This window comes from Magnolia sinica, chromosome 18 (assembly GCF_029962835.1).
Source record: "Magnolia sinica isolate HGM2019 chromosome 18, MsV1, whole genome shotgun sequence".
NCBI lineage: Eukaryota > Viridiplantae > Streptophyta > Magnoliopsida > Magnoliales > Magnoliaceae > Magnolia > Magnolia sinica.
The window spans coordinates 14,488,798-14,560,886 of NC_080590.1; the positions used below are offsets into that span (position 1 = coordinate 14,488,798).

At 39.2% G+C, this 72,089-nt stretch overlaps 3 protein-coding genes across 4 annotated transcripts; 1 reads left to right on the forward strand and 2 right to left on the reverse strand.

The window, feature by feature from the left end:
• The first annotated feature begins 10,789 nt into the window (after positions 1-10,789).
• On the forward strand, positions 10,790-11,780 carry LOC131233658 (uncharacterized). The gene has a single exon (XM_058230449.1). The coding sequence runs from the start codon at positions 10,933-10,935 to the stop codon at positions 11,596-11,598; it is 666 nt and encodes a 221-aa protein (XP_058086432.1). The 5' UTR covers positions 10,790-10,932; the 3' UTR covers positions 11,599-11,780.
• A 9,332-nt stretch (positions 11,781-21,112) lies between these two features.
• Positions 21,113-21,939, reverse strand: LOC131233650 (uncharacterized). Its single transcript, XM_058230440.1, has 2 exons — positions 21,851-21,939; positions 21,113-21,756 (listed from the first exon to the last, which is right to left on the reverse strand). The coding sequence occupies exons 1-2, from the start codon at positions 21,902-21,904 to the stop codon at positions 21,166-21,168; spliced, it is 645 nt and encodes a 214-aa protein (XP_058086423.1). The 5' UTR covers positions 21,905-21,939; the 3' UTR covers positions 21,113-21,165.
• A 13,822-nt stretch (positions 21,940-35,761) lies between these two features.
• LOC131232739 (probable protein S-acyltransferase 14) lies at positions 35,762-56,010 on the reverse strand. Of its 2 annotated transcripts, XM_058229202.1 has the most exons (8): positions 55,846-56,009; positions 55,546-55,747; positions 55,141-55,363; positions 54,971-55,062; positions 45,174-45,297; positions 45,013-45,098; positions 44,857-44,922; positions 35,762-36,390 (listed from the first exon to the last, which is right to left on the reverse strand). In XM_058229202.1, the coding sequence occupies exons 2-8, from the start codon at positions 55,732-55,734 to the stop codon at positions 36,265-36,267; spliced, it is 906 nt and encodes a 301-aa protein (XP_058085185.1). In that variant the 5' UTR covers positions 55,735-55,747; positions 55,846-56,009; the 3' UTR covers positions 35,762-36,264. The 2 variants fall into 2 exon arrangements, with proteins under 2 accessions (XP_058085185.1, XP_058085184.1); XM_058229201.1 differs by having other exon boundaries at positions 55,546-56,010.
• Positions 56,011-72,089: the final 16,079 nt, after the last annotated feature.

Sequence of the window (72,089 nt, forward strand, 5' to 3'; positions counted from 1 at the left end):
TTAGCATTGCACCTACGGTTACGTCACATGGCCCTACTCCTAACAGCCCATGTTTTAAATTTACGTTAAGCTAAGAACTAGAAAATATTGCTTAAATTTGACCTGCTTTATAAAATGCTACTGGCAATGAGTTTCGCTAAAGTACATCAGGCTGTATTGCTATAGGATACATCAGACTTTAATCTTTGAATCTAAGCCAAATCTTAACAATTTAAACCGTTTATATCATGGGATCCACCAATAAGACTAGATGGACAAAAATTAGAAGATCTTATATTGAAATGTTTCAGCCCATAGATTATTTGACTCTTTAATTTCCTATGTATGCGAATGGTCTGAATAACATTGGATAAATCAAAAGGATAAAATACTTCAATGATCATTTATTTTTTATTTTATTTTGGACGATGGACAATTTGGGTCTAAGAAAAGAACCCTGATCCAATGGATAAAAGTCCTAAAGTATATATCATGTGCAAAACATTGCCATGTATTAATCTAGCATGGGCACATGAAATAGGACGGTGTTCACTTGTGCAACTTGACCTAATGACTACTATCAAGCTAAAAAGGACTTTTTTTTCTAACTACGATTGTATTTCTAATTACTTTTAGTTAGCTTCTCCAATCATATGTTTCTTTTAACTTCTTAATCTTATTGAAAGGTATGTATGGAATGCAACTAGTTATATACATTTCTCAATCTTTTTGAAAAGTGTGTATGGAATGCAACTAGGCATATACTTTGTGTGCATAGTATGTTCATAATGAAAAGAGAAGAGCGTTCAAGTGGATCTCATTAGACGGTGACATAATCATCCACCCATTCCACGTTTCTTGAACAACCATTTTGCCGCGTGTGTATCACATCTAGGCTGTTGAAATGGGGGCCCTGCCTTAGAGACTATCGGTGACGCAAAGATGAACGTGATGAGGTCGATCACCATCTTCCTCAACGATAACTACTCCGAATCCACGGAGCTTCTCTAGACTCCTCACAGAGACTTCTCGAATCCACTAAGAAAAGAAATAGAAATAATTTTAGCATATATGAAATAAACTTGTTGAATGATTGATAACTGAAATAAATAAGTCTATAACCCTTTAAATAGGGATAGCAAGACTTGGAATAAGTTTAGAAATTAAGCTATAACTAAAATTCCCTAAAATCCATAACTTACTATAAACAGTAAATTTTCTATTTATAGTAAGTGTCCTATGTGGCTTAAGCACGTTATTCTCCTAATTTTTCTAAACACTTTTCATGTTTGACACAACTCCTAAAGCCCAATGGATGAAAAGTTATAATCAAACTAAAACTTACTAAAAATAGTAAAAACGGAAATAAATATGGAATTCGACCATCGTTATAATGGAATCTCACAAATTTAGCATAGGCAACTCAGCTATTCTGGTTTGGTTGGCTAAAGTAGTTCATCCTACCCTAAAGTCATATATGGTACGCCAAGTAACTCATTTCGGTTTGTGAGATATGGATGTTTTAAGGTTTTGATGGTCTTGATGACTTCCGCTTCCGATCGGGCCTTCTCTAGTCCATCTTAGACATGAAAGTGTCCACAACTTGCTCTACATCAATCGGACACAATAAATCAAGTTAATCTCTCGTTAGGAGGGCCTCATGTGTGCATTGAGTCAATCCATTGGTCATCCATCATTTTCTATGATGCGGGCTGATCACCTGGTGAGCGTGAACATCTTCACCAATGACTTTAAGATGGGGCACACCCTGTTAATGGGACGTGGTTTGCATGGCAACTTGCGACTCTGTGGGGCCCATTGTGATGTATAAGATTTATCCATGCCCTCTAACCATTTTTCCGGCTCATTTTAGGGCATGATTCATTTAGAAAGCCACCTTGCAGTCATGTTATGTGGTTGATTGTGAGTATTTCTTTTATATTTTTTTTTTTTTATTGTTTGGTATATCAAAAGTTTTTTTGTACGTAAGTTAAAGTGCAACTCGTATTTGAAGGAAGAACTCTACCCTCTGACAAGTGGCTTAATCATCTTGAAACAATCGTGAGCGATTAGGTAAATAGGTGTCTCATGTTCTTAAGTATTGGTCATATGCATTCGATGTATCTGTCTGTCTTGATGCTTAGGGTTAAAGTTTTTCGATTTAATTTGAGCTGCATAATCAATTCTAGCACGCTCGTAAACACCGCGTGTGACTAAAAATAAATTGAGAGAAAACATATGCAACTTTAGACAGTTGCAAAACCAAAACTTTTAAGTTTATCACGTACAAATTCCACCCAAAATATCCGTACAGCCGCTACAAAATTACAAGCTCTTATTTTTATTTTATTTAACATGTTGGAAAGACTTCAGGATTCTTAAAGCATGCAAAAAGAGATGCATCTAAAGCCTTATATGCAGCACGGCTCTTAAGGTCTCAACAATTTTAATCCGTTGGGCCACATGTATATTTTCATGCCATGAAATCATTAAACCATGCATGTGCACTTTTATGAGTCATTTGGTAATATGTATATGCAATGGCATTTATTGTAGAATCCATGTAAATTGGTATCACCGGTTACATTTGACAACATATAATCAAAATCTATCGAACTTTATATGAATGTGTTTAATAGCTTATACTTAAAATGCATTAGTAAAGAAAAAAAGAATTGGATATTGGTGGTCATCAGAGAATTCACGTGAAATGGAATCACATAATTTTATTGTTACTTTAAAAAATAAGTTTCAAGTGCATTTGATGAAAATTAAATTTTAATTTATTTCAAATACACTCTCTCAAATGCACCAATTACCTCTATTCATATCAATTACTATTAATTAAAGACCACATGTCAGTTTTTTATATTTTAATAATGATTATATATAGATAACTACCTCATAAGAAGGTACATATTTTACCATTTTAGCTGTGACATTTTTGGTGGGTTGTAACATTTTATTTGCAATCAACCAATGAAATAATTTAATACAATGCATTAATTCGTAGGAGTTTTGTGCTCTAATTAGTGGTCCCAACTAGATAAAAGAGTAGGATTGTATCAGGTTGACAGCTCTATTAATGAGATGAAAGAGAGGAGATGATTAAGTCTAACATTTGAATGAGTGCAGTGGCATAAGAGGACTCATGTAATAGACCTAATTAGTTGGGACATAAATGATGATGATGATGATGATCTCTGGTGGGGCATCACTTTGAATGTTATGGATGCTTGCATGAATTCTATTTATCACTCATGAGTTAAATTTCAACTGCATTTGTTTCTTCATATGGGGCCTACCATACACATAACCTGACCCTAAAATAGCCCATTACACTCATCTGGTAGGTCACGATTGTCCACTGAATAGAGACTACTAGCATGTTAAAAGGTTGCTACTCGGCCATGCTTCTCATTGAATTGTTTTAGCCTGATGAGTGGACAGGAGTGATTTTTGGACCAGTGACAGTTCATTGTATAGTTCCCCATTTGATGAATGACTCAGGTCTCTCACATGCGTGCCATGTAGGCACGTGTGCGATGGACCCCGCAACCATGTCAATGGAGTAGCATCTGATTGTCTTCAAATGGACACATTCATTCACCGTCTTCTGCAAGAATAACTATTCCGAATACATGGAGCTTCTTCGAACTCTTTACAGAGATATCTCAAATCCATGAGAAAAGAAATCAAGAAAATAAAAATAAATTCTAATAAATTCATAAAGTGATTGATGAATAAATTAAACGAGTTTATAACCCTTTAAATAGAGATACCAAGCAATGAGAGAGAAATCAAAATCAAACTGTAACTAAAACTCTTAGAATTTACAATTTAGTATAAATAGTAAACTTACTATTTAGAGATGGCTGTGATGTCTACCAGTGCGCAAGGTTTTTGGTCAAAAATAGTAAATGTTATATTTGGCTTCACAAGTTGTTCCCCTAATTATTCTAAGAACTCCTAAAACTCAACAGATGACGAGTTATAATCAAACTAAAATTTACTATTTATAGTAAAAATGGGATTAAATTAGGGAAACAATTGTCGATCTAGTGGTATTTTGCAAATATAGCTTTCGCAACCCGGCATAGCAGGGTTGGATGGCTAAAGTAGCTCATTCTACCCAAAAATCAAATATTTTACGCTAATAACTCGTTCCGGATTGTGAGATACACTCAAGGTAAGGTCCGATGCTCCGGATCACTTCTGCTATTGACGGGCCTTTTCTGATCCATCGTGGCCATGAAACCTTCTGCAACCCACTCTATATCACTCCACGTTCCACACATGCAGTCCACACTCTCAGGGACGTTATCCGGAAGATCCGACCATCTATACCGTAGCTATATTGTGAAACAACCTAATCAGAACGATTTAGTGGGTTCCACTGCGGCTTTCAAATGAACGGTTAAAAACTAAATATGGTCAACAGAGCAAGTCCTTCCAAGACCGTCCATTACGTTTATTTTGCACATGGGCGATCATTGATGAGACGGACCAGAAGAATGGTTCCGATCACTGAGGTGGGCCTCAGCACGTTTCTGTGTGGTTCTGCTGTTCACTAAACAAGTCCTCTCGGAAAGCCCCTGGGCCACATGCTGAGATATCCGATGATTTGAGCCGTTCATTTTTCATAGTTAGGGCGGTAAATAAGGAATCATCCTATAATCATGGTTGAGTGATGATCCTAACCTTTGATTTTTTAGAGTTCAATGCCAACCACTGAAAATTTTCTTTATCATTGTTGTAAATCCATCCACAAAATAATGAGACCCAAAACGATCACTGGACCAAATCAGCATTTAGGCGCCAATGGACGGCTACAAACTCTGTATCTTGAGCCGCGTCAGAGGCGAATCATACTCGTTTTAGGAGAACTGGTAAAAAGACGCGCATCGCCGTTATTGTCCACTTGTGCATGGACCAGAATCGTCCACGGCACCTGTTTTATGCAGCGCGTAAAACACCAAGCTCTGTGGGCCCACCATGTTGTATGTGTAAATCCACACCGTCCATTATATGGAAACACTTACTTTAAACATTAAAAAGAAAATATCAGCCCGATAGAAAGTTCATGTGGGCCACACAAACAGGAGCAATGTAAGTTGCTACTGAAACTTCCAAGTTCCCTCCATGCGGTCGCCCGAGTTTTGGATTAGGTTGATTTTTGTACTCTTAATTTATCCTGGCCAGATCAACACGATCGACGGATTTGGTGAAATATACAAATCATGGTGGCTCCACGTACAGGCCTATGGTTTGCTTTCCATCCCAACTGTTGCCTGTGATGTGGTCTACGTCAATTGTACATCTAGCTGGGTTTTTTCTCCCAGGGACCTAAAATAAAGGCTGGAAGGTGATGTACCGAATGGATGTTACATCTATTATGTAGTGGATTCCTTTCACTTGTACTCTTGCCACGTCAGCTACAGCATTAACCTTATCTTAGAGTGGGTCGCACCGTAAATGATGTGGCGCTCTCATCGGCAGATAGGTCTGCCACCATCCTCAGGTCAAGGCAGCACGCATGAAGATGACACGTCGGATAGTGATGTCAGTTTCGTACTCTCTGCGGCATACGGACGTAGGACTTTCGATGACCTGCTGCTCAAATTCCAAACCCACCTTGTTTGATAGTTCGTACTAGGAAGTGTATTAAAAGGGGTGTCAAGTAGACAGGGCGGGTGTAAATATCAATTCTCTCAAAACCGTTGGCGCGAACATAGACCATTTCCTTCCCGGGTTACGGGCGTGGATCTGGCACCATCCCCACCACGACGGACATGGATTGGCTACTCCCCATGCCACTAGCCCCGTTTTGGCTGGTGGTTGGTGCTCTGTGGGCCCCACCATAATATATGCGCTTTAACCATTCCGTTCATCAATTTTACGGATCATTTTAGGGCTTTAGCCCAAAAAAGGAGAGATATAAATCTCAGGTGGACTACACCTAAGGAAAACAATAGTGATTGGATATCCACCATTGAAATCCTCTTAAGGCCTACTGTACTGTTTATTTGACATCCAATCTGTTGATTAGGTCACACAGATGAAGGGAAAAAATCAAAGATCAGCTTGATCGAAAACTTTTATGGCCCCTAAAAGGTTTTTAATGGTCCACGCTCATTCAACACTTTTTCCTTAGATGTGATCCACCTGACATTGTTATATACCTCATTTTTCGTCTCATACCATAAAATGATCTGAAAAATAGATAGACAGCATGCATGAAACACATACATCATGGTGGGCCCACAGAGCACCGACCACTAGCCATGGGCCGGTGGTAGGGGGCGTAGCCAATCCGTTTCCCACACCAAGTCCTAGCAGGAGAGGGTCGGTCCAGTCAGGGGCTCAGACGGGGCCACCCCTGACATATTTGCTTTATCCAAGCCGTCCATCCATTTTGAAAGATCAGCTTAGGGCGTGAGACCAAAAAAGGAGGCAGAACAAAGGCTCGAGTGGACTACACTGGAGGAAGCAATGGTGCAATGACCTCCACCGTTGAAACCTTCCTAGGGCCACCATGATGTTCATTTGCTATCCAATCCGTTCATAAGGTCACGTAGACTTGGATGAATGGAAAACATAAGTATCAGCTTGATTCGAAAGTTCCGTCACCCGCAAGAGGTTTTTCAGCCGTAGAGTTTCAATAACCATTGGTTCCTGTCTTGTGGTCTACTTGATTATTTGATCTGCCTAAAAAATGAGATCATCACTTAAAATGATTTTTCAAAATATATGACCAGCATGGATAAAACACATACATCATGGCGAGTCCCACAGAGACCATGATAGAATTAGGGGTGTACATCAAGTCGATCCGAGTGGAGCTAGCCTTAGCTCAACTTGGCTCGGCCACTGGCTGACCTCAGTTCGAATTTGGCCCGATTCAGTCCTCAAGCTTGATTGGTCAGCTCGGCTCGGTTCGGTCAGCAACTCCAGCCAGCTTGGGCCGTGTTCAAGCCAAGATTGAGCCCAGTTCGCCATTTTGAGGCATTTCCATGAACACCTGATCTGCAACTTCAAAGTCCCAAGAAAAATAAAGAGAAGAAGGGTATTGTTGAGATTTTGATTCTCAGGAAAGACACCCAATCTGAGATTTGGACTGAAAGACATTGTAATCACTGAATTTTGAGTGATTCTAGTAGCAAGCCTAAGTTCGAAATTACTGAGAGAAGGTCCTGACGAATTTACCCGAAGAAAAAGTGCCCCATTGAAATGGTCACAAAATGGTCCGCCACTAACCATCATTGTAATGTCTTCGTGTTTCAGAGGTGGGCAGAGCTTCTCAATAAAAAAATTTCTTGAATGAACTAAGCTTCTGATTTCGATTGGGAAGTTCTCCATGATACCAATAGAAATATTTCCCTATACCTTCCATGAGATCCCATTCCTTTCTAAAATAATTCCCCGACCCATCAAATCTATAAGCTTTCCATACCACACCATTAGACAACTGACATAATTCTTTGGGAGAAGTTTCAGCAGAGGTTTCTCTACCCATTTCTGCTGTATATGCGGTGTTTGATCTCTAACAAGCATTGAGAATACACAATAATTCAATATGTTTCATGTACATACCTTCCTTGCCACCAGCCACCTTTGGTTGAGTCATTTTATCAAACAATTGGTGAGCAACATCAATGGCAAAGTAACCAAGTCACCGAACTGGTTGACCCGAGTTTGAGTCGAGCTGCATTTGATCCGAGTCGAGTCAAACTGGGGCCTACTCGAACTCGGCTCAAACTCATTTTCAAGCTAAAAAAATCAGCTCGACTCGGCTCGAACTCAACTTCAAATCGAGCTCTTTCGAGTTGATTCGAGTGAGCTAACCGAACTAGCTTGGTTCGTGTACACCCCTAGATAGAATCATCCGTTCCTAGGTCCTGGTGGGGGTTGTACCCTATCCCCGCCCCCAAATTACCCTCTTCTTTGAAAGAAAATACTAAACTGGACAAGGGACTTGAGTGCTCTGGCACAGTGATTGTAAAGGTGATTTAACTAAGTGGATTTGAAATCCAAAAGTCAAGTGGCAGTAATAATTTGGAAGTAGATTTTAAAATTCATGTCTTAAAACATGTCTATTTTGAAATCACATGCTTTATTTTCCCTTGTTGGTTAAACGACAGAGTCATGCATGTAATAAATGTGTTATTGGGTTACTAATCTATTTTACATATTCTTGGTTTCGAATTGGGACATGTGTGGCACATGTGTAATTTTTAGGCATATCAAAATCAATTTATAATTTGATTGAAACCTAAATGGCCTTGGCTTCTAGTGTCGAGATAAAGTTGTGCATAATTAATTAATCGACAAATTAATTGACTATTCTACCAACCGTCGAGTACACTTATAAGGCGATTTGCCGAGGTTGTGGTTCTTTCTCTAATAATTTCTTTTTACCCTGGGAATCAAAGATTTCCAAAGGTGTAGCATAAGATTGGTCGAACAAAGAAATAAGACAATGGAGATCGAAAATAGAACCTATCATTAAAAACAATCATGGCTAGGAGCAGTTGGGTGCTTAATCGAACAACACACTGATGGGCAAAAAATGGCACAGGGAAGGATGTGATGAAGTCGATCATCGCCTTCCTCGGAGGATAACTACTTTGAATCCATGGAGTTCTCTGGACTCCTTATAGAGCTTCCTCGAATTCACAAGGGATAAAAGCAAAAATAATTCTTAATAAATTTGAAATAACTGGATTAATGATAAAATAAAATTACAAAAATTACAAGTCCTTAATTAAGAAACTCAAACCTAAGACGAAGTTCTACACTTAAACTCCAACTCAAACACCCTGAAAAAGTGACTTGCTATAATGGTAAACTTACTATGAAAGTGCTTGCGATCATTTTCACCTCCGATTGGGTATTATTTGGTCCATCTTTACTATGAAAGTGTCTACGGCCCGCTCTACATTAAGAATAAACAATGCCGAAATTACAAGCTACTGTCAACCTAGTGTAGGAGCGTAAGTGGACAGTTCTCAAGACTAAAGTCTTTCCTCAGATCCGGCATGCAGGCAAAGATGGAACAAAATTACAACTGCTGATTATGGCGAGTTGTGGAGATGATACGTGTCTTAGAGGACTAGATAAGCAACATTGTGCTGAATTTGAGTTGTTTTGATTGTGTTTCATTGATTAATTATTCAAGATCTTTTATTTTTCGATCTCCCTTGCCATGTATAGACTTCGTGGCGATATCGTGAGAATAACTACTGCTTACATGGTGACTTCTTATACTGTCAACTGTAAAGAGGTGGTTGCTTTTAATCGTTTATGCTTTACCTTTATTAAATACGTCCTTATCATAATAGTCGGTTACATATCGTACTTTAATGTTGATATAGCCTTAACGGTTACTCATTTTTATAATTGAGTTATCCAACCAGCACGACTTGTCGAAGACATGGTCATTAATGAGCTATCCTTCGCGTATTTAGTAGGTATTGTAAAGATTTCGTGCATGCCATGTGGTTACATATGTATCGTCAATCTTACCTATACACATGTCAGTTATATCCAAAACAATCAAATTATCACTACATCATTAAATTTTCATTAATAGAATGATGTAAATAGTCAAAACATTAATGTAGATCAACGGTAAAAAAAATATTAACAAATCACTCATTTGTGATTTTATGCTTGTGGTTTGCATGTGTGCCATAAATTTGGCATTTTTTGCCAAATCATATATTTCAATGTGCTCATTACATTCATTATATCAAGTATCACATATATATACAAATTAAAGAGATTAACAATGATTTGATAATTAAATTCAAATTCGTATAAATATGCTATGAAATTTCAATGCAATGTTAATTTTGGATTCCATGCATTATGCTGCCAAGTATAACTAAAGATGCAAAATCACATTGATTTCTAATTTAAAATCCAATACATTTCAAATATAGGCTCCCAACAAACCTTATAATTTTGTGGGCTCACTTAATTTTTTGAAAGCAGATTGCATAATGAGTAAACTTTGTAGGGCCCACTATGCTTTAAGTATTTTATCCATTGTCCATCCATTTTATGGTATAATTTTAGGGCTCGAGATCAAACATGAAACATATCTAAAGCTCAAGTGGACTACACCAGTGAAAATAATGTGATTTAAATTTCCGCGGTTGAAAATATCTTGGGTGGCACGAAAGTTTTGCATCAATCTACTATTTGTATTTTCCCTTCATCCATGTTTGTGTGATCTCACGACAGATGAACATGACCGTGGGTCATAGGAAGGTTTCAACAGTGGAAATCATTATTACCTTGATTTTTTTCTATGGTGTGGTCCACTTGAGCTTTGGATGTGGTTCAACTTTGGGCTTAATCCCTAAAATGACCTGAAAAAATGGATGGACAGCGTGGATAAACCACATACATTTACAGTGGGCCCAAAAGAGTTTACTTAGCACAATAAAAGCGTCTTGGGTTATTAAGTACGTAATCCGATTTGGAATTTTTCAATCACAAAGTCCCGACCTGTAAGTAGATGGGGAACGGGTCCGATGGTTAAGAGATAAAATGCAACCACCGTTCTCTTTCTGCCCATGAAGAGGCAAACATTCTAAGCTGAGATCTTCCAGTCCACCGGTAAAAATCGAAAGCCCAACGTGTACGGCAAGTATTACATGCTCCCAAAGGTCATTTACGTTATTTCATAGAGAACGCTGGGCAACTCACTTTGCAAAGCGTGTCGGCCGCAAAAATCCTCTTTGCAGAGAACAGGTGGGTTTATGTTCCGCGTTCCCTATCAGTCCAAATCAACGTTTTGGATTTCCACAACAAATGTCAACGGTTTTCTAAAAACCCACTTTCCAGAAACTCACGCGCTTTTTCTCGTTCCCATCGCGTATAAAACCCGCTGGAACCGCTTTCCAACCATAACCTTCTCATTTCCATAGTTGCAACTCAAAAGATATGAAGACGACTTGGTGCGCAGAAACGGCTTCCAAGGCCTACATCGACACCGTTAAAGCCGTAAAACCAGGCGGTTTTCCATCCGTGGCTAGCGGTTTCGAAGATTCCAACGTGGCAGAGCTGGTTTCCGCCATGGCTGCTGGTTTCAAGGCTCAGCTCATCGTCGAGGCGTGGACACGTGGCGGGGACTTATCCACCAGCATCGCCCTCTCTATCGCTAGCAGGCACACAAAGGGGAGGCACGTGTGCGTCGTTCCAGACGAACGGTCGCGATTGGAGTACCGGGATGCCACGCGTCTGGCCGGCGTATCGCCAGATTTCATTGTTGGAGAGGCCGAGGAAGTGATGTGTGGGCTGCCGGGCGTAGATTTCGTGGTGGTGGATTGCCGGCGCAAGGACTTCGCTAAAGTATTGAGGTTTGCTAAAATGAGCGTGAGGGGTGGGGTTCTGGTTTGCAAGAACGCTCACCCGAGGAGCGTTCCCGGTTTCCGGTGGCGTGGCATACTAGGGAGCGGGACACGTGTCGTTCGATCGGCTTTTCTTCCGTTCGGGAAAGGGATGGAGATCGCTCAGGTGGCTTCGGGGGTTTCCGGTTCGGGAAACAAGAGCCGTTGGATTAAGCATATCGATCAGCACACCGGAGAGGAACACGTGTTCCGAAGATGATTTTGTAGCGATTTTTTTTAGTTCCTCTGAGGGTGCGTTTGGCTATACCAAATATCATGATTTCATGATATTTGTTACAACCAAACGCACCCTTATTATCTTCCGTCTCTCTCCTTTTTTGTACAACTAAAAATGTTTATATATGAAAAGAGAATAAATGACTTTTGTTGTTATCGTTCAAACTTCAGGTCTTTCTTTATTGGGTGGTTATATACGATCCCAACCTCTGATACCTGGGCGTTTGTTTGTTGAAATCGAGTCATTTGAGTTTTTCATTTTTAACCGTCCAATGGATGTCCACCAATCTGGTAATCAGATAATCGAAAATACCTAATTAGCGCTTCGTAATACATCTAAAGTGCGATCCATAATTTGGACAGTTAAGTTTGAATTAATTGAATGCCACGTTTGCAATTTGGAAGTGTCTGCGCGTCATCCATCACGCTCAGCCAGAGTATTTTTGTTTGAGAAATGATCCGGTGCTCTCACAGACTAAAATTCTAATGAATCTTTTTTTTAATTAGCAAGCGCACACACCACCACACACTCACGCCGCAGTGGGTTTTCACCACCTATGGATAGTCGAACCCTTGACCGGGTGTTGAAACTCCTGAGAGACTACCACCCGAAAAGGATCCTGCTAGTGAATCCGATTTGAACAGGGACAGCTGGATGGTCCAACTCACCAATCTGTTTGGATGATCAGATCCATCCGTAATTGTCCTTTGTTTTATAGCCGTCTATTTTACAAGTCACAGATGGCTGCATGGTTAGGTTGTATCATAGAAGTGTTTCTTTAGAACCATAAACAATCCATGATTGATGGCCCCATGTTCATAGATGACATTAACTGTCAATTTCATGAGCTATTGATCAGTTGGTCAGAATCCCCTGATCAATTTGATTTTTGGATGGTAGTCCATGAAATGGCTGCTGAACCAACTGGACTGCTCAGATTGATGGATTAAACTATCAAGTATCCAAATGCAACTAGGTGTACTGTAATTTATGTTTTCTAAGTGCAACGGATCATTTCTCATTTTGTTAGCTATTTTATCAAGCACTTTAATTGCCTCCAGCGCAGGCGTGTATATGAGGGAAAAGAAAACAGAGATCCAACCCATTCATCTACATTCAATCACAGTACTGAAATCAGCGGTTATGATCATCTAATCAGTTTGATTTTTAGTAGTACGGATGATCAGATATTGGCTCACTCTTCAGGCTGGAAACGAAGAATGGTTTAGATAAATCTTCAGGAAGTTTACTAAGCCCACACGTGTGTACAGCCCGCAAGTGACTTATGTGTATGAGATCCGATTTTTTGATAGATAGGAGACATACTTCAGAGCATCTGGTCCGTGATCATTCCACAGGTAGGCCCTATGTGACTGAAATAGGTTTGAATGTCTTTCCTAGCCGTCTAGTTATTTTGTGTCACACAGCCTATGTTAGGATTGAACCGGGCCGTTGTCTGGACCACATGATCTGGACAATGTGGCACGCATCATGGACAGCTCAGATTGTGCGAGCACGTGCTGGCTTGTAGACGAGTACGGCAGTGCGCGCGTGTGGGTTCAATAGGCCCACCTTCATTACAGAGTACACGTGTTCCGCCGAATGAGAATATGGGCTGCGACATGGGAGACAAACGTTACACCCGGGTCAGGTGCCTTAACACGTGCATGGTAGCATGTAAGCCGCGTGCACAGCTGCGTGTGAGGTAGCCTGTTTCATGTCTCCCTTCAATTTTCGGAGTTGATATTGACACCCAAGTGTTTGATAGACATTACTCTTTTATTTTTCTTTTTTTCTTTTTTTCTTTTTTTTTTTTCTCAATTTTAGCCAAACAGACCTCCGGTTAGTCAGGTGCGTACATCGCACAAGGGCTTAAAAGTAGCATGCTGCGTAAATAAAGTCGAAATATGGTGCGGGCAACCACATGAATGTGAAAGTTACTCACGCGGTAGTGGAATTTTACTCGAATCCTTGACCGGGTGTAGAAACTCCTGGGCGGTCGTTTGGCACCGTGGATTGAAGGGGATTGAAAGGGGGGTTTCCATCACCTTGGTTGTTTGGCAGCATAAAGTAACAGGGGGATGGGGGTATCTAATCCCCTCTTTGAGAGGATTTGCCATCCACGGTGAGAGCTTGGATTAATTACACCTAAAGTCATTTCAATAGTTGCAGGTGTAACATGTGTGTCATTGTACACTATCATTCTATTGGGCACATGGCCCACTAATGATGATCAGCACCGTCCAAACATTGTCCATGTAAATCAACACCGTCCAAACATTGTCCAGCACCTTCCAAACATTATCCATATTTAAAATTTATGCTTGCGGTCCATCCAAGACTTAGAATTTCATCGTTTTCAGGCAAAGCGGATCAAGACTTAGAATTTCATCGTTTTCAGGCAAAGCATATATTTTAGCGGACTTATCACAACCATAATGTCAAAAATTATATATCTCACTAATTAGGGATATTAAAGTTGATTTAGTAATTAAATTCAAACCCTCACAATTATATCATTCCTAGGTATTTTTGAATTAAAGTTGATTCACACGCAGGTGTACCAAACACATAGGGAGGATTGCCAGTGCAGGGGATTTCCAATCCCGAGGGTTCTGGATCCAAGGGGTTCCAAATCCACGGTCCCAAACAGGCCCTAAGGGTCTACCACTAGAGCAAGAGTAAGGACTTGAGTAGCCGTCCATTTTACACTTTGGCATGGCCCACCTATTAATTGCTTAAATCTGATCAAGCTTCCTATCGTGGGGTGGGTCATACTTTATATATATATATATATATATATATATATATATATATATATATATATATATATATATATATATATATATTAAAACACACGCTCAACACACCCAAACCGCACTAAATTCCATCATGCCAGTGTTGAAACAAAGCCCATCTACCACCCATGTAGCCTGACCCAAGGATTAGGATCACTTGTTATAGAGTTGCATGAACACAACACCAGTGACCATAAAAAAAAAGGAACAAAAAGAAGAAGAATAACATTTCTGTCAGGTGAATAAGTTTCTATATATTTTAATAACATTTACACACATTAATAATTTATATGCATACATGTAGAGGTGGGCACCGGACGACTTGATCCAGCTAACTCGACTCATCCGACTCGACCCAAATTGAATAGGTGAGCTGGTCCGAATCGAGTAGGCTTCGCCCAATCCAAACTCAAATCGAGTTAAGTTCGAGTTACCTAGCAAGTCGACTCGAAACTCAATCCTATTAGACCTGACTCGATCTGAAACCCGACTCTATAACCCTACCCACCACACCTTACCTCGATCCGATCCCAAAATCTCTCTCTCCTTCCCTCATCCTCCTCATCTTCCAAGCCCGGCCTCTCTCTCTCTCTCTCTCCCTGCCTCATCTTCCAACAACCCACCACCATCGCCTTCCTCCTCCTCCTCCTCTTTCCTCTCCACTCTATCAGTCTCTCCTTGCCTCATCTCTCAATCCAACTTGATACTTCTGACCAAATCAGACTCGATCTGGATTAGTCCAGGCCAGGCCGAACTCGATTGAGTCAGGCATGCTGGACTTGGTATCGAGTTAGATCGAGTTCGGGTCAAGCCTATTTAAAAAACGAATCGAGTCGAGTCAACCCTAACTCGGTCCAACTCGACTCGATGCCCAACTTTACATACATGAGTTGTAGAGGGATATCTCACCGCACCTCTTACTGAGGATTTGATTGACGATTGTATGATTTTCTTTTTCTTCTCTCTTTTGGAGGGGTGAGGATTGGGTACTACCCCCACCTACCTAGAGATGTACAAGCTATGAAGGAGATTTTTTATGCCTACCTTGATGTATATTTTTTGTCTATACCATCCATCCGTTTTGACAAATTAATTTATGCTATAATCTAAAAAATGAGGTAGATTGAATAGCCAAATGAACCAAACCACGGAAAGAGTGAGGATTGAATTCTTACCATAGAAAACCTCTTAGGGTCCCAGAAATTTTGAACCTAGCTAATATTTATGTTTCTCCTTCTTTCAGGTTTATATGATTTTATAAGCAAGTTGGATGATAAATAAATATCATGGTGGGCCCTAGGTAGGTTTCAACCGTGGGAGTCATTATCACTTCGTTTGGCTGACTTGAACCTTTGATCCGCTACTTTTTGGCCTCGTGCCTTAAATTAATCTTTCAAAATGGATGACCGGCAGAGATAAAACACATACATCAGAGGCCCTGACAGGACCGTTCGTTTTTAACTAGGTCCCAGTTAGGGGACGGTCCTGATGGGAGTAGTACGCAATCCGCGACCGGGACAAATAGCAAAAAGACGTGCGAATTGAGTACTCCCCCAACTAGGACCTAACTAGAGCCAGACAATCTTTTCAGGGATTCTGTGGGACCACCGTGATATATGTGTTTTATCCAAGCCATCCATCCATTTTTAAATATAATTTTATGGGATAACACCAAAAAGAAGTAGATTGAAGACTGGATTGGACCACATGATAGGAAGCAGTGGTGATAAAAACCCCTCAATGTTGAAACCTTTTTAGGGCCCACCATGATGTTTATTCACCATCCAACCTGTTCATAAGGTCACAAAGACATGGATGAAAGGTTTTAAAATATTAAAAAAAAAAAGAGAGAGAAAAAAGAAAAGAAAAACGTTCCTATGTAGCATTCAAATTTCAATTTTGAACTCGTGAAACCCATGGGTTCAATCATCCAAACCGTGAAACAACTAGCCTCGTGATGCCATGCTCTAAAAATCCCCACTCTGGAAGATCCTGGAAGTATTTTCTCTCTTAACAATGTCTTTGTGGACCACCAATTGAAGAGTTAGGACATCACAAATACAGGGGATTTTTGGTGCATGGATGGGCCCCACTTGTACCAAGTACAAAATACCCTAAACAGTAGTCGGTAGTTTTATGCATCATTTGTTATTACCATCAAGAAAGGGTGTATCTATCAAGAAAAGGGTCCGAATTTTGTAGCAGTTTCGTTGATGAAACGGAGAAGGTTCCGTCTTGACGAATCGTTGCATTGAATCAAGAGTCAGACCGAATAAAAATACTCAGTTTTGAAACGAGTCGTAGTTTACAACTTGACCCGTTGCTTCTTCTAGAATAAAAATTTCCCATGCTCCACGTTCCAAGACATTGTCAAGCCCATCTTATCCACGAGAATTCTCAGGTGTTGAACGCCCTATAAACTGGTCAGGCCAAGGTCCTAGGCCTGACCCTAGTCCATGATGGGCCGAAAGAGAGAGGCCCATGCCCGAGCCCACTCCCCACTTTAGGGCAAGCTCTGATTACATGGTATGTGATAAAAATGCCCTTTAATGCTAATGAGCCAGTATCGGATGTACTCTCACCTGGCCCGACTAATGATGGGTGTAAATTTTAGTTCCAGCCCCTGTCCATGGGCCTTGCATTTTTTGTCCAAGCCCAGCCCAGCCCAAAGTGGGCCATGATTTAAAATAAAAAAATATAATAATAATAATAAAAAAGTCGAGAGGCCAACCCGACCAATTGATGGCCCTACTCATAGCAGAATCTTATCACCACTGGCTAACGGTGGTGGGAAGTGGGCCCCACATCCCTGTTTTTTTTTTTTTTTTAACTTTCTCGTAATGATTCAATGAGAGTCCCCTTGTGTGAGCAGGTGCATGTTGTGTCAGGGATGGGGGCCATTCAATGAGAGTCCCCTTGTGTGAGCAGGTGCTTGGATACACTGAACTTTTCAAAAATTCATTGGATCAGAAATAACATGGGTTCTTTGATCATTCAAGTCAAAGTTGCATTAGGAAAATGAGTAGTTAGCAAAAAAAGGTCAACAGTCCAAACTACGCATGCATGTTTGCCTCACTTGGTGAGTGTACTACGTTGATTTTTGTTGTGGCATGTTCACATTACCCACTTGCTCATGAATTGTTAATATGGTGTAGCTCATGGGCCATTTTGGTTTTACCTGTAGGTCCAGTCTATTAACTCATCCGTCAGTAATAAGTATTTAAAACTTTTAAATATGGTATTAAAGCAGAGTTATACAACATCTTTCACAGACCTCACGCACCACCCAATACTCCGCCTATATGTCAATCATTTCCTCTCTTCTCTACGTCGTCCATTGGATACACAACCCCAACACCCTAGCCTGATGACCTATTCCTTCCCCAATATTGGCCACTCGCATTGCCACACCATCCATCACCGCCTCATGCTGATTCCATTCCACCAGCTTCACCATCCACTATTGCCACACCTTTCTTCCTCCCTGTTTTCTTCGACATTGGCTTGTTACCCATTTCCTTTTCTCCCTTCTCATTCTCTTCTAGACGCAGGCCAACAACCTGTAACCAACACATTGCCAGCCTAAGAATATCACCGTGCCTTGATACTTCAGGCAGCCTCAACACAAGAAGTAAAAGCTTAAGTGAAATTTGGGAAAATAATCCACATTGGATCTCAAGATTTCACTATTATAAGTAGATATGCACAATTGGATATAAACTTTCAACATAGTGCAGTTGAATCAAAGGCTTGTTTGAATAATAGATATGTGAGATTTGAATGGCTACAACTGTTTATCCATTTGAAAATACTTGCGGTGTTATGTTAACAAGCAGTACTGCTCTGACGCTCTTTCCGTTGCAATCCATGGTATTCATTGCTCCTATGATTTCTTTGATTTTCAGAACTTTTCATCGATGTTTCATCGGGTCAGGCCTCAACCTAAATAATTTTTTCACTTCAAGATTAGGCCGATCCAAGGCCTTGGGTCTAAGTGTTGGGTTGGGCCTTGGCCTAACCCGGCCGTTGCCACCCTGACTCCCTCCTCCTGAGTCATGACTCAGGATCAAGCTTCTAATGCCGCCGGCTGAGGCTCACATGTTGATTGTCATAATGATCGCAGCCGTTCAGTTTTCAGGCTCTTAGCTATGCAGACAACCTAATAAAATTGCACTGAGCAGATGATTTTTACTGTCAGCAACATTGAAAAGAAAATTTTTAAATGGCTCGAACTCAACTTTAAAAATCAAAGATGCAGATCATAATTAAAGTGTGATTCTGGAAAAATATATAAATCTATGTTACTAAACAAAATAGGGACGGTTGAAATCATCGGAGTACTCAAATCTTTAGCCTTTCCAGGACGTCACTGTATTCATTTCCTAACCATCCATCGATAGTGCGCTGAATGAAGGGTGAGGATATTCCAGTCTTGGGTATTTTCTCTTCATCTTCCATTGATGGTGGGGCCCGTAATATCAACCAGGTGGATCACCGAAACATGAGAAGCACTTAATGGAATGGTGCACCAGGACACCATTCATGTCCTGAGACGCACTACACGGTACGGTGCATCGCGTATTTGTAATTTTCCCCCTCTCATGTTCCAGCACGCTTACCTCGTACGTGGCAAATATGTACGGGATCTTGGAAAATATGGACAAGATCCGGACGGTTCATGTGCTGGATCTCGCATGCTTGGATGAGAGTGTCTGGATCTCGCATACTTGTAATTAATAGAAAACACTCAATGAATAATCTGGATCTCGCATGCTTGCCACGTGCACCGATATTGGATGACAGTGTGATTTTTGGGTGGAGAACTGTTCCCAAAGTGCCCTTGACTTGAAACGGTTTGGATCTTCTCCTAGCACACAAAAACAATGCATAGCCACTAATATAATGAAATAGCTATAGGTACGGTTCAGCTGACGAATGAATCTGGTTCATTTTCCCATTAAAGGATCGTTTGGATGCCTGTAAGTTCTATAAACCTGTTTGTTTCATTGTAATTAATACTTGTAATTATACTATAAAAGCATACCTATTACATCCATTTTATTTTTGAAAATAGTGGAATTACTCATATGGATATTCAACCTTATTTGTTATCCAAAACCCTGTGGTCCAGCCATGATGTATGAGTTATATCCATGCTGTCCATTCATTCTTTCCAAATCATTTTAGCGCATGAGCCTAAAAATGAGAGGAAATCCAAAGCTCCAGAGGACCATGTCAAAGAAAAGAGTGAGTTCAATGGTGGTGTCATTATTCCCAATGGTGGTGTCATCATCCAAAGCTCAAGTGATGTAGTCCACTTGAGCTTTGGATGTGCTTCATTTTTTAGCTTATGCCTTAAAATGAAATCTAAAAATGAATGGAAGAATAGATTCGATGCATACATCACAATGAGGCTCGCATACTTTATCTCGTTTTTTAAGTCAAGATCTAACAAAAAGTGTAAATGTCAATATTATACATTAATAACTATTGGCATTTACCATTGTAGTTAGGGCTCTCAATGAGTCATATCCAATTGGATCCGGATCATATCCAATTGGATCCGGCTCCAACTCCAAAAATCTGTAATCAGATTCAGATCTTACATGGATCTAAAAGGTGATATCCATATTCGATCCATTTATAAATAGTCAGATCCATTTTCGATTGAAAAATTCATATAGCCCTTGATTTCAGGTTGAATCTAGTTAGAATCCACCACATCACAAATTGAACAACCATACAGAATTTCACTACCATGGAAGTCGAAACAGTTGACGGCTTGAAGCATACAATAGTGATGATCTAATCGGATCTCACTACTAAATCAAAATCCAATCCGAATATGATTTGAATTTATTTTTATAAACCTGAATCCAATCCATTTAATTAATCAGATCTATTTTAAGATCCAACACCGTATTATATGGGTTCAGAGTGGATCGGATCTCAGATCTGAACTACTCCATTGAGACCCCTAATTGTAGTTAATAAATGCTTAATTCAGAAAAAAAATATACAAATAAATACAACCAATTAAGTAGCCCTAAGGGATCCTTTGAATACCACCAAATAAGTTTGGTTTATGATCCATTATAACTATTTTAAAAAAAAAAAATTCAAGTTAATTAATCACTTCAGTTTAATGAGTAGAATTAAATGAAGATAAGTTATAGGCATAATTAGCTCATCTTAACTAACTTACAACCCAAACGCTCCTCACTGAAAAGACTTTGAAGTAAGTCATACACAAGTAGCATTTGGAACAGAAAATTAATCCAATCACAACTTATAAATCACTTACAGGCAGATCGAACTACTAAGAAACTTCTAAACTTAGGTTAGAAGTCACTTATCTACACTAAAAGTCACTTACAACTTAGAAAGTTAAAGGCATCCAAAAGACCCGTAAGTAGTCCTCACTAAGTAGCCTACCCTTTGTAAGAGTTGGATGTCGCGCACACATGTCCGTTAAAGTACTGATCCAACAAGTTCGATGTGAGCATATCTCTCTCACAAACACACATGCCCACACGCACGATGTATATAAGGATTACAGTCAATGAATGGTTGATTCATGCAATTAATCATGTATATACAAGCTACAAAGCCTCTTTGAGGAATTGAAACATTCAAAATTCACAAACCCTTCTCCCATTCATCTCTCTACCACTCTTACGCAACTTGAATTGCTAAGAATTAAAAATTACTTAAAACAGTCTTAAAACCCACATAACCAGACAAACAATTCCTAAGCTGCAAGCTCTTTCCTATGTTGAGATTTTATTCTAAACACATGCTCTTCACCGGTGCATTGATCTACCCTCACCACCCATCTACTCCTCCTTCCACAAACACCTTCCATACCACTCGCCGGCACCCTTGTGATTTGCAATCCGTCTCCGATCGGCAACAGATCGGTTCTCATTCCACTAGTCCACAATAACCTATTGCGAAATGCATTGTAGCCCATGATGACAGCCCCACGGGGCTTCAGGCCCACTTGGGCTGCTCTCAGGATCTGATCATGTTCCTCTAAATTACAGTCTATAAGTACAAAATCCGCTCCATGGTAGTCGTTAAGTAAGAGTGACCGAGCATCACCTATAACGAACTCAACGCAATCGGATTCTGCTCCAAGAGCATCTTCCGACAAACGTAGCTCTTCGGGCCTGCTAAGGATACACACGACTCGGCCACCCGTCTGGTGGGCTGCTGCGACTAATGCTAGCGTGGTAGTACCCGCCGTGCTGCTACAAGCTTCCACCATGAGCTGCGCGTTGTTGCCGGCTGCTAATGCCGATATGAATTCCGACATGTCGGGTTCTTTTGCCTTCTTCCCCTACACAAATAAAAGAAACCATGTTTAGAAATATGAAGGAACATACATGGAAGAGATTTGTATGTATGGATATTGAAGGTGTTCGTCTTCTAACCATTTTAACTGTTTGAAGGTAGGCTTTTATGGCGTTCTCAGCTGACCATGCCATCTCTCTTGATATGGATTTTCCGAATTTTGGGAATGGAAGGCGTCCTACTCTTATACATTTGAAGGACTGAAGGAAAGGCGTCTGGGCATTTATTTTAGAAAAGGACAAACGTGGGAAGGTTTTAATAAGGGATTTTGTCATTTGAACATTCAAAGAATGGAGTTGGATAGGATTGGCTAGTGGCCGTCCATTTTATCTTGTTTAAAATAAGGTACGATTGAACTTTTGGATGGGCCATGCAAAATTTGTTCATGGTCCAGAGAAAAATATGTGAAATGATCGGTAGTGAACTTTTGGATGGTCACTGAGAGTTATATCCATGGTCCACAAAAAATTATTATATTGGTCGGTTGGGATCGTTGGATCAGTGTCGACTATGGAGTGTCTAAGAGGGTGGCGATTAATTTACGGTCCAGATCAATCGGCATGAGCACTGAATGGAAGGTAGATAGAGACGGATGATACACAGCCACGGAATCATAGTAACATCATTGACAAATCGTTCCCCACCAATGATCACATATGTGGGACCAACCATGATGGGTGAGTTCCATCCAAACCGTCCATTAGATGATCATTTCCCTGTTAGTCCTACGTTCCAAAATCCAGTCAGATCCACAAATTAAGTGGGCCACACAAAAGGGCAAAATTGGAGACACTGGATAGGGGAACGCCCTCCATAGAAACTTCTATATTCAACGTGTAATCCACCGTACGTCTTATGTATATGTCATCCAACCCAGTCATCAGGTGTAACCCACCACAATGAAGGAAAACACACACCTCAGGCCATTAAAAATCTCTGGTGGCCCACAATACATTGCTTCCTACGGTGAGTCCCACCTGAGTTTTATGTCAGAATGATTCTTGAGATGTACAGATAACATGAGGAGAGGCACCACATGCACGGTTTGGATTCCACGTGCACATCACAAGTGGGCCCCAAACAGCTGTAACGTATCACATATCCTTATTCAAAACGGTTCAGATCCTAATCAGGGAATCAGGATATCGTTTTCAAATGTTTGGAGAACTTCCAGGATGTTACTCTAATTATTATTTTTCTTGATCTGACGGTTGACGGTGCCCTAATTTAATCCAATGGCTATACACCATTCCCAAAATATTCATCTACTAGCTGTGATGTCGTACACTGGACCGGACCGGACTGTACCAATAAAAAGATAAGCCAATGTCTCCTAAACTAGTAGCCATTTCTCGGAGACAAAGCCAGCAAGGCCCATGTTCCTTTCAGCAGCAACACAAGCAAACTGCCTTTGTTATTAATACTGGTATTTTTGCCACTAGACCGACCGGACCGGTCGAGCCATTCACAAACGCACACATCACATTAACATTATGTGAGCCCTGATGCGCACGAGTGGAGTTTGTGGGTTGTTGATCCTGACCGTGATTTAATGGGCCCCAGTCTGGATGGTTGGTCCCAGAAAAGCATTCTAAATCTGAAGATCTTATCTATTCAATCTTAGGCTTTTATTTTGGACCGATGATTTTTATTTTTCTTTTTGTACCTGTACTGACTATTAGTAGGCCATTGATCAAGGGGTGAGGTTCATGGGATTTGGAAGATTGGTTTTGGGTATACCACATAGACGGTGGAGATCATCAGAACAACGGTCTGGATTACAGAACCATGGGGTGTCCCAATAGTAGGGCTGAGTGCTTTAAGGCAGTTGTACATGCCCTCTCCCACGATAATAGTATCAACGTGGATTTAAGTATGTCCTGAAAGAGAGACTGCTCGTGGCCTTATTTTAGTGTGCTGGCCTATTCGTAGGGTGGGCCTGAATCTAAACGAAAGGTTGGTAGATTTTTTCACGTGACAGGAATTTGCCTCCTACAGATTCTACTGCGGGGGGAACGGATCACCTACACAAAGTGGCACTACAACTTGTGTGCGATCTGTCCCACCAACATGCGACTTGTGTAGTACATCCATACGATGGAGATGGTAGGCCCCACCATCAGAATTACCAAGATCGAAATCCATAACGGTCCACTCATTAGGTGGGCCACACCTGTTTGTAGAGTCTGAACATCGGCTGCCTACTGATCCCAATAGCGTGGCCCATCTGTTGATATAAACGGCCTGAATTTATTTCCTGCTAATCTTCCTGATACGGCCCATCAAGTTCATGGTACTGATGTATTCCATAACTGATTTGTTCGCGTAAAAGATGGTAGGTGATCAGTTCTGTTTTTTTTTTTTTTTTCGAATGTTGCCTATTCCATCAGCCGGACCGGTTCTTGCCCCGGTTGCCGGTCTTGTTTTAATGGAAAACATGAACAAAATGGCAGGTAGTCCCCGAAATACTGAAATGGTATCGTAGTCCACTAGCTGGTTGTTGCAGATTGATGTAAGACCCACTTAATGAGGTAGGACACACATGAATAGGCCATACGCGGTCCTCTTGCTTTAAAAGTTGATCCCAACCATACAAAGAAATGGATTTAAATGTAAACCATTGACCTTTCTATTGTTTTGTGAGTCCAAAGATCAAAAGGCTAGGATCGTTTTGTGGCAAATCATACTTTTCAGGTATATTCATGGTGGTACAACCACTTTAACCGTTCCGATCGTACATGTAAATGGTCCAACTAGCGGACTATGATTTTTTTTCTATGTGCGGACTGAATTCACCGAGTAGTAGACCGCACAAGCGGATTGCGTACTGACACTGCCAGTAGCACGTCGCTATTTTGTTTTATCCACGCCGTCCATCCATTTTGGCTCATCATTTTAGGATACCAGACGCAAAATAAGACAGATCCAAATCTCAGGTGGGCCACACAATTGGAAAACAGTCTTGATTGAACAGCCACCATTAAAAACTTCCTAATGCCCACTTGAATGTTTATTTGCCATCCAACCTGTTGATTAGGTTATAAATAACCGGATGAAGGGAAAACAAAAATATCACATTGATCCAAAACTCTTGTGGACACCAAGAATTTTTTAATGGTAGGAATTCAATCACCATTGTTTCCTGTGTTGTGGACCACCTGAGATTTTTATCTTACTCGTTTTTATCATCATTTGCTAAAATTATCTGGAAAATTGAATGAACGGCGTGGATAAAACACCTACATTATGGTAGGGCCCACAGAGTACCATCCATGACCAAGTCGCTCCAGGCAGTGTCAGCAGCAAAACGCGTCCGTAGACCGCAGATCTTTTTTTTCTTTTTTTTTTTTGGCTTACCTTCCAAGAAAAATGCCGACTGGGTTACAACAAGCATCTTTCCTGCCCCAATACCTAACACACGGATCTAAGTCCAATCCCGTTGCTAGCTCGATTGCTCACATATACGAATATTTCGGTGCATGTTCCTATTTTTATTTCTCCTGTTTTATCGGATATTTTAACACGTTATTAGCCCATGGTATTGCAGTGAAAGTTTAGTCTTATTAGAGAGGAACTTTGATACTCCGGCAGGGTGAGATAGACGATACACAGATCCTTGGAAATTACTTAAAGATTGCATACATGGCATACGAGTAAGCTAAACCAAAATGTCTACGTTATATAGTTCCCAGTTTAGATGTATCATGAACTTATATATATATGTGTGTGTGTGTGCGCGGCTATTTAATTATTTAACTATTGGATTGGTGTGCATTTAGTGGACGGTTAAAATGAAAAATATTCAATGGTTCCATATCAACAAGCAAGTGTCCACGGATCAGAGGTTAGGATCGTTCAATCAATCTTATTCTTGGACTGTGAGTTATAGACAGTGCGTTCCACAATTTACCCGTTTTAACCTGAGTTAACGTATGTCACCTGTATACTTTCTTAATACCTGAGTATCAAGCGTCACATGCTGTCTGAGTATTATATAATTACCCTTTAATCTTATGTAAGGCGGTTTTTTAAGGGCTGCGGACCCGAAAAGCTTATAATAAAAAATCAAGAGGGGGTGTTCGGAAAGTGAGACATGGTATGCGCCCAAAGATCTTGATTGGATGGACTACGCCCCAACAAGAAACACGTCTTGATACATCTAGAGAGGACGGTGGGCCCCATATTTCGGCCTTATAGTGTTAAGAAAATGAGCCGATGCTCCACACCATGGCCCACGCGATGAGCGTGCGTGCGACTTCAAAGATCTTGATTCAATGGACTGCACCCCAACAAGTGACATGTCTTGATACATGTGGACAGAGATGGTGAGATCCGTATCTGTGTTATACTATTAAGAAAACGAGTAGATGGCCCACCACGATGAACGTACGTGGTGCAAGGAATGAATAAAATGTAGGTGGTGGAGTTGCATGAAATGAGGCCGGATCCACTACAAAGCCCTGCGACACTGTGCATTGGACCCACCTTAATGTTTGCATGATATCTAATTCGTCCATTTTGTGCACCCCCTTATGACTTTATTGGAGAGCAATAATCAGGGCAATCCAAAATTTTGGTGGGCCACACCACAGTGAAAAGTTGGGATGGGGACACCCATCATTAAAAACCTTTCGAATTTTTTTTGGGGCCCACCATGTTCTGTATATGCCATCCAATCCATTCAGAAGATGTGCACCAGAAGAAAGAATAGATACTCCAAAAATCAGGTCATTCGAAACCTTATCTAGGTCACGCCACATGATTTTAGAGGTTTTAAGCATGATTTTACGTGTTGTGGACCACCTAAGTTTTGGATCGGACTGTTTTTGGGAACAAAGAAGAACATGGGGGTGGGGTCGGGGCTGGATGTCATGCGCCCATCACCATGGTCCCACCCATGACTAATGCTAGTGGCATATGTTCATGGAAATCCAGACCATCCAAATTACAGAACCTATCTCTAGCAGAGCATAGGCAGTAAATCATGATCATTGGACAATCCTAACCATCAGTAATCCATTTTTATCCATTTATCTGATTATAACTTCTCAGATGCTTGGAATCATTCAGTCAGCATATTTTTCAATCCATGTTCCTTCCAAGATGGTCCACATGATTTGAACCGTAGTGATTGATGTGCGTGTGCACACACATACACACCCCTGTATGGCAGATGAATCACCATCATTTAAGCGATGATTGTAAAACACTGACCGTTTCTGGTTCCATTCATGCACATTCCATCTGATCTCCAGCAAAAGTCGCTCTTCCATTACGACGAACTGCAGTCCCTTCGGAGAAAAAGGTAGGTGTCCCTCGGGTCACATCTTACCATGCACCTGCTTCTGTACTGGGAGTCTGGGACCCTCATATTCTCTATGGTCCTCTGTTCAAATGGCCTCCAAAATCAATGGAAAATACCATTTTGATAGTTCATGGACCACCAAAGAAAGATGGTCCTCCAATTCAGCTCAAATATCGAACCACCCATCTTCATTTGGGTGACCATCAAGAGTCCTAAGTACTGACAGGTGGGTCCCATTTCCTAATCAATAGGAATGAGGTGACCACTTTCCTTTGGTAATCCGGAGAACCACTCACTGCTTCACTAATCCAACAACCCCTGTTTACTGAGAGGACCCAGCAAACGGACCGTTGTCTCAGTCGCCAAATTACATGTGGGGCCCATGGCCCAGTTATCTGGAAATTAGATGCACTGGACCGTCCAAAGAGGAGTTGTTTAGCAACATTATGGCAGGGAGCCCATCCTCCAAAAAAAAAAAACATGTGGGCCCCACCTCAAACGATCTAATTGTTCACGCGATATGGGCACCTATACATGCCCATAACCCAAAATTTGTAACAGGACAAACGTGTCCCATCAAGTCCTTATTGTTGGTGATAATAAAGAAATACAACGGGTGGTAGATATGATAAATGGAGCATTGTCCACGTTGACAGCTAAGAAACAAAATAAATAGAATAACCGCGGTGGGTTTAAAAAAACAAAGAGATAATAGGCAACGATCCAATACCAAGAAGAACATGATAGCCATTTATATCAGTTTGACTGAGGCGATTATTGCAAGGTGGTGGAAGTTTTGGCCCATCGAGTGGATGATTCGGTTTGCGAGTTGAGTTGCATTAGTTAGACATCCGTGGGATGCGCCAAGACTGGTTTGGATCCTTGCATTGTCCCGGCATGTACAATCAATCCCTTTCTTGATTAGGAATTATTATTCTTTGGTCCGAAATGTAATGATCGACGACTCCAAAATAAATCAGGGTTTTTTTCCTTTAATAGCGCCATTTATCTCTTATGGTCATTTGCCTATCACGTGACCGCCAACTATAAGTAGCAGTGTTTTTATTATTTATTTCATCATTGAAGCCTTATCCTAATTAATTTGGATTGACCACCTGAATCTAGAAAAGATGTAGCCCAAGCTTGACACTGGTTGCTAATATAATTCAGCCCTCTTTATCCGGCTAGCAATAGGAGAAGTTAGGGCTAAAAGTCGGGTGGGTTGGGTTGGCTTAGGTCGGGTCGGGTTGGTGCTCAACCCTAGCCCAACCCAAGGTTCCTATACTTTAACCCTAATCCAACCCAACCCACCCAGCCTCGAGTTGGGAATTCTCAACCCAAGCCCAACCCAAGCGGGCTCGGTCAGGTGAGTAGGGTTGGTCGGGTGAATACATGCTAATATTTTCATTATGACATTAGTATATTGTATTTCAATAGTTATATATATAGTTATTTATCGTAAAGAACTTCATATTTTTCTAAACAAACTAACTAAAATATAGGACAACTGCTCCTTTAAAAGTTGTGTTGTGTAGCACGCAATCTATTTGGGATAGAGAAATCCGACATTTCTTGTTAGCATGAGTCATTGGAAATGATGTGGACCAGTGAAACCCAACAACACTGGAATTTCTTATACCTTCAACACAGACCACACTCAATTATAATTTATTAGTAACTTATATATTGATCGGGTTCGAGTTAGGTCGGGCAACCCAAGACCTCAACCCGAGCCCGACCCAAGTTTTATTGGGTTGGTGTTTGTATAGCCCAAGCCTGAGATCAGACTTGATGCATCTTGCCCAAGCGCAACCCAATGTCAGGTCAGTCGGGTTGAACCCGCCCAACTTTCAGCCCTAGGAGAAGTGCACTATGGAGAAATCCCTTTTAAGATAAGAGCTCAAGGTTGTGGGGTATTTAATTATTTTCTTGGCCCTCCTTAAGATAATATATTACCCAAGTGTCATGGATGCACACCAGGTGTCATGGGAGAATATATTATGAAGGCATATTCGTTGTTGTTCTGAGATTCAAATACTTACCTTTCACTCTAATACTATGTCAAATAATCATTTGCTCTAAAAGCCGGAGTAATTAAAAGATGATGCATCAATGTGTATCAAGGATTTTAATAGTTATTCTTGTGGTTGACCATGGTATATGTATGCCAACCAAACTGTTCATAGGGTTATTACCACTAATTCAAAATTTCTATCACATCCAGGCATTTAATGCGTATTGTTTTGCATTGTATAGCCCACATGAGTTTTGGATCTGCTTGATTTTTAGATTCATATCCTATTTTAGTCCTGTAAAATATATGGACAAAGTAAATTTGTCACAGATATCTATATGGGCCCCACATAGCCCCAGGCACGAGAACTCCTCTGCGTGTGAGGTCATGGGCAATCCAATTCTACATCCTTGAGTTTCTTGGAGACGTTTACATACCCATGGTAGTTATGTTAACACGATGGAGGTGTCTAAAACCGCCAACAGCTCCACAGCTCATGCCATGCACACTATCCCTTAGGGCCAAAAGCCATCCTCTTACCACTAATTTAGATTATCATCTTTAAGAATGTTTTACCTTATAATATATTTATTTACATTTTAAAAATAAAATATTTTATTTTTAAATTTAATTTTCCTATAAAAATACAACTTCGTTATCAATCTCACTACTATTTGGAAACTTAAGACATGTTTGATTATTGAGAAATTATATTCCCTATTGTTTATATTTCACAGGGAAACTCAGGAAAAATATAAATAATCTAGAAATAATTAACTAATATACACTTTCAGCAAAAATTTATAGCTAAGATCCATCCCAACCATTCCTCACATCATCAATCAACAGTAACCGTCAAATCTTAACAATGATTATCTATCAACTTAGCTACTGTAACAATCTTTGCTAGTTAAAACATAACCAAATCAAAATATTGTTTCACAACCTAAAATTATTGGGCTCGGCCGAAGCTGGTCCATGCAGTCCTTACAGCTCAAGATTCACGCCCGTAACATTCTGCATGGTATGTAGCAAGCTTCTCCAGACTATAAATAGATGCAGGGGCGGCTCAACGGGATAGGCAGGTAAGGCAATCGCCTAAAGACCCCTAATTATGAAGGCCCTATATTTTAGCAAAATTAAAATTTCTTAATTATGAAAGTCTTATTTTATAGCTAAATTAAAATAAAGAAGAAAAGAAAACTTAAAATTTTTGAAATAAAACTTATTAAAAGGCCTACAAAATTTTTTTTTTTTTTAAAAAAAAACATAGAAACTAGCACTACCAATAATAACAACCTAACTCTATCGTCTCTTTTCAAAATAATAACATCATTCCCAATAAATTCTTCTCCTAAAACTTAGGACCACAACTACCTACTTTATTATTAATTAAGTTCTCAAAAAAAAATTAAATTTTATCATCATTTTAAACTAGAAGGCCTCATTTTTATGACTTGCCTAAGGCCCCCAAAAATGTTAAGCCGCCTCTGGATAGATGGGCTCAGGCTAGGCTCTTAATTGCCAGGCACGCAATGAAAATCTAACATAAATCTAACAAATCAGGTGGGTTTGTGCATGGGCTTACCATGGTGTGTATATTCCATCCAACCATCTCATCAGATGTGCCCCAAAGGATACTACCAAAATCAGACTAATTCAAAACTCAGGTGGGCCACACGGCGTAAAGTTCGGAGATTTTAGGGGTGCTTATACATTGTTCTCTGGTCTGATTTTTGGTCTGGACGGTGAACATGAGAAGGTTCACATGATTTAACCAGTGGGCACGCAAAGCACGGTGGGCCCCACAGTTCAATTCTGATAAGATGGTCATATCCGGTTTTAGTGCGGTTTGCTCAAATATATCTTGCTTTATTGCCATACAATTAATCTGGACTTTATCCTTTGAATCTGGGTCATCTTCCAAATACAATTAGCTAGTTTTAGTGCGGTTTGCTCGAATATATCTTGCTGTATTGCCATACAATTAATCTGGACTTTATCCTTTGAAGCTGGGTCATCTTCCAATGATCCAAAACATTTATATTATGATCCGCGCTTCGTATGGTGGAAATAAGCAAATGTAGACCCTGAATTGAATTATTTCAACTCTTTAAAAGAAACCCAAATCCAACGGCTAGAGCCCTGATCATCAATGGCAAGCCGGGTAAAACACCTTGGCCTAAAACTCAGGTTGGTCCACTAATAAGGTGGGTCCCTAAGGTAGGACATGGTGCAAATGCATTTTTAGTATAGTTGAATAAAATAAAGTGAATTGTAAATTGGCCATAACTTTTTATCCTAGAATTATTGTAGGCCTGATACCGCATCAATTTTTACCGTAACATCTGGGGTGAACTGACTATTGCCTTTGTTTGTTGAAAATGTGTGTTTTCAACTCAAAAATAAAATTTTAGAAAAAAAGATATTATTTTTAGTCATTTCAATTTTTGTAGTATTTTTATTTTTAGAATTTAGGAATTTCTTTTTCTTTTTTAGAAATAATTTGTAATCATATTAAGACTCTTATAAAATAAAAATTAAAAATAAAAAAATTATTTTAAAAACATTGAAGTTTAAAAGAGTTTTACTGGAATTAGGACTTTTATTAGAATTGAAATTTTATTATTTCTAGTAATTATGAATTTTAGTTTATTTTTTCCTTTACTAATGGTATAATTGTTACACATACACATTAAGCAATCATTGGTTAATAAAATTTTGAATTTCCTTTTTTATTTCTTGTATATTCAAAAACAAAATACCCTTATGAATTTAAGATTTTAATCACTTGAGAAAGACTCAGTTATCCTTTCATGCTCTTGATCTCTACGTCCAACATGCTCTAGAAAAGATTTTCAAAAAGCAAAATGAGAAAGAAAGAAAAAATGGCTGTCTAAATTTAGCCTATAAGTGCAGTCTACTTGAACACTGATTTTTGGGCCAGCAAACCAGACGAATGATCCAAACATCATTGGCAAGTGTGACACAAAGTCCTCTCTCCAAAACAGATAGTAAATCAAACATCTTGGCCCACCAGAACCCATGCCAATTTGCAGATTAACGCAGCGGATTCTTAAAAATTGGCCAATCTAGACCCTCTATAGTTTCAAACAAATAGACTTATCTTTTACTAATCTTTCTTCTCCTCTTCTAAATGTTTGGTTTTGTCAAGACTTGGATCCAAACAGAACAGTATTTGCTTATGAAAAACTCAAGGCTCAATGCATCCATCTTACAGTATCAAAATGCGTTGGTTTTAACCATCTAAAGATTTCTTCGTTATCTTTTCTTTTTGTATATGTCGTGTAGATTTCTCTAAATGTTCGGTATTGTTCGGTATTCAGCTTAGGGGGATGGGTGGTATCTAATATGCTGTTTTTTGCAGTAACTACAGAGGGTTTTTTTTTTTTTTTTTTTTTTTAAAATAAATAAATATTTAAGCAGCTGTGGTACTGGTATTCACTGCCATCTGTAGTGAAAGTGGTGTTTGTGCAGTAAGCATCTGTGGTATATATTTTCTTCTTCTTTTTCTTGTTCCGAATACATAATAAGTTTTGCTATTCCCAATAGCTGCTGTGCGACATCTCTTTTTGAACATTTGAGGAGTTTGGATGGTTGTAACTAGGAAAGTTACATGTAGCTTTCTTTCAACCTAAAGACTAGTGAAAATCTCACATGCAGTGAAACTGAGTTTCAACTTATTTGTAACTTTGAGACAAACTAACAGATTATTTTTTAGATGGGCCCATTGTGATGTTTGTGAGAAATCGACCTTGTCCATCTGTTTTTTTTTTTTTCCCAAATCATCTTTAGGACATGGGCTTAAAATTTAGGCAGATCCAAAACTGAAGTGGGCCACAAAATTGGAAAAAGTGGATAGGAAAAACCAACCGTTGAAACCTCCCTAGGGTCCACCATGATATTTAGATGCCAACCATACGGCTGGTAAGGTCATTCACACTGGGATGCACAAAAAACACAAATATTAGCCTGATCCAATGCTTCTGTGAAATGTTTCAACGATGGGTGTTCATCAAATTTGTTTCCTGTCACGCAGCCCACTTGATTTTTGAATGTGCCTAATTTTTGGGCCCATGCCGTAACATATCCAATACTTCTGTGACCCAACGATGGCCATTCATCGAATTTGTTTCTTATCGTGTGGCCCACTTGATTTTTGAATGTTAACATGATCTAGCAAAACAGATGGTGGGGTGGATTTCTCACAAACATCACATGGGCCCACCTAGCTGTCGCAAACAATCCACGTCCATTGAAATGGGGTGGCCTGATTAAGTGAGGCCATGACAATGGGCCCACTATCATCTACATTATGATCGATCCATGCCATCCATCAGTTTTTCCAGCTGATTTTAGGTCTTAGGCTCAAAAAAGAGGACGGTCCATCATCATATGGCCCACAGTGTCCGAAACATATTAGACCAAGTTTTAGCCCTCCATTGTAAGCTGAAGTGATTTTCCTTTTAGGAGTATTTCTTTTTTTCTTCATTGCTAGTATTCCAGATTCATTTGAGATGTATCTTTTATTTTATTTTATTTTAACATATGGATAGTCAATTGGACCTACTTTTGTGAAAATTATCTTCACTGCCCATATTAATGGTCATTAATCAAATGGTTCATATTTGCCAGATGGGAAGTAATGCTTGCATGATAGCCCATTGTGAAATGTGTGCATGTAAATTATTACAATGATTACATCTATATTCTTTAAAGTATTTCTACCTTTGTCTACTTCCGTTTTACATCTCTGCATTATATTTGTTGCTGAACCATGGAGTTTCTTCTTTATTTGATATTGGTTAAAACCATCTTGTCAAAAAATATGTGAAGAATGTTGTTTATGCATTCACCTCAGTTTTGTTCCATATTATAGGTATTTTGAATAGGTAGGCCCATTTTTATGGCCCACCTAATGATTAGTTTAGCCTAAGAATCGGCTCAACTATTCATATAGATGGGCTTCACAAAATGACATACTTCTATCCAATCTTTATCATGTGTCAAGTTAACTTTTATACTATTCCCTATTTCAAGCTCTAGGTGGTATGAATATACATCTTTGTACCTATAACTAATTTATAGGTTATCCAAACACAGAAATCAACTTATTTGAAAGTAGCTTACAACTTACGTCAAAACCGAATTACCTGCAATTTACTTTCACCTATAAGGAAGTTACCTGTAACTTACTACTTAAAAAATTTACAGCTATCCAAACATACCCTTAACCAGCTTTGATGTTCACCTGTGATCTGTATCAAAAAGACATGCTCTGCATCCTCAAAAGAATGATTTTCACGAAGACAAGAAAGTGATTTAAAAATAATAATAATAATACTACCACGTAACCACCAAGTTAGAGGAATAAATTTACCTCGTGATGAATAGTGTCTTGATTTTTAACGACATCCTGCAGCAAGACACATAAATAGAGGATATAAAAGTATTACCAAGTAATTACAGACTATTGAGAATCCCCAGTGAGAATGGAGGACACTGGGAATGCCCCAGAAATCTTCTGAAATTGGAAGATCTAGCCATTGAAACTTCGATCTTCTTCTTTTTTTTTTCGCTTGAATTGGATTTCTTGACTGTCTACTTGTGAGAAATGGTTAGGATATTTGAATTTGGGATATTTTGGAGCATCCCACTTTCAGAGGCCCATGAGATCAACAGTCTGTATTACTGAATCATGAGCCCCTTCTCTGGAATGAGTGCATTGGGGAAAAGAGAAAACTCCCATGCATTTAAGGTTTGGGGAAATAGGGGGCTTACTTTTGCAGCATGACCTTGTGATTGCCCTGTTTCATTTGTCAATGGGAAAACATGAATATATTTCGCCCTGGGAAGACTGTACAGGTGTGCTAGAACTCTACAAACTTCATCGATTCCTGACTTCTCTGCATCAAAAGCTTTCCATGTGTTCATGGAGAGAGAGAGAGAGAGGAATGATAACGTCTCAGGTGGAACTAATATAAAACTTCAAATAGTTCATGCATGTGAACTTACGTATTCGAAGGCCAAAAGATATTCTTGTATTTTCATTGAACACATGCCCATACGGAACGTGCGCCAATGGGCAACATGTGAGCCCATTGCGCACGTGCCCATGTGGAATCATGGCTCCAGAAATTAGATACCATTTTTAGGTACATGCATGTACGTGGGGCCAATAATCATCTCAACGAGTTTTATCTTATCATGAATGGAAGGATCAAGACTCTTTTATTAGAAGATTATCATAGGCCCATTATCATCAACCGTTCAGATCACATGGACATCAGTAGTAAAAACTCAAGTTACGGCAAATCATCCATCGTACACAGGGCATATTAATATATACCAGATTGTCAAAATAACGGCCCCTTTCCAATGAAGTAATCCAAAATTCACACTGTTTGACAGGTGTAGCATAGCCATCGTCCCAATATTCACAGTTGACCATTGGAATATAAAATTCAACATCAAAATCAGAAAGATGAGGTCATATGACATGCTGTTAATTTCTTAATATTGACAGCCTAACTTGAGGTATTCCATCAATGTTGAGGCTTTTGGCACACTGTTTTAGTTCTTAACAACTGGTATCAAAGCCAAAACCGAGTCCATATTGATTCATGGAAAGGCAAACTGTGCTTGAGTGTATATGTTCCAACCAATATTCTTATTTCTACTTACAATATTCTCTGGTCCCAAACAGGGCCCACCCAATATATTAATTCCACCATCCACAAAAATGATTTTCTAGCACTTCTAGAAAAAAAAAAAAAAAAATGATTATTAGTATGGTATTTGGCAGGTGGCCCTTCATTACATCCCACAGGTATTAAACTATGATGATTATACAACAAACGCGGAAACATCCACATCCCACCTCTTTCCAACCCCACGTTGGATTAATTCAAGTAACACAGGAAACAAACATCACCACCTTAGGGAAAAAACAAAAAGAATGCAAAACCCTCCTCTTTGTACTGCACCTCTTAGCTTATCCCATCCATAAAAAGCTTATATCCCTGACCCCTGTGCTGGGTGCTTTGTTGGTCGTGGGCAAAGATCCAAGCATGCAGCCTTCGTCTGCACATGATCAGACTAGGGAAAGCTAAGCTGTTCTTTCAGGTGCCATGGATTGCTGCACGAATGGATTGTCAGAACTCCTGGCCATCGAGGTCGGGCTTGGAAGGATACTCGAGACCCTGAAGCGCGGGCATCTTTCTCAGATCCTCGTCGGAGTATGCAGGGATGAACCAGTATCTCTTGTCTGTTCCAAACACCTGATATTCCAAACCCAACATCGGAGCAAAATGTAACTAATAATCAAGCATCAACATGATATGAAGTCTTAAGAAGACTTGAACCAGGTCTTAATGGCCCTAACATACAAGCTCGACAAAAAAATCAGATACTAGAACCGGATAGCGTATCTGTGGGTTTCTCTCATCTGTAAATGCATATTTTGCTTGGTGTTCGAAATCAGTTCATATGATAGGCCCCACTGTTGACATCTTAAATTGGAAGATACCAAACCTTTGATATTTGGCCTTTTCCCCATTGGTTGTGGTCATATGCATTTTTTTTTCTCTTAATTTCTATTGGTGGGCTACTTTAATTGATGGGTTAGGATCTTCCAATTTGGGAGATTTCCAGGTCATCCCCCATCCATGTCAGAGCAAGGTTTGAAGCATGGTATTCCGTATCAGTAACGGTGGCCATAACGGTCACCACCATTACCAATACGAGTATTGGCCGTAACGGCCGATATAGGAGCATAACGACCGTTACGACCCTTATAACGGTTGAAAATTTCTTTTGCCCAAAAAGTTCTGAAAAAATATCTAGAAAATCTAGAATAATATAAATATTTCAAACATGTGTTCAATTTTTGTTTTGATCATGTTTATGGTAGTTGCACCGGTCCACTCTTTGATGAGAGTGTTATACCGGGCTGTCTAGTGAATTTGTGAACATGATCATATGTCTCTAATGTTTACACATCATGATCAAGCATTAGAACAAAAAATCATTAAATAATAATAAGAACAAGAAGAAGAAGGCATAAATATCATTTTTTCAATTTGTTTTGAAAAAAGGGTCTCGGGAGCTTTTATTCGCTCAAATCACTTCAATATATGGTTTGAATCTTAAAAATTGTAATAAGAGCAGTCAAAATATGTTATAAAATGATCTAGGAAAGTTTTTTGAATGACGAAAGTGGGAAAAAAAAAAAAAGGATTCAAATAGAAAAAAAAAAGTTATTGTTTTTCGGATGTTACGGGAGTCACGGTCGTTATGCCCCGTAAGGGCATTTACGGCCACTTTAACGACCAATACGGTCCCAAAAAACCAACTACCCCGTTTCACCCATGTATCGCGTAATGATCATGGCCATTACCTATATGGGGCAAATCGTAACGGATACAGAATACCTTGGTTTGAAGTATCATCAGAAACTACTACATATCGTCCAATATGTACCAGTATTTCCCATGAACAATGCGGGCGAGTTGGCCCCCTATCGCCCAAAACAACTCGATGCGGGGAGATATCATTCGTGAAAGATAAGTTACAAAACAGACTAATCTCAAATCTTGTGGTGGAGCCCATCAGATCAATGGTTTGGATTACCAAATCATGGAACCCCCATATATGGAGAGTCGTACGCATAAGGAAGCTATAGATTCGTTGATGAGTGTTGAGGATCAAATATTGCATATTATCCCCCATTTATATCTTGGTTTTATAAGCATGATAATGCCTAATGTTCCATTTTACTCATACTTGTGTTGCAAGGTGAATTTAAGAGCTTTGATTGAAAAGGGGTGCTAAAACCATGGATTTGATGCTCAAGAATCACCAAGGCAAGGGATGGATCTTAAGAGACCAAGATTGAAGAATTCACATGTCAAAGATCCAAGAAAACCAAGTGAGGAATGAAGAGAATCAAAAATTTGAAGCAAAGAAAATGAATCCTGAAATCGTCTTGTAAAAGCATGTACTGAAACTCTGGGTCATTTTGTGAAATTGCGCAGAGTGAAGTCTATTTTGAAAAACTGCGCGGAGTGAAGTCTATTTTAGCAAACTGCGTAAATTTGAGGCGGTTTCTTGAGTTTTCCAACTAAGTGCAAAAGTTGGAGTTCCACAACTATAAATAGGACTCCCTAGGATGTTCCTAGGCATCTTCTAGGGTTTAAGGAGTGGAACAAAACGGTGGAGAAGCCATAGTCAAGAGTTTTTATTCTTCTTCCTTAGTTGTTTTCATGCTTTCTTCTAGGGTTTTAGATCCAATCATGTCTATAGTTGGCTAAACCTCTTAGTTACGGCTAAGAGGTGAAGCTTATAGCATGATGGGATGTTTCTATTGCTTTGATTCATGTTTATGTTGAACTCCATGGATTCTAATTTGATATTTAAGGAATACTTTCAATTTTTAATGGTTTATTATGACTCAAATTACAGTAGATCTGCAATAGCTTTGAGTATCTTCTTTTCCTAATTTGAGATTGTGAAATTAGTAAGTCCTGTTGTTCACCATCGTCCCTTGGGCATGGTAGGGCGATGGAATCTTTCCTAATCTTCACAATTCTCTTACTTTGAGATTATAAGATTGGTAAATCATGTTGTTTGCCATTGTTTCCTGGGCATAGTTTGGTGATGGAATCTTTGCCAATTATCATAGTTGTCCTTCATTGAGAATTAAGTCAATGGAAGTTCAGATTTAGTTTTATTGATATATTTTCCAATTGGATAGGATAGGACTCCAATTCTAATTGTGTTACTTGAATCAAGCAAGAGAGCTCCCTGATCACTACAAGTGGATCCTTGGCACCCTAGTTCCCACCTTTAAATTCTTCGTTTTAATTACTTAATTCACTACTACTCTCTCAATCACTTCAGAATTAGTTTTACGTCTTCTTCTAGTTAATTTCAGAAACGCACAAGATTAGTCCCTGTGGATTCGACCTCGGTCTTACCGAGATTATTACTACATCGCAACCCTACATTTGGAGTTGTGAACAAGTTTTTGGCACCATTGTCGAGGATTGACGGTTGCATTTTCTGGATTTGATTAGTTTTGGAATTAGGTTAAGATTAGGATTTTTCTACTTTTTATTTTTAGGTTAGGGTTTTTTCAGAATTATTTTAGAAACTAACTTAACTTTTTATTTCTAGGTTTAGAAACTTTCCTTTTTTGTTTTTAGAAACTAATTTACTTTCTAATTCTAGGATAGAAACTTTTCTTTTTTTGTTTTTAGAAACTAATTATTTTTTAAAAACTTTCCTAATCTGTTTTTAAAAACTAATTTCCTTTCCTTTTTCTGTTTTTAGAAACTTACTTTCTGTTTTTAGAAACTTTCCGTTTTCTTTTTTTAGAAACTAAGTTACTTTCTTAGTTCTTTTTTAGAAACTAATTCACTTTCCTTTTTCTTCTGCAGGATCCCAAAATAGAAACTTCTAATTTGGTAACTTCTTTCTAATTCTCTTTCTTTCTATTTCCAGATTTAGAAACTTTCCTAATTTGTTTTTAGAAACTAACTTTTCTTTCTATTTCTATATTTAGAAACTTTCCTAATTTGTTTTTAGAAACTAACTTTTCTTTCTATTTTTAGGTTTAGAAACTTTCCTAATTTGTTTTTAGAAACTAATTCTTTTTTTCTATTTCTAGATTTAGAAACTTTCCTAATTTGTTTTTAGAAACTAATTTTTTTTTTAGAAACTAATTTGTTTTTAGGACTAACTTTTTGTTTTGTTTTTAGGTTGGGGTTTTTTCTGATTTATTTTTAGAAACTAACATTGTTTTCTGTTTTGTAGGATCCTAACATAGAACTCTCCAAACCGATAAACTCCTAACTTCTCCTCTACTTACTTTCCATATTGTTGTAGGATTTTTCTTTTATTCTATTTTAGGATTAGATTCAGAATTAACGTTTTACCATGTATATGTAAGAGTGGGAACGTCAGTATGCTGAGCTAGTTCAAAAAAGTGCGAGATATTGTGAAGGGCTGTCAAATAATTATGTTAGAAAACAACCTATGTCTAGAATTTTTTCTGAAATCACTGGAATGTAATGCTCCACTGGTTAAGAAATCCTTACGTGATCATATGCAGGAGAATAATTACACTCCACGGATTAAGAAAACAGTACATGAATGTTGGAGTCATCGTGATTATGGGAGTGAGGACTATTATCCCCCATCAGACAAGACGAAAACAATGCATGATTATATTATGGGTGATAATATGAACCAACAACCATCAAACTCTCCCACCTATGACCCGTATGATTATGTTCAGTGGAAACATCAACATTAGAGAGAGGAACCACCAATTGATTTTAATTACTCCCTTGGATTCTCTACCTATGGGATTGAACAAGAAATAATCCAAGAGAAGCCAATTTAGAAATACATAGCTGCTCAAGAACAGTTCAACAAATATGTCACACAAGCACTCGCTGCCATTAGAACATCATGCGAATCGCTCATATCTTCAACGCAAAGAGTTCAATCACACCTCAATGAAGAGGAAGAGGCAAGGTTATCCCAACCTCAACCCAATCTAAAAAAACAATGCGAGGAAAGTGATCCTAACTCGCTTGTGAAGATTACTGAAATTGAGAATAAAGAGTTGGACTATGTTAATGGGCATACGATTTAATTTCCCAAAGAGTCGATCTCAATGACTGTCCAAAGGAATGATCAAGAGACATGGGTATCTTTCAAATATAATGATACTGACACACTTCACTCACATAATACACTTGGCTTCAATGAAGAGGAAGGGGCTAGTTTATTCGAACCTCAACCCAACCTAAAAACAGAATGTGAGGAAAGTGATCCCATCCTACTTGTGAACTGCACCGAATTAGAAGATGATGAGTATTGGGATGACAATCATGAGTTTACACCCAAATTCCCCTAGAATCGATTTCAAGTTTGGCCCAGGTAAATGATCATGAGGTACAGGAAGTTATCGACTATAATGATCTACTCCACCCATCGGACATGCCTAATTTACATGTGGAGGATGAGCCTCTTTTAATCGACTCTTCCAAGTCTTTTTACACATGTTTAGACCACTCCCTTGATTTAGATTATAATATAACTTGAGAGATGGACGAGTTGCTCGATATGACTATGAAATTTGAAACCACCCAGTTGAGGCCACCATATGAGCTGTCAACCCTTGACAGTATAATGTTTTTACTGAGCAATATCAATGAACAGAGTCTTCACATCAATGCGCCTATTGATCCACAGTCTGTTTATGCAGGGCAGGGTGAGATGTATCCGGTGAAAATTGACTCTCACCAAGGTGAAAAGCAAGAGAGCATGTTTTCGGCTATTGTAAGAGAACGAAGGAATCATTGGGCATATCATCACAAACCTCGATGTGGAAAATGAGCCCCTCTCAACTGACTCTCTCAACTCTCTGGAAGATTGTTTGGCATATTTTGCAGATTCAAATGACCCCATGATAAAAGAAATAATGGATGCCTTGCAGAACAATGCCTCAGTAGTTGTTATTGACCGAGAGAACCCTTACTCTAAAGAACCTCCTTCCACAGATCCTGAATGTTTACCATCAGAGGAGCTAAAAATTGAACCTAGTCTGAAACTTCGGAATGTGTTGAGACTACATCACCTACTGAGACTTTTTCTGAATTTCACTTACTTGCAGTCTCTGATTCACCATATTGCTCTAACTTTGAAAATGTCTGTCACAGGTGAATCATATATATTTTGGATACCTCAGGCGATCCATCGATGCTTTTTTGAGGCTCATAAATTTCTCTGAAAAATCATACTCTAGGGCATCCAAGCCTATTGTAAAAAAGGTTTTTAGATGATCTTGTTAAGAAACCTACTGAGAAATTTATTAAGATACTAGCCGGAGGAGGAACCTTGCAACATGACTAAGTAGCTTTCCCCTGTTTTCCTGGTTAGGCTTATTGCTTTCAAAGAATTTAGGATTAGGATAGTTTGCTTCTCACCATTTAGGATAGTTTGCTTTTCGCCGTTTAGGATAGTTTGCTTTTTGCTGTTTAGGAAAGTTTTCTTTCTGATGGTTTAATTCTTGTGTTAACCCATCTTCACATTGACATATTTTGAAAAAAAAAAACTTCAGAATTCCTTTTTTAGGTACTACCTTTCCACCACTTCCCTTTTCTTTTTGTTACCTCATTTGCATTGAATGCTCATCTCTTTTACATTGAAGACAATGTAAATTTTAGGTTGGGGTGTGAATTAGGCAGGCTAATCAGTTGTTTTCTTAGTCTTTGGGCAAAGTTGTGAAAAATTGAGAAAATTTTCTGAAATTTCTGCAAATTTAAGTGATTTCAAAGTTAATCCATGAATTAGAATTACAAGATATTTAATGTTGATGCCTTATGTCTCTTGGATTTTAGTCACTTGGAAAATCTCAAAATTAAGTTAAGTCATCGATCCTCGATTAAAAGTTTTAAACATTAATTAAGTCATGATTTCACATGTCACATCCAACTTACATATTAAAGTGTCAATTTGATATTAAATTGTTAACTTGATGATTATTAAGCATGGAAGGAACCAACCTAGGGGATTTGTCCATCATATTTAATGGGAAGAAATAAAAAGAAAAAAAATACCCCAGCCAAAAAAACAGTTGTCGTAAAAAAGGGCTACTTATTAAAGATCTTTAAAAAGGTTGACATAGCGTGAAAGTCATCGATGGAAAAATCAAAAGCTGGAGGAATAAAAGAGGGAACTAAAAAATGAACTGTAACGCAAGTTTCGGTTTAGGTTTTGGTTGTCCTGAATGCTCTTTTAATTATCAATGTCATCATGAAATTGAAGAATTGAACCTTTGATTGTGATAAGTCTAGACTTCATTACACACCTATGGAACTCAATGTTTGGAATTGTTCTAATTGGAGGATTAATGCTTTGAACTTGATTATGAAACTTACCGAGTGTTAGAGTTTAGAAGAAGGTAATGCACAACATTGATGTATTTTAGAATTCTATTATCTGGATTGTTTTTTTTTTTAACCACTTGAGCTTATATAAATTATCATGTAGTTCTCAAAATATTATTCACATACTTTGCTTGGGACTAGAAAAATGTTGGTTGGGGATTGTGTTGAGGGTCAAATATTGCATATTATCCCCCATTTATATCTTGGTTTTATAAGCATGATAATGCCTAATGTTCTATTTTACTCGTGCTTGTGTTGCAAGGTAAATTTAAGAGCTTTGATTAAAAAAGAGTACTAAAAGCATGGATTTGATACTCAAGAATCACCAAGGCAAGGGATGGATCTTAAGAGACCAAGATTGAAGAATTCACATGCCAAAAATCAAGAAAACTAAGTGAGGAATGAAGAGAATCAAAGATTTGAAGCGAAGAAAAGGAATCTTGAAATCGTCCTGAAAAAGCATATTTTAAAACTCTAGGTTATTTTATAAAATTACGTGAGTGAAGTCTATTTTGGAAAACTGCGCAGAGTGAAGTCTATTTTAGCAAACTGCGTAAATTTAAGGCGGTTTCTTGAGTTTTCCAACTAAGTGCGAAAGTTGAAATTCCACAACTATAAATAGGACTCCTTAGGATGTTCCTAGGCATCTTCTAGGGTTTAAGGAGTGGAGCAAAAGGGTGGAGAAGCCGTCGCCAAGAGTTTTTATTCTTCTTCCTTAGTTGTTTTCATGCTTTCTTCTAGGGTTTTAGATCCAATCATGTCTATGGTTGGCTAAACCTCTTAGCTACGGCTAAAAGGTGAAGTTTGTAGAATGATGGGATGTTTCTATTGCTTTAATTCATGTTTATGTTGAACTCCATATATTCTAATTTGATATTTAAAGAATACCTTCAGTTTTAAATGGTTTATTGTGACTCAAATTACAATAGATCTGCAATAGCTTTTAGTATCTTCTTTTCCTGATTTGATATTGTGAAATTAGTAAGTCCTGTTGTTCACTATCGTCCCTTGGGCATGGTAGGGTGATGGAATCCTTCCGAATCTTCACAATTCTCCTGTTTTGAGATTATATGATTGGTAAATCCTGTGATTTGCCATTGTCTCCTGGGCATGGTTTGGTGATGGAATCCCTGCCAATTATCATAGTTCTCCTTCATTGAGAATTAGGTCAATGAAAGTTCAGATTTGGTTTTATTGATATATTTTCCAATTGGATAGGATAGGACTCTAATTCTAATTGTGTTACTTGAATCAAGCAAGAGGGCTCCCTGATCACTACAAGTGGATACTTGGCACCCTAGTTTCCACCTTTAAATTCTTAGTTTTAATTACTTAATTCACAATTACTCTCTCAATCACTTCAGAATTAGTTTTACATCTTCTTCTAGTTCTACTTCTAGTTAATTTCATAAACGCACAAGATTAGTCCCTGTGGATTCGACCTCGGTCTTACCGAGATTATTACTACATCGCGACCCTACACTTGGGGTTGTGAACAATGAGCAAGACCCCTGTAGTTCCTCAATAAAACAATTTGCATGGTCATACGTCCATTAGAATGCTAGTTGATTAGACCAGCCAATACATAGGTTCCACTTATTTCATTTCAAATCAGCCAACACCCTCTATGAGTGAATGCTATTTTAGGGTGAGTTTTAAGAACTTGAAATTGACTGTGCATTGATTAAAAGAATGACTTTTGAAGTTATTCTGACTTCAATAGGCTAGTGTAGTTTGTCTGACGGACTGAGTTTTGAAAATGACAACAAGTGAGAAAATGCACACCTGTTCAAAGTTCTTTCTTCGGCCAAGGTCGTACCGCCATTTAGGAGTGGTCTTCTTCTCATAAGCCTGATTGCAAGGAAACTGCCATCATTAGGTACAAGTGAAGAAGAAAACAAAGGACAGGAAGAACAAAAGCACAAAGCATAAAACAATGACCTCGATGGTTGTCGTATTAGCAGCCACCAATGACATATGCATGATCAGGAATCCGAGAACACTCAGTGCAAATGCCAAGTTCAGCACTACAGAGCAAGAAACGGTTATAGGAAAAAAGTGTGGGATGAAAAGCAAATTACCCAATAAGAACAGCTGCTTACCAAATGCGAGAAAAGTGGTTGCAAGGGTCCCTGGAGTTCCAGGAATCTCTCCATCGCTAAAGAATGCCACAAAATGTGGCAATAACGACAAGGTAACAAGACTCGTCTCAAGAAAAGTGTAGAACTGCATGGAAGTGGAGCAACAAAATCAGAACCACCAAACATGCCATCTGATTGGAGATCTTAAAAATTATAAAGAACAGAGAATTTGCCCAGAAACAGAAGTACGGAATAAGTGCAAAAAAGATACAGGTGGCATGCAGCACTCAGGTATGAACATCTTATCAGGTGTGGAGGCATAGAAGTAACAATGTACAAACCTGATGAGAATGAGAGTCTGGAACAAAAAATAAGAGAGAGTTGTAGGTCAGATGAATATATGCAAGAACAGAATGAAGTATACATGCAGCGGCCAAAGACCCACTATAGCAAGAAATAATTCAAGGGAATCTGGAAAGAAATTATGTCAGAGAGTGGAGATGAGGCAATGGCTAGCATGATGACAACGGCTAGATATTTATGTCAGAAGATGAATATGATAGGACATTGGTTTACAATTTGGCCTGTTACCACATGATTATGGAATATCATGATGATAAGGCTGTGTTCTGGGTTAGAAATTAGATTTAGGCATGTTGCAAGAACTTTCTTGGACTCTAAAGTTCTGCCGAGCATGGCTTAATGTTCCAACAATATCAGCCAATATATCAGGTTCACACCTTGGGAAAACCCCTCTAGTCTACATATTTCACAAAATATCCACAAAAATATCATCAGAAGTGCCAATGCATTGCAACATCGAAGATATCACGATATATCTGCGGTCTTTTAGTCATATGCCTCCAATGTTTCAACTGACACTTAAAATATTTCAGAACTTTTGACTGAAACTGCCTCAAATCACCAAAAATTCAAGAGTTTTTTGCACATAATTATTTGTTTAGTCCCCTTCATATAGTGTTTTAACAATTCCTATAGCCGCCTCATATCAAAACGTGGAATTGGTGGAGAAAACACAATTGGAGAGGGTTTTCAGGCTGGACCTCCAAAGGTCAGAAAAATCTGTGAGGGTACGGCAATGGACAAATTTGTGTTATAAAAAAGTACTCGATTATTTAATGAACAGGGGTATGGGCCGTATGGCTATGGATAGATGTATCCAGGATCCAAATATGGGCATTCAGGTGTGGCACCACTGGGAGCAACTGTGACAGTTATGGTGATTTTTCAATACTCACCAATGGTTATATTGCTGCACATTGGCAAGGATGAGTACCATTAATGTGTTTGAGAGTACATCCTTGTATCATCAGTGCATCACCTCATACGTTGGGCACATGTGCTGCAGCAATATTATGACCACCCGAATAGCGATGCAGATGAAGACTTCGGGACACCTCATTAATTCCACATGGATCTGAGACCTAGGTGTATCTGTTGCTGTATTTTCTGTGCTCTATAGCTTGTGTCATAAAGACATTTAAGTGATATAAACTCATTTTTGGATATAATTGCATCATTTATGATGAACAAGACAACGCAGTTTTGTCTCCAAAACAATTAAAAACCATCATGTATAGCTTTTCTGCAATGTTTTGCGTTCAAAGTGTGTAATCATGTGTTATTTTCATCTACTAATGTTTCATTGAAAACTCCACCACTTTCCTAGAGTCTCCCCTGGATTGTGAAACTTTATGCCATATCGAAACATTTGTGAATACTTCCTATGAAAATTCTGATTCTAAGGCATCGAACCACTTGCGAAACCCACATTTAAAACATTGTGCTCAGTGCATTTCATTTGCCATTCTTCAATTTGAAAAAAAGGGAAGAACAAGGTCATGGACACCAAAATAAGAGACCAATGTCTTCAATACGAAATTCAGACAAAACCAAAATTTGGCATCCAATGACAATGGATCATAATCCCCTGGATTGAGGACAACCCTAATCCTCCAAAAATAAAATAAAAGATAAAAAAGAGTCATAATTCCCATTAAACGTGAACATAATGGTTAGACCACATTGGGCTCCCCAATAACAATAGATGCAATCATGACCATAGTAGTTAGAGCCACATTAGGCTACCTAATGACATGATGTGATCATGACCGTGGTGGTTTGAGCAACATTAGGCTCCTTAATGGTATTGATACAATCTCTCTCTGCCATCGAATGATAAGTCCCAAGGTAAAAATCTCCAATAAAATGAAGACCAACAGGATCAACATGCAAACCAATACTAAATCCTGAAAGCAAGATGCAATACACAATTCAACCTTTCCTTCTTTTTTTTAACAAGTCAAGCCAATACTACTACAAGGACCACCATGGGCATACAGCAACTATTAAACCTTTCCTTTTATTAACAAGCAAAAGCTAAATTTATGAGAAGCACTCACTTGAATCTCATTAACCATCAAGGCCAGCTTCCATGACTCTACCTTTCTTCTTGGGAGGCCTGCGAGATAACACCCACAAGGTCGCCCTCAACTACAACATTCCCAAAGAATGACTCTTCAAACAATACAAGCCCAAAAGCTTCAATCACCAATTCATTTGAATACCCTTTGTTAGTGGACCAAGAATAAACAAACAAAATAATATCTTTGCCATCCCTAACCACCTTGTCGATCCCAAATCTCCCTAGATTCTAATAGCACTTCACAAAAGGCAATGCATAGTAAATCCTGCCAACCACCTATATTCAATGCTGCTGCTGTCAAATGTGCCCTTGATGCAGCTCTCCAAGATCTGACCAAGAAGTGGGAGGCCATCCCAAAGATCTAGTCTTCGCAAGAATGAAGCATATGTTAAGAGACAAGAGACAGCAACATATAAGAGAAGTAACCCTTCAACTATAGTCAAACTAATCAAGCTAGTGGCACTAAAACCTTGCGCCCACCCACTAGAAGACATCAAAATTACACTCCTCCAAATAACTTCAGAGAGTAACAAAAGGGTTTTTAGTACAAAGACAAAGTTCACTGTCAGTGTTGCGAGCATGTTGGTGGGGCCCAGAACGATAAGAGACGGGGCATATCAAATCATATTGGATGATAGGGGCCCATATCGGCTGCTCTTTTTTATGCAGGACAATTAACCACTTGCTCTAAAAGCTTGAACTGATAAAGCATGGCGAATTAATCCCTTTATCTCATAGCTCAAGCCCCAAATCCATGGGTTAGGTCCTTGGCTGAAGCCTCCTCGTGGGTTCCAAATCCATGGGTTCCACCTCACATGGGCCCCAAATTCATGGGTTCTGAGGGCCGCCCACCCCAAGTGTGCCCACGCATCCCACGGGCCACCCCACTCGAGCCCGATGTGAAAATGCCCCCGCATTAATCGCCCCTGATGAGGAGTCTCGAACACGAGAACTTCCGCTCTGATACCAATTTAATGCAGGACAATTAACCACTTGCTATAAAAGCTCAAACTGATAGAGCATGACAAATTAAGCCATTTATCTCATAGCACAGGCTCCAAATCCATAGGTTAGGTCCTCGATCAAACCCTCCATGTGGGCCCCAAATCCATGGGTTCTGCCTCACACAAGCCCCAAATCCATGGGTTCTGCAGGCCGCCCACCCTGAATGTGCCCCTGCATCCCACAGGCCACCCTACTCGAGCCCAATGTGAAAATGCCCCCGCATTACTTTCCCAAAAGAATTTTGAAAGATTATAGCAAAAATATTTTTTTTAAAAATGTAAAACGCTAAAATCTATCATTTTTTTGTGTTTTTAAAATGCATCAGTGAAGTATCAAACCCTCATCTGATAAGAATGTTGTCTGTCTGCTTGACCTACTGAATGTATACCAAATAAGCCATAATAAAAAAACAAATCAAGAATGATTTGGTAGATTAAGACACGTCCAAAAAAGAGAAATTTAAAAAAAATAAAAATAAAAATAAAGGGAAAGATGATGATTAACCACTTCTTATGATTTTTCCCAAAAGGGTCTATTCTGCTTTGATTCATCAAACCCGCTCAACCTCGAGTTTTCATCCCTAAAATAGGCCTAAATCCATTCTAAAATGAGTTTGTAAGCTTCCTCCATGGTTGAAGTGAGAACGAAGTCAAAAAACTAGAGAAATTTGAAAGGAAAAAAAATAAATAAATCAAATGGGGGCTTTATGGCCATATCAGCCCGTATCTACCTCATATTGACCTGCATCAGCTGATATGGCACATATTCTCTAATGGACAAGCTCATGCTATATCACGCAACAGGGTGGCTGACATGATTATGATGCAGCCAATATGACCCTATCATAACTGATTTTAAAAAACCTAGTAGGGAGCTTCAAGCTGGAAAAAAATATCAACCCCTGAAAGCGCAGAGCACTACAGATCGAATGCCCCGAACAGGAATCAATATTTTATCTGCTAGTCTAAAAGTCAAGAAAGAGACTACAAGTTTGTACGCACCATCCATTAAAATGACAAGCTCAAGATGTAGTTTTTACAAAAACAACCATATTGATCTTGACACAAGGTGCACAACCTCCCCAACAAAATCCTCATAGGAAGAGCCGAAAAACAAACTCGAACACTCTATCATTTGTAACTTTGAATCCTCTGCCTAATGCCATGCAGAATAGGGTGAAACAGTTTTATCATCTAATACCTTTGAACTAGAGTTGCTTGTTTTTAGAAGTTGTTGGTAAATTCTTGCTTGAAGTTCGAACTGGGATGAGGGGGTTCAAATAGTCAGCACAATGGAAGTCCAAAGTGTTTCAGTACTTGTGCTACTTTGGTGAAGGCAGTAATCATTCAGACCCGTGCAGCTTTGCCGATAGCTATCACTACGATGGGACTTAATCTCAAAGTCATCGTATATCTGTTTGGCCAGCCAGGTTCTGAGGTAGCATCTTCCAAGGCCCCTTGCTAAAAACTCCATTGGAGTTTGATCATGTGCATTAAGAGATTCAACAAATCGTGTCAAGCTCACTTCATCAGACGGACACCAACATCTTTTGAAAGCCTCAGCCATTGGAGGATTTCTCACTACATTCTACCACATGTACTGACATATCTGCAATTCTAACATAAAGGTCCTAAGGGATTTACAATTACAACGCAAAGATCTTAAGTAGCCAGGGACCTGAGCTGATTAAGCATTGACGGATTCCCAACATATTACAACCCTCGTTCACCTATAAGAGGGGATCCTTCTTCATTTTCAGAATTCAGGCCAATCAGTCTTATTGGAGGTCCTTATAAAATTCTGGCTAAAATCCTATCTATGAGGTTATCCACAGTTATGGGGAAGTTGATCTCAAATCATCAAAATGCATTCATAACAAGGAGACAAATAATAGACGGTGCTCTGATCGCTAACGAATGCCTTCAATCTTGTCACCGCTCTGGAGAGAAAAATATCTTCTGTAAGCTGGATATCGAAAAGGCCTACGACCACGTTGATTGGGATTTTCTCCACTATATGCTGGCCCGTATGGGATTTGGTGAAAAATGGAAATGCTGGATATCTTCATGTGTGTCATCGGCTTGCTTTTCGGTTCTTTTGAATGGGGTCCCAAAAGGTTTCTTCCCTAGCTCTAGAGGTTTATGACAAGGGGATCCCCTGTCCCCTCTTCTGTTCCTCTTTATTGCCGAAGCTCTTTGTCAAATGATTCTAAAAGGCCAACAAGCTGGTCTCTTTAAGGGTATACCGATTGCTGGTTTGCAAGCCCCTCTCCCTCTAGTCCAATTCGCTGATGATACTCTAATCATGATGGAAGCAACCTCAGAAGCTACTGAAAATCTTCATACTACTTTGAAATGTTTTGAGACGGTGTCGGGTCTGAAAATCAACATGTCCAAATCCAAGATTCTAGGCATAAACATCACTGATATGGAACTCTCTAACTTCGCCGACTCTCTGGGTTGTTCGCCGGCTTCCCTCCCATCATCTTTCGTTGGACTTCCTCTCACTTTAGGTCCACATCCGATATCCATGTGGGATAAAGTTGTTGAAAAATTCCATAAGTCTCTTGCCAGGTGGAAGTGCCATTATCTGTCCATGGGAGGTAGGTTGACCCTCATGAAAGCTGCCCTGTCCAACCTCCCAATTTATTTTATGTCACTTTTCAGATGCCCCGCTTCAGTCCTGAAAAGAATTGAGAACCTTAGAAGAGATTTTCTCTAGTGCGGCAAGGAGAACCACAAAAAACTTCACCTTATGGACTGGAAAGACATTTGTAAACATTTTCGATACGGCGGTGCGAATATAAGAAATCTAAGAACTATGAACAGTGCTCTAATGGGGAAATGGATCTGGAGGATGGGATCTGAAAGGGATGCTCTTTGGAAGAAGATTATTTTAGGCAAGTACGGCTCGTCTCAGGGTGGCTGGTGGCCTAGGGACTCTACTACTTATAGAGCTTCTTTTCTCTAGAAGGGCATTCAGCGTTTAAAAACAGTGGTCACTGAAAATATTGCGTTCAGACTGGGTAATGGAGCAGCAATCAGGTTTTGGGAGGACCAATGGGTGGGAGATAGTACCCTGAGGAACAGATTCCCTCACATCTTCAATATTGCGGTAGAGAAAGATAGTATGGTCGCTAATCGGTATGTCGTTTCTTCAGAAGATGTGGTTTGGGACATCCCCTGCGTCAGAAATCTCCATGATTGGGAGACTACCGAGTATGTGGATCTGCTGGAATGCTTGTTAAATGTGAAGCCCCACATATCTGCCTCAGATAGCATTTTATGGAAAAAGGAGACTTCTGAAAATTTTACGGTTAAATCCCTCAATTCCATTCTCTCTCTCTCTCTCTCTCTCTCTCTCTCTCTCTCTCTCTCTCTCTCTCTCTCAATAGTACGGCTCGTCTCAGGGTGGCTGGCGGCCAAGAACCGGATCCTAACAGTCGACAATTTGAAGAAACGTGGAATGCAGTTGGTTAATGTTTGTTTATGCTGCATGAAGAATGAGGAATCATTGGATCATCTCCTTGTTCTCTGCCCTTTCATATCCCAAATCTGGAGGGATTTCTTTACCTGTTTCAATTTCAGCGGATGTATTCCGAACTCCGCCTCTTCTATGTTGGCTTATTGGCATGGCTTTAATCTGGGTAAAACCAACACCCATATCTGGAGGATCGCTATTCTTGCCATCTGGTGGGCTATTTGGACGGAACGTAATGATAGATGTTTCAATAATGTGCAGAGTTCAGCTCAATCTGTTGGTTCTTTTGCTAAAAATCTTATCATTGAATGGGTTGTTTATGTCATGGGTCTCAAAGATCATAACCTTTTATTTTTGGGTTTGTAGGCCCTTGGTTCTGCTATCTCAGCAGTCCTTTCTTTTGTATCCTTTTTTTTTCTTACTCTAATTCCATTACATAAAAAATAATAATAATAATAAGAGGGGATCCTCATTTGTTCACAGATACTAGAAACTTTTTTCCTCTTGAGAGATTTGACTACTAGAAACTCTCTAGAGAAAAGAAAGGACTAGCAGAGAGACTAGACTTGAATCTCCATTTTAGCTTGTCTATCCTTGCCGCTTTCTCTAAAGTTGTTGGTCGTCTTTTAACCATCGTACTTGGTTCTGTCTGCATGCTGCCAACAATGGTTGTATTCATAGAGCGTATGATGCAATGGCCCGATGTAGAGCACTCAATGGGCCAGGGTGGCCCCCATTTAACTTTACCAACCCCAGGGTGATGCATGCCCACGACCCACCGAAGCCCACAATCCACTGCAACGCCCAACAAGTGCTAATTTTGGATTGTTTATTTATTGATTTTGAACCAAACTATCAAGATTTGCAATTTACTATTTGCAGAAAATATTAGGGCCGATTTAAAGCTGTGATTGAAGTTGTGGGGAGATGTGATTGAAAATATGGAGGCCAATTTGAAGATTTGATTGAAGATTTGGAAGATTATTTTCTAGATTTGCTTTTACTATTATTAGGTTTTTACTATCTTAGGTAGATAGGATTAGTTTGAAATCAATCTCTTAGTTGAGGGAATTCTCATTAGAAATTCACTTAAGAGTCTATAAAAAGGGAGTGTGGTGTAGGAAGTAGCCATTACCAAATTTTCAAGTGTGAGTTTTCTCAAGTTTTGTAAGAAAAAGTTTGATATCAATAAAGTAGTCCTCCCTCTCCACTCAAATATTCTTGCGGGTGTACTCTTGTCCATTTCTTTTGCGATTCAGCTGTTGAGATCTCATTGACTCAATAACCAGGTTGCAATACAGGGAAACTCCAAATACAGGCCTAGACTGTTTGTACACAGACATTTTGGATGCTAGGATCCATCTTTTAGTTATAGTCAAAGAGAGCCTTCATTCTTGCAGCGGACAAGCTTGGCTTAGCTTGATTGAAGGGAACAATAAAGTTCCACCATTCATAACAAAAACATGTCTTAGGCACAAGCCCCCCACGAATTATTATAAATGGTCCTGCCCTGGTTGTTTATTTGATGTAAAGATAGTAATCTAAAACTTTATTTCTATTTGTTGACATTTTTTTACGAGGTTTAGCTTGATTGGAGGAAACAATAGCCTTCCACCATCTGTAACAAAATGATGTCCTAGCACAAGGTGTTTTGCTTTCACGAGTGAATTAATCCATAATCATCCCATCTTCTCCCATACCCTCACTTTACCAGCACAAAACATTCTAAATGGTCCTGGTGGTTTATTTGATGGTGAAGGTAATAATCTAAAACTTCATATCTACTTTTTTATACATCCCATACAGCCTACATGCATATTATTTGATACTGATCCCACAATACTAAACTCGACTAAATATCTTATATTTGTTTATGTTCTTTTAATTATTTATATTTTTGATGATTTGTATATGTGCAATTATCCATGGACATCTTTGTTGTCTTATAATATCTTGGTAGAAAGCTGCGTTCTGCACAACACTATTCTGCTTCAGTGACTAGGCTCCTTAACTATGAAGATGTATTAGATAGTTAATGGGTCAAGGTCACTGAACAAGCCCATCACGAGATGATATACAGGGAAGACATCGGAAGGTTTGGGCACAATAGAGTCATGTAAAGGATAGTGTGAGAATGCATAGTTGCAGGTGTAATTGGCAAACAGTATCACTAGACCAGATGCTTCACTCCCCAGAGGGGCCACAATGAACAAAAACACAGAAAGCTAAAAAATAAAAAATAAATAAAAATAAAAAAATCTAGCCACTTTGGTGAACGACTCGAAAGCAAAATGCTTCAAAATATCAATAAGAATTGCACCATACATTCATATTCATCAACAAAGAACAAAAACTCAGATTCCTTCAAGACATAAACTATAGACATGTCTAACCCAAGGTTACCTAGATCACGCGTCACACATGTATATGGTAGAGGAACAGGTACATAGGACAGTACTCCAATTCATGGTACGTTGGGCATAGGATCATGTGGCTCTCTCCATGTCAATACGTTCTCTAAGCATATGCAATATAGTTTCATGTAAAAATTGATATTGCGAGATGAATGTTATTAATGTAGATCCTGCATGCATAGTATTGTAATAATGAATGTTGCATGCCTGCTATTGCATAGATCAAAGTGCAATTCCCTACATTCTCAATCTAAATTCACATCACAACTTAATCAACAATAATCATAAGTTTGGGCTGTTAAAAATAGCAATCCGGATGGCAAGACCCAAATTTTGGATTATGTGATTAAAAAAAAAAAAACTTGGGCGATCTAGGTGACATTGGTTTAAGTTCAAACCGCACAATCAATTTTCGAAAGAATACAACTCATTGAATGGAGAATACAACAGGGAGTGTAGTGAAGCGCACGTACCAGGAAAAGAAGGAAATACTTATAATTCAAAGCCCCCACGCAATTCACGACCCACACACAATGATGGTCCATTTTCAGTATACACCTCCCACCTATATAACCAATAACAATCAATTCATTTAAAAGCAATCTATATGCATCCATAGGTATGTATGTATGTTAGAGCTTACAAACAGAACAATGATGGCAGCGAGGTGGTTTTGGGTGGTTGCACTTCCGGCAGTATCGGATTCTTGTATTCGACGGATCAGGGTCTGGCGTCCCACCATACTCTGAACCAGTCAATGGGACAGTGTCTCCCCTCTCTTCATCCACAACAGGCCTCCAATTCGGTGGGACGCCACCGGGGTCCGTAAACACCACAGAAAAGTAACTCCACAGCAGCATCACCAGCTGCCCAAATCAAAAGCAATTAACAATGTTTTAGAAATACACACACACACACACACACACACACACACACACACACACACACACACACACACACCAAAATTCCAAGGAAAATTAGAACAACTGAAACCCAGTAGCAGAAGTGTAAAAAGGTTGAAAACAAGGGTTAGGGAGAAGAGAATTACGAGGCAATGGAAGATGAGTAAGATGGCGAAGGCAGTGACCGAATCGAGGCCGCCGGCGTACAAGGCCGGGCCGTAATTGGTGAGGACGAGAGCGTAGTAAGTGACAGCAACGACGCCGAGGACGAGGAGGATCATGATCGACCCGAGGCCGCGGAGGGCCGTACAGAATTTGAAGACGTTCCAAGCCATTGTGGGCCCGGATCTGTGCATGATCATAGACAAGGAAGATGAATGGTGATGATGATGGCAATGGTGAAAGAGGGCGGAAGAGAAGACGAGGGCTGGGAACGTTGGATTTACCTTTTCTCCTTCCTTTCTATCTAATCTAGGGTTTTGGGGAGAAAAGAGTGGGAATTTGGGAATTCCAGCACTGGATGTGGAATTCCATCCCGTATATGGGTTTCCGTTTTTTCCGTGAAAATATTAGCTAAACTCAGAAGGCTTAAAAAATTAAGGTTAGAAAGGAGGTGTTTTCCTTTTTCTTTCTTTTTTTTTCTTTTTTTTAAGGAAAATGTGACAGATTCGCGGTCCCGTTTATCCTCTGGTCCAACGACGCGTAGGGGTTGTGAATCGGTCGGGTCAACCCGACCGGTCTTTGGACCCGACCCCCCCGGCAATGAGTTCGTCGGGTCCAAAATTTATACGGAGGGAGGTGTAGTAGCACCAATACTTCAGCCCTAATTATCAAAAATGGGTTGGATTTGAGACCTCTCAGATGACTTAAACCCAATTTGGCCTGTTTTTTTAGAATTACGTCTGATTTAGCTATCTAAAATGGGCTTGACATACGATTGAACGAACACGGATTGCTAGTAGTGGGGCCTATGATGTTTCTCATCAATTCAATGTGGCTATTCTTTTGCCAACTTCCAAGTGCTATGACATGGGACAAAAAATGAAATAGATTCAGGACGTAAGTAAGCCACACGATAGGAAAGAAATAGTGGGTTGAATGCTCATTGGTGAAACATGCATGAGGTCACAAAAGTTTTGTATTAGCTTAATAGTCTCAAAAGTTTTGTATCAACTTAATAGTCTCATGTTTTCAATTCATCCCACTGTGAATGGCTAATGAGCAGTTTATATAGCACATAAATATCAAGGTAAACCTTGAAAAGGTTAAGCCGTAGGCATTTTCCTTACCACTTTAAGGTGGACCTTGGGGGGTCCTTGCTCTTGCTCCAATGGTAGACTCTTAGGGCCCGTTTGGCCGGGTGGATTGGAAGGGATTGAGTGGTATTAGAGTGGATGGCATGGATTTCAAAGTTATGATGGTGTTGTCAGTGGATTGTCTTAAGATCCATGGGATTGCTACATCTCAGGATTACTATATTGAGTCTGTTTGGCATGCCCAACCAATCTTAGGATTTAACTTCCAAACCCTTCTAATTTCTCGAACCAAACAAGTTCCAGGCAAATTTGAACAGATTAGGGTGGATTAGATGGGATTTAAAGGTAATAATGGTGTTGTCAGTTGATTGTCTTAAGATACATGGGATTGCTATATCCCGAGATTAGATCACCCAGTCTGTTTGGCACGCTCAGCCAATCCAAGATTTAACTTCCAAACCCTTCCAATACTATTCAATCCCTTCCAATCCACCCGGCCAAACGTGCCCTTAGGAGTTTCAACACCTACTTAAGGGTTCAAGCACCCATGGGTGGTGAAATCCCACCAAGGCGTGAGTGTGTGGTGGCGTGTGTGCGTGTGTTAAAAAAAGAAGGTGGACCTTGGGAAGGTTTAAATGATTTTCATTCCTCTTCTTCTTCTTTTTTTTTAAATGTAATCTGGCCTATTTAGGTTTTCGATCTACCTCATATTTTAAATCATATCTTAACATGACCAAGCAAAATAGATGGGAAAAGTGAATTTCCCATAAGTGTCAGAGTGAGCCCCACCTAGTTTCCAACCACCAGAATTTTCTACAATTGGGATATGCAGCAATCCTCATCCTAGGCTGAACCTGACTTATACCTATAAAATGTCACTTTGAATTTTCAAGGAAATTATGGAAAAAAGAAATTATTTACTCTGATACAACTAACGCATTAGAAATATTATTTATGCAAAAACTTGCTTATGGTTTTTCTACTCAATATATATCCAACGCTGGAGGTAAAGGGTTAGGTTTGATAGACCCAGCCCACTACACAAATGAATTAGCTTTTTCCCTTTACTTTGTACCTGGCCTGGGTGGGACTTTGAATTTTAATTGAATCGGGTCTGAGCCAGAATTTCTGACCCGGTTATTAAGTTATCTGCCCGGAGCCCTTACAACCTGATTTCATTGGCTATTTGCACAGCCTACTAACATGCATTCATCCCAGGTCGGTTCTAAACTAAATGGCCCTTGATGTGAAAATCTTGCTAGTTAGATGTTTTTTTTGGACCCACCATAGCACTTGATTGAACGGTCCATACTGATAAATAGAAAGGTTCCCCAATTGATGCCACCGTTAAAAAAATTATGACTTGGGTCAGTATTAGATGAATGGTTTTCTTTCACCGTCATGGCTTAGATGGGTGGTGTTGAGACCTACGGACTACAATTTCTGCTGAATCCGCAGACTACTAAACCAGTCTTTTATATTTTTTAATAAATAAAGGAAACAGGAGAATATAGAAAAGGAAACGCTTGCGTGGGGTTACTTTCTCTAACTTGAGAAAGCGAACATGCATGGAATCCGCACCGTCCATCACCCACATCACCTTTTTCGGCTTTGAACCGAAAAATGAGACTGATTCAATACTCACGTAGACAATTTTAAAAAATTTAAATCTAAAACTTCTCAGTTTACATGGGATGACCCATGCGACTTTTGGAATACTGTGTTTTTTGGTTAATTCTTTCATCCTGATGGTTAATGTCAGATGAATGGGTTGGATGTCAGATAAGCACCACTGGCCCTACCAAAAACTAATGGTGGGCGTTTCATACCAACCGTTTCTTTTGTTGCGGTTACATGAGTTTTTTTTCTTTTTTTTTTTTCTATTGCTGTGATTTTTGGTTATGATGGTTAACATTGGGCATTATACCTGATGGACGGTCTCGATCTCATGAAAATTTCACTCACCTGGCTCTCGGTTTGCGAAAAATAACCCCGCAGCAGGTGCCAAGCGCGAGGTAAGCTACCGCGGTTCATAAGAAAAGGAAGCGGATTACGTATTGAGTAAACTCTGTTGGGCCTAACGTGTCTTATGTATTTTATCCACTCCATCCATACATTTTAAGAGATAATTTTATATCTTGAGAATAAAAGTGAATCATATATCTAGCTCAAATGGACCACACCACAGGAAAAAGTTTGAATTGAACGTCTATCATTGAAAATTTTTGGCGGCCACAGAAGTTTTAGATCAAGCTGATATTTTTTTATTATCTCCCTTCATCCATGTCCTTGTGATCTTATGAACAGTTTGGATGGAAAATAAACATCACTGTGGGCCCTAGGAAGGTTTCAATGATGGAATGTTGGAAATCATTATTCTCACTGTTTCCTATGTTGTGGTCCACTTGCGATTTGGATATTATTGAATTTTTCTATTAAAATGAGCTGTAAAAATGGATGGACGGCATGGATAAACCACCTACATTCATGGTGGGCCCAACAGAGTTTAGTTTCTCGGTACTCAATCCGATTTGGGTTTTGGGAGAGGACGGAAACTACTACGATTTGGGACTCGCGCGAGTAAGGTCGCGAAGAGGCATCGCCACACAAGTGCCAAGTTATCTTGCATATGAAAAATCGGGGCCGTTCGTCATCTCTCGACCGACTTTGAAAATCCATTATAAAAATTTACGGCTGTTTTACATACTAGGTCATCCACATAACAGAAAAACGAACGGTTAATAAAATTTTCTCCAGTGATCCATAGTCAATGAAACTAATCGACCATCCGAAGAGCATAACAGCCTATTTTTTGGGCCAACACATTTATATTGTAACGTTACCTGATGAATAAGCAGGATCGCTCACACGCGTGTGGTCTTATTGGCGTTCGTATGTGGATCGTTAACGCATGGAAGTTGGATGAAAACTGTCACCGGACCGGGCCTAAGGTTGGTTCGGCCCGGATTTTGAACTGTGCAAGACCGGGCCTATTCAAAACTTTGGTAGGCCGAGCCCGGCCCATTGACATCCAGATTACAAATGAGGGAAGAGAAAAGCTTTGGTACTTGGAAAGAGTACGATGAATGATACACAGGCACATCAAATTAAACCGCCCCAAATATAATATCCAATATAGATGTATCATGAACCAAAAATTAAGCTGGTTGGTTATCAGAGTATTGGAATGGTTCACAACTATTGAATGGTTAGAAATAAAAATATTCAATAGTTGTTGAGTTTGCTTCCAATAGATGCAGCTTCTACTTCCCTCAGCATTATCAAATACATGTGGTTGTAGGTGATGACGTGTATCCTAATGTAACAGTCTAGTTTCAATATATATATATATATTCTATGCGGTCCACTCATGGGAACTTCTCATGCCGTGTGGGCCCTACCATGATGCATGTCGACATCTACCCCATCAATCAGATGCAACATTCCATGGTTGGTCTTGGGATTAAAAATTAAGTCAATCCATAACTTGTGTGGGCCACACCACATATAAAAGTTGAGAGAGATTACTCTCTCATTAAAACATTCATAATCATTTTTTGGACCCATCGAGATGTGGTTCACAAATCCAACTCATCCATTATGTGTATCCCACTTGGATGAGAGGTCAGATCAAGTTTCAAACACATTCAAATTTTAAATAGGCCCCACCAAGTGCTTTAATATGTTTTAGGCGTGTCTTCATATGCTTTTAAATGGTATTGCCCACCTGAGTTCATATATGGCTGACTTTTGGGATATACCATAATTTAAAGGGGACCATGAAAAATACATGGTGTTGATGTTCGACAGCAATCATGGTGGGGTCCACACAACTCGACCTCATGGGAACTTCCTATGAGGTGTGTATATATATATATATATATATATATATATATATATATATATATATATATATATATATATATATATATCTTATTTTTAGCCAACCGCGCTCGGCTGAATTCATACGAATATCTTATTTTTTTATAAATATGTTATTCTAATTCTACAACTCATGCTTCTCGAATGCATACTGGTAATTTCTTTCCCCTTACTTTTCCTTCCATGTGTGGCCCACTACATCAATGGATATATAACAAACTTTTCAGTGGGGAATAGGGATTTTCTCATTTCTTGGGAAGGCTAGATGAAGTTGTCCAGATTATTTTTTTGGTTTGGCCTTTGGCATGCTGTCGTTGGCCCTAGCCAAGCTTGGGCCTAACTCGAACTTGGGATCTTAGTCCAAACGTAACCTGGCTTCGACCAAACACCGTCTCATTGCCACCCCTACACAGCGGGAGTAAATATAAGCTTGATGGCCACAACCCAACCTGACCACGTGGAAAGTTCTTGAGCTGGGGTTGAATCGGTAGCGTCAGAGGAACCCGAGTATGGTAGAGCCATTTCTTCATGATACACGTGGAAGGTTGATGTTTCCATCAGAACCAATCATCTAATGGGCGCGGATTAGCCACTAACAGGTTGGGCAGCGAGACTCGCTACTGAAGTGAGGTCACCAAGTTATGTGAGTCCACGATGTATATTTTGTATCCATACTTTCCATCCATTTGAAGATATCATTTTAGGGCAATATCCAAAGACTGAGTTAAATCCAAAGCTCTGCGGACCACAGCACAGAAAACAGTAACACCCACCATTAAATCAAGCTGATATTTGTGTTTTCCCTTATTTAATATCTTTTTTAACTTTTCAATGAGTTGGATTTCAAATAAACATTAAGTGGGCGTTAGGATAGTTTCAACGGTGTGAATCACTCTCTCCACTGTTTTCTGTGGTAGAGTCCACTACAGCTTTTTATCTGACTCATTCTTTAGCTCATGCCCTAAAATAATATCTCAAAATGGATAGGCTGTGTGGATACAACACATACATTATAGTAGGGCCCACAGAACTTAGTGGCGTCCCTTCAGTAGCCGGCTTGCTACTCAACCGTCAGTATCTAATCCGCGTCCTCATCTAATGGGCTCGATTTACTATGAGAGTGGCCTCATTTTAAACCATCCTTTCGCCAGATTCACTGAACTGAGCCAAATCATCTACGGTTCATGTGGCATACGTGCATACTAATGCGGATGCCACATATGACAGCTTCCATCACAGATATAGTCACAAAAACACACTGATTGAACGGTCTTAGCCAGACGGCTGGTGGCCATCAAATGCACTGTGGAAAGGAATATATACAGGGAAATAGTACTATGCGGTCGAGAGTCAGCCGTTGGATAACATATTTGAAAATATACGCAATGTAACCAAGTTGCTACACCAGTTGTAACCAATTAAAAAGAGTCATGTACGACCCTATCATCTTGTCTACCTTTATTAATTTGCTTAACCGGCATAACCAACTGTAACCAATTGAAAAGAGTCGTGTACGACTCTATCATCAACTAAGTTCTTAGGCTCTATCATCCTCTCTATCTTTGTTAGCATCTAAGTTCCCAGGCTACGAGCCCAAAAGTGAAGCAGATTCAAAGCTCAACAATAGAAAGCAATGGGAATTGATTGCCTAGCATTGAAAACTTCTTAATGGCATAGAAGTTTTGGACGAAGATGATATTTGTTTTCTCCATTCATCAAGGTTTGTGTGACCGTATGAATAGGTTGGATTATGAACAAAAATCATGGTGTGACTTAGGAAGATTTCAACAGGGCATGTCATTGTCCACACTGCTCAACATAGTGTGCTCCACTTGAGTTTTAGATTTGTCTAATTTTTGAACTCATGCTGGAAAATGATCTTACCAAATGGATGAATGGTGTATATAGTACAATGGTGGATTAACAGAACTTAGTAACAAAACACACTAACGAGGTCGGTGAAGTGTCTCGCACGCTGTGCAATCGGCTTCCAGGAAAAAGCTACAGAAATTACTGCATGTATAATTTTTTATTATATTTTCTTGAAGTTTTGTGCATGAAATCTAATCTAACCATTATATGTATAATCCCATGTTAGCCCCTTTGTCAAATGATCAGGATGTGTTTTGATTCAAATGGGCCACACAAATGGAAAAATGTTGGCATAAACATCCACCCTTGATTTTTACGGGCCCACCATAATAATTATATAAAATTTACTCCAACCATTAGATTCCACCATAAATCTTATGCCTGGTTCCAAAACTCATGTCCATCTGTGACTCAGGTGGGCTACAGGCATAGAAATAATTTAGAGGGTAAGCATGGTCATATATATACACTTTCCAACCGTGTAGTCTATCTGAATCACAGATGAAGCTGATTTTTAGGCGAGAGGCTTAAGTTGAAGTGATTCACCTGATAATTGGGGTGGATTTTACATAAATAATACGTGGGTCCCACTTGAAGAACTCCAGTGAGGTTGTCGTTTGCACATGTACAGTAAACTCGTGTAGACTTTCAATGTTAGTTCCCCAGTGTGTAAACTTTCAATATTCAGTTTTCCTGTTTTCATATGTTACACTTATTTGCATTTATTCAAACCAACCAATTGTGGGTCTCATTTTTAATTTATCATATACAAAAATAACACTGACCAAGCATTCTTTGTTGTCTAATTAATGGAAATCAAATTGACCGCATGACAGAGTAAGTGAGGATTGAACCTCCACTGCTCAACATTTCGCAGGGCCACAGAAGCTTTGGATGAGGTTGATATTTTTGCATTTTCAATTCATCCCATTAGGAATGAGCTTGTGAATGGCATGGATGGCATATAAGCATCTCAGTGGGCACTAGAATAGTTTCAACGGTACGCATTTCCCTACCTACTTTTTCTTGTCACACATCCCGCTTGAGTTTTAGATCTGATTATATTTGGGCCCATGCCTGAACATGACCTAACAAAAAGGTTGGACGGAGTGGATTTCTCACAAATATCACGGTGGACCCACTTAACTTACCATAGTTAGAAATTCATTCCCCTGCAATATGGACGACAAGATATAGGCATAAAAAACAAATTGCCTAATGTAAGTTATGTAGGACTCACTATGATAAGTGTTATATCCACAAGGCACATTCATTTTGGGAGATCATTTTAGGGCATGAGCCCAATAATGAGGGGGATACAGGGCTCAAGTGAACCACAACATAGAAAGCATGGGATTGAACGCTTAATATTGAGGACTTCTTAGGAGCCATAGAAGTTTTGGATCAAGTTCATATTTGTGTTGTCCTTTCATCCAAGTCTGTGTGACCTTAGGAGCAGGTTAGATGGCAAATAAACATTATTAGCTGGTTTCTTTGAAAGTTTCAAGGTGGGCATCATTGTCCCCGACCCTTTCTTTGGTGTTGGTTCATTTGGATTTTAATCTACCTCAATTTTTTCACTTATACGCTAAAATGATTTAATGAAATGGATGAATAGTATGAATATAACACATGCCTCATAGTGGGTCTACAAAACTTGATAACATCCAAGCACCACTAAGGCCTTGTGCACACCACGCAATCCGCAGCCGTAGGGCACCCTATTACTTGTTGCCGGTTTACACATATTACCCTTACCATGGGCGTACCTTGATTATATATTGTATAGCCACACAGTCTATCTTTTTTTACAGTGTATTTTAGAATATTGTACTAAAATTTAAATATATCCAAATGTCAAGTAGAATACACCACAGGAAAAGTTGTGATTGAACATGCCCACCATTAAAAGCTTACCAAGACCCTTGAAAAGCAGATCCATAATGTTTATTTACCATCCACCTATTGGTAAAGGTCAACTAGACCTGGATGAAGGGAAAATACAAATATCAAATTGATCCCACACTTTCGTGGCCTAAAATTTTTTTAATGGTCATTTGCCACCTTTTCCTGTGGTGTGGTCCATAAGAGATTTGGATGTGCTTAAGTTTTAGTATAACTTTCTAAATTGAGCTGAAAACTTGGATAATTGGCGTGGATATACAAAAAAAATTCATCAAAGTGAACTCCCACGTGATAAGGTAACACCTATTAGGAGTGGGAGTGGGGTACAAATTTCAATTGTTTATAGCCGGTTTCCTTGGTTTTCCGCTTACCGCCAATTGTTACGGCACAAATATCTTCCATGTATATTTTCAAGCATGTTATCCGACGAGGAGACACGACTCGACCTCACAATAGCCTTGTATACACTCAACGGCATAGCACCATTTATATATATATATATATATATATATATATATAGAGAGAGAGAGAGAGAGAGAGAGAGAGAGAGAGAGAGAGAGAGAGAGAGAGTGTGTGTGTGTGTGTGTGTGTGTTTTGGTACTCTGCCGTTGAGCTCATGGGAACTTCCATGAGGTCAAGCTATGTGGGGCCCATTATGATGTTTGTTGAACATCAACACCATGTATTTGATGGGTCCCCTTTAAATTATGAGATATCCAAAAAATCAACCGTATACAGAACTTAGGTGGGCCATGCCATCTAAAATCATGTGAAGGCATGTCTAAAACATATAAAGTCACTTGATGGGACCCACCTGAAATTTGGATGCATCTGAAACTTGGTCTGGCCCCTCATCCAAGTGGAACACACATAATGGATGGACTAGATTTGTGAACCACATCTTGGCGGCCAAACAAATGATTTTGAATGTTTTAATAGAAGGAAACCCCTCTCAACTTTTGCATATGGTGTGCCCAACAAGTCTTGGATTGACTTGATTTTTAAGCCCTAAGCACACCATGGAATGCCGCATCGGACTGATGGGGGTAGTTAATACGTATCACGGTGGCCTCACAAAGCTAGACCTCATGGGAAGTTCCCATACAAACTTCTCCCACACACACACACACACACATATATATATATATATATATATATATATATATATATCTGTTAAAAAATTCAGGCACGGCAAGAGCAATGCGCGTTTTCAGCCACAGAAATAAAAAATAAAAAATAAAAATAAAATTCCCAGTGATTTCATGTGGCTCAAAATACACTGCAGCATGTAGGTGATCGGTCGTTCACCGTGAATTGTTGCAAACGTTTCTTAGGTGCGCTGCCCTTTTCATGGAATTGAAGTGAGGATATAAGCCGGTTGCCGAAAGATGAGTTTCGTGGACCTGGAGTTTTTACTTTTTACAAATTGACTCCATGGCTAAAAAATCCAAACCATTGATATGCTGGGTCTCACTGTACAGGAACTAGCCTGTATGAATATTTAGCCCCTTTCTTGAATGAATGTGCACCATTATTGTAAAGAATAGAAATCCGGTCGGTCCATGTGTCATTGTAATGAGAAAACTCAAGCTCATCCATAAGTCTTCTTTCTCCATACGATGCTTCATTTAACAAGGATGCGATGGATTCCTAGTGGGGTGGATCATGTGTTACCCGGGTAACACGTTAGTGGATGTTACCTGAGCGAGGGGCCCACCTTGATGAATATATTGTATATCCACGCCGTCCATCCTTTTTTACAGCTAATTTCAGGACATGGTCCAAAAACTTAAGCAGATCCAGTGGTAAAATGAACTAGAAAAATAGATGGACAGCATGGATATACAACAGATTCATCAAGGTGGGCTCCGCATGGTCAGGGTAACACCTAATCTGCTGCCATTCATCATGTCATTTTCGGGTAGGATTAGAAATATTTTGAAGGGCTGTCTAGGCGCGCGGGATTTGGGACAGGGATTTGTGAAATCTAGCCATTAAATCTTTCCTTTTTTTTTCCAGATTTATTAAATCAGTTAATATCACAAATTCACTCCATAAAGTCTCAAAATTTTAAGGACTTATACAAATCCTCAAAATAATGAGAAAATCTTATTAAAGAGAAAAAAAAAGAAGAAAATAATTCCTTACTGTGAATGCCTTACTACTAGAATAATAAATGCTCCATATATCTATAAATTTATAGTTTGATTTTAAATAATAGACCTTGAAAATTAACAAACCTCAATCAATAGCTTAAGTGGTAGGCTAAGGGCGTGTTTGTTAAATCTGGAGTTTGAAGTCTGAGTCTTAAGTCGGAATCTAAAGTTGAAAAACTAGCAGTGAATCTAGAGCAATCAGTTTGTTAACTATCGTTGAAATATTTGAAATATGATAATTTGACATATTTACCCATATAAAATAATTGTAATTGAATTTCTATCATTAAAATTTTCATTGATTCTTTTTGAATGTTTATTTGCTATCTAACCCATTGATATGGTAATAAGACCCCGATGAAGAGACCACATAAATATCATGTTGATCCAAAGCTTTTGTAACCAGCAAGAAATTTTCAATGCACGCATTCTATCTATGCCATCCATTCATTTTTCCAATTAACTTTAAGGAATGATCCAAAAAATAAGGATGATCCAAATCTCATGTGCCACAAGACTTTCATGGCCCATTAATGGATAATCACCACCGTTTCCTATGTTATGGTCCACTTGATAATTGGATTTGTTTCATTTTTTATTTTTATTTTTTATAATGCCCTAAAATGAGCTTTCAATATGGATGAATGGTGTGGATGTAGTCATATACATCACAGTGATCCCCACAGTCAGGCATCACACCCACCTCGGTGGATCAGGATTCAAGGGTCTCACCTAATCTACTCCCCAAGCTGGAATTCAGTGCTACGCCCACCAACCGCAGATTGGCTGGTGTACCACACATAGGGGTGTACACGAACCGAGCTAGCTCAGTTAGCTCGCTTGACTCGACTCAAAAAAGCTCAATTCGACTCGATTCGAAGCTGAGTTCGAGCTGAGTCAAGTTGATTTTTTGAGCTCGAAAATGAGTTCGAGCTAGCCCCAACTCGAATCAAACCAGTTCGGTGACTTCGTTACTTTGCTATTGATGTTGCTCACCAAGTGTTTAATGAAATGACTCAACGAAGTGTGGCCGGTGGCAAGGAAGGTACGTACATAAAACAAATATCCTTTTTTCCTTGGTTTTTATGTTGCTTAGAGGGTGTTTGATAAAATACTTGTAAAACCATCGCTTCTGTTTCATAAACAATAAGATTTTGAAGGTACAGTCCAGGTGTTGATGGAAATGTTGCAATGGCGAACTCGGCTCGATCTTAGCTCAAACTCGACTCGAACTGGCCTGAGCTGCTGACTGAACCGAGCCAAGTTGGCCAGTCAGGCTTGAGGACTGAGTCAAGCCGAGTTCGAGCTAAGGTCAGCTAGTGGCCGAGCCGAGTCGAGTTGAGGCCAGCTCGACTCAATTTAACTCGACGTGCACCCCTAACCACACACTGCTAATTGGGCTGGTGGGTTGACATCAACAAGTTCTGTGGGTCCCATTATAAGGTATGTGTTATATCCCAACTATCCTTCCATTTGGAGAGCCCATCCTAAGCCTGAACCGAAAAGTAAGACAAATCTAATGATCAAGTGGACCATACCATAAAAAGTTGTGGGAGATTGAACATCTACCATTGAAACACTTTTGGGGGTTGCAGAAGTTTTGGATTAATATGATATTTGTTTTTCCTTTTCATCAAGGTCTTTGTGACCTTATGAAAAGATTGGATGGAAAATAAATGCTATGGTAGGCCCTACAAATGTTTTAACAGTAAGAATTATTGTCCCAGTGCTATTTCTAGTGTGGTCCATTTAAGATTTGGATATGAATAATTTTTGGTACCATTTTCTAAATTGATCTCATAAAATTGATGAACGGTGTGGATATAATAGATACATTATTTTGGGCCCATGAAACTTTGATATCCTTTTAAATTATCCGAATAAGTGGGAGCTCGAGAAGCAGTAGCGGCAGCCCTGTATTCGCATGACACGTACCTACACCAGGTACAGCAGCCACTCCGTTTCCACCCGAATTGAGCTAGAGACGGACGGTAATATAAAGGCTCTTTGTGGGGCCTACCTAGATGTATATATTTTATCCACACTGCCAATCCATTTTTTTCCATATCACTTTAGAAATTAACACAAAAAACAAGGCAAATCTAAGGCTTAAGTGAGCCAAAAGATTAGAAACCATGGAAATTGGGTGCCTACCATTGAAAACTTCTTGAGACCAAATAAGGATCCGATCAAGCTGATATTTGTGTTTTCCCTTAATACAAATCTATATGACCTTACTAAGAGGTTAAATGGCAAATAAGATTCACGGTGGACTTCAAGAAGGTTTTAGCGTTAGTTGTTCCATTCTAGCAACTTTATGTGGTATGGTTGACTTGAGTTTTGGGTGTGCTTATTTTTTGGAATCATGCTCTACAATGATATGGAAAAGTTGATGGACGGTGTGGATCTAATACATAAATTATGGTGGGCCTAAAAGTTGTGGTGCATTAAAAGTTGGGTTGTGTATTATGTAAAGAAGAAAATCTCCCTGGCGGAGGTCAATATTGAAAAATTTTAAAGATTTGGCGAAGGGCATCGTTAAGTTAGACCTTGATCGTCGAAAAAATTTAGCATAAAATTAGGGAGCACTTTCCATGTTCGGCGATAACAAACACCACTAAACATGGAGCTTTCCAAATTCTGCCTTAAAAGTAAAAAATTTCAGTGTTAACAAACAGGACCTAAGTAGAAATGCCCAAAAATTTCACATTTTCATTTTCTTAATCCCAAACAAGGCCTCATTTTCTATTCTCCTATTATTATAATTCAATTTCTCCTGTGCTAAACTGATTATGATGCCATATTTTCTCAATTTCTTAGTTTTAATAAAAAGAATCTTGGATTTTTAATTTTCAAAATTCTAATATATATAATGGAAAATTCAATTCTCATTCCATAAAAGGGGGGGGGGAGTAATTGCAAAAACCTCCTCTTTGCTTTTTGACAGTTGTAAATGCTTCCCCTCTAGTTTGGACTTCTAAGTAAATTTCGGAATATATTTTAAATTCAGTCAATTATTTAATAAGAAAAGACCTGATAACCCATGGACCAACTGAAGTCAAGCTATGGCAGAGGGAAACGACAGAAAAGGATTTGTGCAACTGACCAATTAGTTGGGACAATGCTTAGATGATGACGGTGATAGTTCACCCCTATCTCAAATGCATTTATGTAGCTGCATTGGGTTATCCAGTTGCACATACGCCCTGTTGAAATCTCGCTGATTCAACCACATCAGATAGCCTACAGATCAATTTGAGGTTTTTGGGTGGTTCTTAGTTGTGTGATCTACCTTATGGCTAAATTGCCTTGATTTTTTGGGTGTCCAATATTTATGATAGAGGAGTTCTTAATGGACAGGTTGAATAACATATATAAATAACAGTGTGCTGCACATATCGGCAAAAGAACTGGTATAAGGGTATTGGAATATTTTGTCATTTTGTACAAATTCCAAGGGATACTTGTAACAATCCATAACAGATAGGAGATCTTTACAATTGTCATAGAGAGGTATTGACATTTAGCTCAATTTATTTTTCTACAAATAAGAATTTGAAAAAATAAAAATAAAAATTCATGCATATCATCGTCATTAATCACCATACATTTGACGCACTCAATTGTTAACCTGAGAAATTGAATCCATCTCATGATCTGATCATTGAATGCCAGTGATGGGTCATTTTCCTTTTCAATTTCTCCAATTTTCAGTTTCTCATGCATTTGTTGCCAGCTTTGTCAGGGCATGCTCAGGCCAGGCCGCCTTGGCGGAGATATTGTGCCACTTGGGGGGTGTTTGGATCATAAGTTATTTATGCCTCAAGTAGCTTATCTTGATTTATATTTATTAAGTTGAAATGATTAAATAACTTTAAGTAAAAAGGTTACTTATAATTGATCTTAAACCAAAGTTACTTATCTAAAATAAGTTACTTATCTACTATTGTAAGTAGAAAAAGTAACCTATTTCGTGGTATCCAAACAGGCCCTTAGAGATGTGTAAAACCTCTCCAAGCACTAATCACCCTATCATTATGCTGGAGGCCATGCCTTCCTCTTCTACAAAAGGAATTAAAATAGCCATTTAAGTTGCAGAGAAAATTATGTGATTTTGGAAAATTTTAAAATGGAGATCTTCGGTAGAGGCTGATTAGGTACCAAGGCCCTCACCACCCTCAGCGTGTAGCGTCATGGTGAGATTTGATTAATGGAGCCGTGCGCTGTCAAAGATGAATTGAGTATGTACTCGATTAAAACATCTCTGACAGCAACGGCTCCATTAATCAAATCTCACCACATTGCACCATTGCTAATGGTGGTGGGGGCCTCACTACCTAATCCATATCCATCTTTAGCGTCCTTAACAGGTCATGCAAGTCCATCTTTCCTAAACAGCAGGGTAGACCATCTCAACCATGCAAATAGCAGGCCCCATTATGACATCCGCTCATCAGATGAGCCACACATGTATGTTGAGTCAGACCATCAGTTTTCCATTGATTTTTATTTTATTTTATTTTTATTTTATTTTACAAGGTTTTCAATGGCACGGCCCACGTGATGGGTGAACTAACCTGAATTTTCTTTTTCTTATCTTTTCTTGATTTATTTATTTGCCCAGCTGGTTTTAATGATGGGGCCTTGTATTTGCATTATGTGGGCCGTCAACCATGGCCTCCAAGGGTGGATAATCAGTTCTCATATTGTTTTCTGTGGGCCCATCTAATTTAAAGTGTGACTCACAAGCTTTACGCCTTTTTCTACGAATGCGTTGACATCGTTATAAAATATCCTTTGGCAAATGACCAGAGTCGGAGGGTTGTTTCCCAGCAACCTCTCAAACATTTCCTAATATAAGAATAGAAAACTGATCCCCTAATTGCCATGCAACTTCCAGCACTGAACTATTTTCCCCCGCTAACATGCCAGTTATGTAGGACATCAGTACCATGAATGAAAATGGTAGGCCCCATCATGAAGATCACCGTTGTCGAAAATCAAGTTGAACCGCTTAGTAGGTGGGCTATACGAGTGTGTAGAGACAGACGGACGGTTGTCCATCGATTCCAACATTGTGGCCTGCATGGTAATTGGAACAACCTGATCTTTTCTTCCAGGTGCTCTTCAAGAGAGAGCCTACCGTTTTCATCGTACTGATGTCCTGAAAAACTGGTTCGTTGGCGGAAAAGATGGTATGGTATCACAAGTTGTGGTACTTGTCTATAAAATAATCTTCAAATTGGAAAACAACCTTTCACCATGCATCACACTTGCCAAAATAACAAATGTGTGGACATGTTTTTAGGTACGTGCTATAAAGACGGCCGTTCAAAAATCTCATGCTAATCTACTCATCACGTGGAATTAGGTGTGTCAATGGGCCAAGCTCGGGCCTGAAAAATCAGAATTTTAAATAAGCCCAGCCTGACGGCATGGCCCAACGGCCCCACCGAAATAGTTTAAAATCCCCTAGGCCCAGGCCCAGGCCATGTCCAATGACAGCCCTACTTGGAATAGCATACTTGTACGGGAAGCGAATTAGGTGCGGCCGGGCGTCACCCAGAAGGTCAGGACTTTACCCTGGGCCCATTTTGATGCATGTATTCTATACATACG

Coding starts and splice junctions, on each gene's coding strand:
- LOC131233658 (XM_058230449.1), top strand. CDS start 10,933: ATGAAGACGACTTGGTGCGCAGAAACGGCTTCCAAGGCCTACATCGAC.
- LOC131232739 (XM_058229201.1), bottom strand. CDS start 55,761: ATGATCATGCACAGATCCGGGCCCACAATGGCTTGGAACGTCTTCAAA. Junction 45,298..54,970: donor AGTATTTCCTTCTTTTCCTG/GTACGTGCGCTT, acceptor ACTTCCATGCAG/TTCTACACTTTTCTTGAGAC. Junction 44,923..45,012: donor CTAATACGACAACCATCGAG/GTCATTGTTTTA, acceptor CCTTGCAATCAG/GCTTATGAGAAGAAGACCAC.
- LOC131233650 (XM_058230440.1), bottom strand. CDS start 21,904: ATGGCATGGTCAGCTGAGAACGCCATAAAAGCCTACCTTCAAACAGTT. Junction 21,757..21,850: donor ACCTTCAAACAGTTAAAATG/GTTAGAAGACGA, acceptor TTATTTGTGTAG/GGGAAGAAGGCAAAAGAACC.